This window comes from Rhopalosiphum maidis, chromosome 1 (assembly GCF_003676215.2).
Source record: "Rhopalosiphum maidis isolate BTI-1 chromosome 1, ASM367621v3, whole genome shotgun sequence".
Classification (NCBI taxonomy): domain Eukaryota; kingdom Metazoa; phylum Arthropoda; class Insecta; order Hemiptera; family Aphididae; genus Rhopalosiphum; species Rhopalosiphum maidis.
In genome coordinates, this window is record NC_040877.1 from 63,260,050 (window position 1) to 63,332,138 (window position 72,089).

The 72,089-nt window shown below is 27.0% G+C and overlaps 1 protein-coding gene across 1 annotated transcript; it reads left to right on the forward strand.

The window, feature by feature from the left end:
• Positions 1–10,082: 10,082 nt before the first annotated feature.
• Positions 10,083–60,155, forward strand: LOC113550613 (hypoxia-inducible factor 1-alpha-like). Its single transcript, XM_026952557.1, is given in 13 exon segments — positions 10,083–10,441; positions 29,048–29,235; positions 30,580–30,734; positions 30,881–31,054; positions 33,168–33,469; positions 34,722–34,828; positions 34,909–35,056; positions 54,404–54,710; positions 54,712–54,844; positions 55,097–55,610; positions 55,714–55,967; positions 56,243–56,478; positions 58,631–60,155. Coding segments are annotated over 13 exon segments (2,811 nt in total). The 5' UTR covers positions 10,083–10,409; the 3' UTR covers positions 58,892–60,155.
• Positions 60,156–72,089: the final 11,934 nt, after the last annotated feature.

A 72,089-nucleotide genomic window follows, 5' to 3' on the forward strand; every position in this document is an offset into this window, starting at 1 on the left:
ACAAAATTATGACATAGGTGGTTTTTGAATAATATAATTTTCGAACCATTTCACCAACCTTTTTACTCGTATGATTATTATCATTAACATTATCAACTACATAAAAATGTATTTTCAACAGTGCAAAAATGTTCTCAATATCGCAATGGTCAATAGCGTCTTACAATATACCCTGTAAAAATTAAAAATAGGTAAAACTTAAAAAAAACTTTATTTATACAATAGCTGTCTTTCTAATAGATAAAAAGATATTTATCTTTATATGTTTAATTCGTGATTAATGTAATAGCTTTTTAATTACAATACACATTTTTTTTTGTTTTTTGAAAATTCTACAATGTCTTTAAACGTTAATACATAGTTTTCTACCATCAGTATCATAATGATTGATTGTCAGTACTCAGTAATGACAAAGAATCCAATTTTTCTACTGTTAATGTAAGTTTAGTGTTTCAAGTGTATAAACAATAAACGTTAATGAAATAAATAATATATGATAAATATTTAAATAAATTATAAAATTATGATATTACTGCAATATTAACTATATTCATTTAACTGTCTATCATCCACAAAATCTTGTACTTAATACATACATAAATTTATTTTACTGTATTTAAAAATCAAAATTTAAGATCTTAAAAAAATCTTTAATGCTACTATACTCGTACAACAGAATCTTACCAAAAAATTCAAAAAAAACATTTGAAAGATTTTATTATAATTTATAATGGAAATAAAAGGAATTACTCTTTATAGTTATTCTTTAACAGACTATATTGTTCTATATAGCTATTCAAAATATTTAATCTAAATTGTAAACCATCACGGTAGTGCGTGGACCAAAACTCTAGGACAATTTTATTGAGTGGGAGAAGGTTATTTGTTTACATCATTTTTATTAATACATATAACCGGTCAAATAAATTATATTTTCTCGTCATTACTAAGTTCTGGTGTTCACTCTTCACATTTGACTATTCAGTATTCACAGGTCACAATTTGTATGAAGGTATTATTAAAATGTCGATAACTGAAGTTAGTTACAAGCTATTATATTATATAGGTGGAGCAATTCTTGTATTAGCAAATAGTTATGAAGAAATATATTCATAATATTTTAGAAAAAATGTTTTAACATTTTGTGTTATCACTAATTTATTTATTCATTTGTAACACACCGTTCTAGCAATACTAACTTTTGTAATTGCCGTCTGGTGTCAATTAATTAAAATAAAATAAAAGCATGTCTACCATTTAAAGCTATTACATAACACTTTATTTTTAAAATAAAAATAATAATAATTTAGGTGTTTTTTTTTTTTTAGTATGGACGACAACGTATTTTTATTAATTTTTGAAACAAAATATTTTTTTGAGAACTTCAATGTAAACAAATATAATTTTAAATGAATTGATTATACCTATAAGTGAAGACAGTTTTGATAGTAGCTAGTAGCATAGTATATATACATTAAAATATGCATTTAATTTTGTTATAATATGCTAAATACCTATGCAATAAAAATATAATTAAATAATATATACAATAAATGAATCAATAATTTCCAAACTAAAAAAAAAGCATTTCATATTTTTCAAATAAATTAAACAAAGATATTTCTAATTTAAGATAAATTATTTTTGATTAATGAAAACATTTTACGAAATTTAAATTAGGAATGTGTAATATGATATGACATTTAACTTTTTATGGACACTACCTTTAGTTAAATATATATCATAAAATATCATATTTTTCATGTTTATGACAGTTCTTTGAATGCAATACTTTTTAAAATGCACTATAGTCTATAATGCACTATACGCATTGAAGTATGAAAAATGTGCTAAATAAAAAAAGTAAGATAGTATGTACCGCTCTGGTGTCGAATGGGTCAATATTAAATTTGAATTCAATAATATATATATATATATATATCGTTGTATACGAAAAACAATAATACTGAGCGGAAACTGTCTGTCAGCCTCTAAAATTGTAAGTATTTATTTCATGATATGTTTTTTTGATGTAGTTAATGAAGTTATTAGTCATTAATTAAAATAATTAATAATTTTCTATAAATAATTATAATACTGATTAAATACTGATAATATACTGATTATACAAAAATAAAAACAATTATTAGAAAATTAGTGTCTTCACACTTTTCAAATATTAAAATAGATGTTACTCGTGCAAGTGTTGCAAGTAGGAACCTATACGGCTATACTGCGTAAAACGGTATATGTATAAATTTGACATCTATAATCCTAGCTATACCGCCTATACCTAGTTGTCTTTATTGTTCTTATGCTTCGATAACTTTGAATATTACGATTTACGAACCACATTAAACTAGGCGAAGATTAAATTTTAAGAAAATTCCAAGCATATGGTTTCAAAACAATTATTTTAATAATAATATTGCAGGATTTATGTAATTTTTGTTTGGTTTCTGATTATAAAAAAAGTACTAGAAATTTTTAATGAGTTATTAATTCATTTGATTGATTATTTTGGAAAAATGTGGATTGGAAGACCAAATAGAAGAAATATACGGCTACCTTTAAAATTAATGAACCAATACGATACTATACGCAAGTGGATTTCCCAAAAACAAACAATAGTATTGAAGGTACTATAATAGCATGTATAGCATTTTTGTCTTTGTGAGCTGCGTCTCATCCTACCATATAGTGATTTATTGATGTTCTTAAAAAAGAACAACATTTAACCGAGATAAAAATTAATCAATTTATCGCTGGATAAAAACCTCCAGAAAAAAAAGTATATACCTATCGGGATGTTGCTAAACATATAGAAGATACTGTATTCACTTATGATGAACGTGATCTCGATGAACACTTAATTGGAATCGTTCATAATTTAGAGGTACAATTGGTACAACATTAAAACATTTTATGGTAATTTTTATATTATGGATTAACATCTTTTAAATTTTTTTAAATATATTATACATAATATAAAAAATAATATAATATAAATAATATTAATTTCATTATTCTTATAATATAAGTATAATATTAACAAGGAAACGTCTTACGTGGAAGTGGTTACGGGGAAGTGATCCGGCACCATTTTTGTAACTATTAGACTCGTTTAAAATTTGAATTTTTTAAGTTGAAATTCTCATAGAATATTCTGCTTAGTGCTCAAGGATATGGAATAAAAAATAAAAGGCGTTATTCAATAAAATAAAAGTCATAAAAAACTGATACAAGATAACAAAATACCTATGTTAAAAATATACCGTATTTACTTTAGTGTTTGTATAATTTTATATCATGTAAGAAACTTATTTAAATTAATAGACATGTACTTTTCGAAAAGATGAATGTTTATTGTTAAAAACAATACAACTTATACCTTTCTAACAACAAACTTATAAACTGTGATAGATTATGAAATAACATCACGCCCGTATCGATTTAGTAAATACAAATCGTATAAAATATGACACATGTGCCCGTATTACCTATGATACATGCTGTTTATGTTTTAATTTTGATGAAATGTGATAAAATAACCCGGTGATCTAAATTATTTGAAAAATACAGCCAAAGTAGAAGAAATTGTTCTTATTCTCCTAAAATATTATTACTGAATACAAATATAAATATACTTACAAATATAATAAAGTTATTGATGTTCAATATGTATATACACAATATATGTATGTGTATTAATATTATTATGTATGTATAACTGTATAAGCATACAGTATACCAGTATTCCTGCAGAAGTTATTTGTATTTTATAAACTTTTATTGCTAACAGGTAAGAGGGTGGGAGAATTGTGATTTAAAAATTTGATAAGTTGTATTCTATATCTAACATTGGGCACATGATTTTTTCATCATTATATTTTTATTCATTGATTATACTTTTCAAGTAGTACCTAATTATTTTAAGAAATACAATAATACGTTACGTAATACGTATCTATTGTCGTTGTAATAAAAGATTTATATTTATCTTATTATATTTAGACAGAGTTTAGACACAGAGTATGTACAATGTTCATAATTTATTACTAATTAGTAATATTATACTTTCATATTTCTTAATTCAATCATGTTTAATTTACAATATCTATTATAACATTTACATGGTTACCTATTGAAAATGTTCACATTCGATGGCTGTCAAATGTCCAAGTGTCAACCTCAACGCTATCGTATAGATGCTAAATGACCGAAAACGAAAGCAAACTTCTATAGCTTAAATTATATAATAATTTATTTAATTTATGTTATTATTATTATTATTATATTATTATAAATTTCCGTGACATATTTATTTTGTAATTAATGTCTAGATGTATTATTTAGGTATATAAAAATTTAATTTATCTATCTATGTATATTTGTATATAGGTATATTGTCGTATACACACACACACATATATATATATATATATATAAATTAAATGCTATTCCTTGGTAAACGCATAATTTGAAAAATGATATTATATAATTTTCGTAATAGTTTCGTTTTAGAATAAGATTTTGCAGAAAAAAAATTGGGAAAGTTATCAGGAAAATTGAAAAATTCAGGAAAAACTGAAAGCGTGTTTTTTTCAATGGGATTTTTGTATGAACTCGCGATCACACAAATATGAGTGTGCTGTATAGTTGAAGTTTGGCATAGGTATCACGTAGAGGACTGATGATAAAAATATTCATACATTAACTATTCTTAAGACATTTAAAACAACTACGTTTGTTGGATCATCTACTTGCTAGTGATGTAAGAAGATTTTCAGTTGTCAAAGTAATTAGTAGGCAGTTTTTTTTATTTTTAAATATAATATAATTTATACTATACGACATACGCCATATTATATTAATATAATTTTTTGTCAAAATGAAACTAGTAAGTGGTTATATTTTTTAATGTATAGTTGTTATTAGCTTTCCTAGAATGAAACTCTCGATATTTTCGCTATAATCCCTAAATATATAATAAAAAAGTAACATACAGGCATAATTGCAGACTCATGACGAACAAATATATTGTGCCATTTTTCGCCATTTATTTAGTTACCTTGATGCGTACCACTATAAGTATTATAGACGATTAATATAATAGTTTATAAATATTGGATATTTAATGAGGTTTCCTGTTATTAAAGGTTACGAGTTAACCAATACTACACAATTAAAATAATTACATTTATTAACACTTAATCACTATACTACAACTTACAATCCCGCCAATACCTACTATATGTCTATATGTATGTCTATACAAAATAAGAAATATGAACAGCTATAGGTACACACTACACAGATATTAGGTACCCACTGTAATAATAGTAAAAGTGTTAAAATATTTTTCGCTTGATATTATCAATTATTATGTTTATAGTTGCAAGCTTATGAAATTATGTACTTAATTTCCTATTTATTATTTATATTTCTATAATTTTCTCAGAAGTGTTTAATAATATATTAAGCATAATATTTTCATATTAAATTATATTAAATATGCGAGTTTACTACATATACCTTAGTTTAATATTTAATACTACGATGGTTTACCTACCACTTATTTCCGTATAATTTATATAATATAAATATGCATATATTAATATATATAGACACAATTAATACAAATCATTGAAGTATATTAAAACAAAGTAAGTATTAGAATCCCTCCTTAGACATCATAAACTAACTATAAATAATAATTTCTTTCAGAAATCTATAAAGAAATTCAGAGTATTTATAAATTATTATCATTGATTCTATAGATAGACTTGGATAAAGAGAATATAAATTTGTTTTTAATTGTTTAATACAATTATTTATCTTACGTTTTCATCTACAAATTTTACTATTGGATACATGTTTTTCCTCCTGTCTAGGCCTAAGTGGGTAAATAGTTAAATACAGTGTAACTTCCATATAACGAAGTCGAATATGAAACAACAAAAAAAATCGTAATATGGAGGAATTCGTTAAATAGAATTACGTATTCATTAACAATGAAGGCCATAGTTCTTAAAAATATCTCGTTAAACGGAAAATTTCGTAAAATGGAAATTCATTGTATGGAAGTTTCACTGTAGTAGAATTTTTGGACCAAAAAATCAAATCCGCTGCTGTAACCTATAGACCATAGTCTATACTACTAATATAGGTAGTATATATTAGTATTATATACTATAATATAGTATTGAGAAGCAAATTAAATAACTATTAAAATGTAAATGTGTATAAACTATTTGATATAATAAATTATATACCTAATATTATAGTCTTATATAGGTTCATATAGATAATAATAATTAAAAATGAATATATTAGGCGTGCTTTGTTATTTGTTGGTATAAACATTTCTTAATATTATTATTTATTTATAATGCCAATTACTAATTACCAAAATGTTTAATGTGTTGTTCGTATACAGCTAAACATACTATAAAACATTAATTATACAAATCTATCAAGATCAAAAATATCTAAAATTCTAAAGTAGGTTATAAATTTATTATAATATTATTACATCCAGTTATACAGCGTGTTTTTTGAAAGTCTATTAATATAAATATCGAAATAATGAAACTTACATTACTCGGTGATTTTAAATTAGTATATTATAACGAATGGTATGAAGCGGGACACTCTGTATAAGTATATAATTCATAATTATGCGTGTTGTTATTCACAAATTGTTATAACAAAGGTCATACTGTGTACACTGTTCAGATACTGTATAGTGCATACTATACAACATCGACATATTATCACGTATAATATGGTGTACATATAGATTTTAAAAATACATTATAGAGGACAGCAACAGGTACCAATGGTAGCATGGTGGCTGTAATTCAGTATATTTTAATGGAAATTTAATAATATCAAATATGTACCTACACTATTGCCTAACTGTATAAATTATGTATAATATGTGTATAAAATTATATCTACTCGTAATTCTTTTAAGTTATAATATACATTGGTATATATTAAATAGATATATTATATAGTCTATATAGGTACTTCACAATTAATATTAAATAAATAAACATAAATACGTCATACAATGTAGTATTATATATTAGATCTAATCATGATAAAAACATTTATCTGTTGAAGTGCAGAATAATTATAAATTTATAAGTTATAATAATACCTAATCATAACTAACGTTTTGAGAATCATTAATGAATAATGAGGTTCATGCATTACATCACGTGAATCATGTGTAGGTTATAAGTTTATAACTTATAAGTTAAAAAAGTTAAATATATATAATATATCTGTTTAACCTAAATAATTATTAATCTACAATACAGGTATTAGGTATTTAGGTATAATATTTCAGTATTTATTATTTAGTTTAATATACTATAGTACTATACATATAAACGTTACTAGGAATGGGTGGCTAGGGTATGCTTAATGTTTAGCGTCCTGCGTCCATAAATATTTTGTTAGCACCTCCAAATAACTTCATTATGTAGGTACTAGGTATACAATATAACCTACCCATGTATTTATTTTTATTTAATTATATGATGAATAAAAATTGACTACCCATCAAAGTAGCACAAAAACGATCTTTGAACTTGTCACTGTTAAATATTAAAAATCGTTTAGTAAATAAATTAAAAACTGAAGATATTATTAATACTTGTAACAGAATAGTTAATTTAATACAGATATAATTACTTGTTATTGATGTTTTATTTAAATGATTAATTCATAACTTCATAAGCTTTATATAACTTTAGCACCCTCAAAATTTAAATTTTAGTTGCAACAATAATAGAAGATTGATAGTTATATTAAATTCAATAGGAGAGAATTATTATTTATTAACATGTACTTGATAAGAAGTTTTTAAAAATTGTTCGGTCTATATAATATTTTACATGTATTGCGTATGTAGGTACTATTATGTAGTCTACTGGTTATTCTATTCGCAGTCACAACTCACTACTCACTATAATATTTAGATTGTTGTTGCACGGAAGTAAAAAATTTACTAAATCAATGTATAGTATGTAGGTACTTCATATTATGTTTATCATACACTAAATAGTACCTATGGACAATTTTTCTTTTAATTGATTCAATTTAATAATGATTTGAGATTTTAATGTATCGCTATACCAATTGTGGATCCACTCTAATTCATATACCATATATATATATATATATATATATTTTAATGTAGGTACTAATAAATACTAAATAGTAAGTAGTAATTCTGTAAAAAAAAGTGTATTGTGTACCCATTATGTATTTTATAGTGACTGCAGTATGCATCTTATAAGAACATCAGAATTTTAAGAATTATTAAAATAAAAGATTTACCTACTACTAATTATAACAGATATGAATATATCATAATAGTATGAAATTTTCTAAATATTAAAAGATTTTTACTGTTAATTATTAAGCAGATAATTTTTACAAGAATTTTGATTTATCTAAATGTATTTATATGTTTTTCTTGAAAAAGTAATTCAAAATATTTCTGTCCTGTATCCTTAGACTGAAATTAAAATACTCGGAAGGTGTTAGGAAATTCAAAAATAAATTTTTTGATAATTTTTAGAGTTCATTGTATGCTTTTGCAATACAACTTGCATTTTTTTAAATGGCAACATTTGATATAAAATCAAAATTAATTGAATTACAATAAGTCGAAGTTCAACTATGTGAAATCGCATGGAAATTTAGAAAATCATCATGGGATGATCTTTGAAATTCGTTAAAAATATATATTTCAGCGTTTCCTTGTAATTTCTTCCGAAAATAGTAAAAATCCTATTTCAATCCAAGGTCACCGGACAGAAATATTTCGTATTAACTTCAAAAGGAAACACATTATTATTATGGGGAGATTTGATAACATTGCTGCCTGCTGGTATTCATTATATAACTACTAGTACTACCATGATACTACATAACAATGTAATAATTAATAGATACAATATAAAATACACGTTTAATGCTTAATATAATAACACCAATCTAAAATCGAATGACAATGTCACAAAAGAAAAAAACCGTAAGTATAGACAGTATAGGCATCACAGATTGTCACCTAACCGGCCGTTTTTAGCGAATGATATTATTTTTGTCATCAACTGCACTATGTTGTATTGTTCTTTGTGTAATGTGTAGTTATCGGGCCAAAAAAAAACTAGAACGAGTTCGCCGAAAATTTGAATGTAAATTAATAGCCGTGGGGTCGCACGACTCTTCAAGAGGGCATAGTTTCACGGCGATCGTAATTATTATGTTGCTGGCAACACTGGACCGGAACGTCTTTCGTCACTCGGTGGTTATCAGTAGAAGACTGTTGACGGGTACTGGGTGGTTTAGCGGACTGCTAGTTGTAAGCACGGCTATAGATACTAATATAGTATCCATACTTGCCAGTTGTGAGTAAGCACACGATCATACGAGTAGATAACGGCAGACGGGAGTACGGCACTACAATACGATAAAAAATCTCGCCGTACTGCTATGGTCGAGTTCAACACCACCAGAACAATAACGATAAATAACAGCAAAAACGACGAATAAAGACAATCGTGACGTAGACTGCCACGTAATCATAATGACAATAATTTATAACAGTTGTTTTTTTCTCAATAACGTGCGATTACGGACTGCAATGATCTACAACCGATCTATGCACATTGCACAGATCATTGACAACTGGGTGAATTTCGCAAAAATAAAAAACGCGGTTCGCCCCTTCACCGTCACCGCCACCACCGGTGTGCTGTACACGAGCTGACCGTATAGTGTCGTCTCGCCCGACGAACGGGTAACGCGGTAGGCAGTCGTATCCGAGATTAATAAAAAAATAAGAAAAACTGTTTAAAATCGACCAACGCGCTCAAAGCGCGCCGCGAGCTGCCGTAACCGGTTTCCATTTAACTGCAATTAAAAAGTCCGAGCCCGTCCCCTCCGATCAAACTGTGACCGTGTCTATGACCGTTGGTCGTGCAGGAGGGGGGGGGAGAAGGGTGACCGAAACTTTTATCGTCGTTGCGCGGGCTGGTCGCCGCCCGCAGTCAGTGCTCTCGCGATTGCCGTACGTTTGCGTTCGTAGTCTGTCGCGCTCGCGCGCGAGTCCCGACGAAATCGTTCTCGCCATAGATATACCCGCACGCTCGGCGTGTCGGACGATATCAAAGTTTTTTTTTGACAATTATAATCATTATTATTTTTATTATTATTACTGAGATAATTAATTACTGTTTACCGTCGCCTGGTCGCGTTATATTTCCACCGTGTTTCGCGACGCGCATTCTCGTGAAAGTTTGTCCCGTCGTCGGCCGACGACGGTCCCCGAACCAAGTAGTGGCGCATCGTGCACGGCTCACTGTCGCGCGCCCGTCGCCGTTGCAATGGAAAACAAAAAACCCAAAGAGAAGCGAAGGTAAAACGTTAACCGTGACAAAACAATAATTAAATAAATAATAAAAAAAAATCATAACGTAACCGTTCAGAAGCCCGAGGGCTCGCGTGTGCGATCAACGAGGTCACGGCCCGGTGATCGTAATGGGTATCTCATATTGATATTATCGATAAATCGTTTCGTATGTGGATTGATCAATATTGTTCTCCTCTTACTGTGCATTCGCTTCCGATGGGTGTTCGGTCCGTAAAATGATTTAGGATCTATAGATAGATATTATGTTTATATGAGATTGCATTAGTACACTACTCACTTATATCAACAAGCGTTAGCCATACCCTTTCTGTTTAGATGGACCAACGACGGAGTTGTCATAATCTGCAAAGTTTATGTTATTGTTGTTGTTATTGTTATTGTTATTATCACCTAAATTGTAGATGATAACGCGTTACAACTGAATTATCTGTAGATTACTTTAATCTCAAGTATATTGTATACTAATATGTTAAATGTTTTAAACGTAAACCCATAATAAACAGTTATAGCGTTTAGCTGTTCTGAAGTTAAATACTCGAACGCTTTATGATTGAAAAACGAAACGTGTTTGGTAGTATTCTTCAACTGTCATACATTTTAAGATTTTTTTTTGCCTTTTATAGTGTTTTGTAAACATTTCTGTAACTATTTTGGAACTTTTCCTACTGTCAATGATGTCCATCAATTTTTTCTTTATATGTTGTGTAGGGTAGGCTATATTATACTAGATAATGATATAAATTCTAATTTTATCATTTGAATATTTTAGTCAAATTATTGCTAGAAATGTGTTGGTCCAAACTGGTGTAATATTATCCTCCACCAGGATAATGAACTATGTCAATGACATGGTCCAAACATACCAATGCTTTTTTTTCACACCAGTTTGGGTGAACAAGTTTCTAGTTGGTTTTGTCTGATTAGTGGTTTCTATTGTCTGTAAAAATAATGATAAGAAATAATGTGACTGAGACGTATTTATTCTAGTATAGTTGGAGCCAATCGAGTTACATATCATAGTTTGAAAACTACTTTGAAGTACCTACTTTGAACAGTAAGAAACTTGTAGATAAAACGATAGTTTATTAAACATAATTCCTATTTTAATGTGTTTAACCGACCTATTGTGTTATATTAAGAACATTATGCTTGAGTGGATTTTAATTGTATAGGAAAATTATATCACTTATAGATTAAAATGTTAGAATGTAATTTGCTTATTTGCAACATTATTCTCATTTAACTATTTATGTTACACTATTTTTGTCTAATCAACCAAAAACATTTGCCTGGAGGTAGATAAGTATATAAAATATACATACTGTCAGAAAACAATTTAAATGAGTAAATACCATTACATATGATAATTAATAAAATAATTAGGCTAATAGGCATAGTGGTTTAAGAGTTGGATAATGATTTTCATTCTATAACATGGGTACCTATTATATACCTACTACTTATATTGAGTATTTGGATAATCTTTTACATTGATCATGCCAAGTTACATTTTAAGAAAAGGGTAATTGTATAAGGCTAACAATAGGTACTGTTATGAATACATGAATAATATAATGTAACTACAAATTATAAAGTATAGAACTTAGTTATTATTTAATATATTCTATAAATAATCCAGAGCCCTAAAAATTACAGACAACATTTTTAGAATTGAATTAAAGATAAAATAATTAGGCTATCACTTCAATCTGGATAAAACTTCCAATTTTTTCAAAATGAGTAGTGAATACTTTATTAATAAAGAAAAATAATAATAATAGAGACCCAGAAAGATTGTTATATATTTAGCAATTTATCAATTCAATTTTTAGAAACTCTAAAGGACATTACCCTCACATGTGCTATATCTGTCTTACAAACATACACAACATAGGTAACAAATTTGTGTTTAGTAGAATCAATTATGTATTGTTAGATTTAATATGAGAATAAATTAACCCATTATCAAAGTTAAAGATAAGAACATTACCAGACTGTGCTTGAGTGTTGGTTTTATTTGATCTTTACATTTTTAAGCTAGAAATGAGTATTTTTAAGTTGTAATATTTACAATATTTATATTTTGTTTAAAAAATAAAAAAATTATATAAAGAAAAAAACCATTGCTTAAGCACAAGTAGTGTTCTTACCTTTAACTCATAGGTTAGTATAATTTAATATTAAAGCTAACAATATAATTGTTTCCACTGAACGCAAATTTGCTATATTGAATATTAATAAGACGCAACACTTGTAAGGGTAGCTTAATAGTAAATATTTTAATTCTGAATAAGTTAGTAAATAATTAGTATAGATACAGAATAATATGTATATTAACATAAAATGTAGATATTAATTATGTTATTCAACATAAATTTAAGCCATTTAGGTATTTATTTTGATATTAAATTAAATTTTAACTTTCACATTAAATAAAATTAGAAATTTAGAATTTTCAAAATTAATTAAATTTAGAATTTAGTTATTAGAAGGTCTTAAACAATTGTCTTAATAGTTAATACCTTTTGGTGTGTTCTGATCTTAATATGCTATTTACATTAATTTGGTCCCCTAACATAATTTTTCATACTCATACAGAATTAATTCAAAACTCTTTATTTTATGTTGTGTTTTTTTTAGTGCACTGTTCAGAAACTACCACATTTTTCATTGGTATGATAGTTTCTCCAAAAAAATTAACTAAATGTTTCGTATTCAAGAAATATAAATTATAAATTATTTCATGATACACTGAATGGTTCTCAAAAACTAATTCACATAAATAAAGACATATTTTTAGCTATAAATTATATTTAGACTGAGTATTTCTTATTTCTCCAGATAACACTCAGAAACATCAATTGGAAATTATACTAATTTAGATTTTTTAATAAGACAAATACAAATAATGATTTTAATTATTGAGATAATAACACAATGTTTAATCTAAAAACCTTGATGTAGAGTTATAAACTTATATTCGGTTTATAATTTTAATTTAATGTGTATTTTAAATAAACATCTATCAAATAAAAATAATGAACATCTCATAAGGTTTACACAAACTTAAACTTTTTAAAGTCTTACTAAGTATGTGTGAAATATATTGATAATACTATGATGGGTTTTGGTATTAATAATATGTTAACTGTCACTTGTCAATTTATTGAAGTTGACATCTAATCAGTGGTACAATGTGCAACTACAAGTTATGTTGCTCTACAGGCTAAAATATATTTTCATTATATATTTGTAGTATAGATGATCTAGTTATGTCCAGGTTAACTAATGTTAAGCATAGTTTAGTTGGCATCTGTAGTATTCGTTATTTGAATGAATAATTTTTTTGGCACAAGTTCACTCCATAGAAAATAATGATACTTTACATATTCTAAGTATTTTGTAATAAATAGTTCACCTTAAATTATCTTAAATGATAGTTATGTTTTTGATTTCTAAGTGTGACTTAAAACGTAGATAGCAAAGTGAAATATGTTTAGATTCTTGAGATAAGTATTGCTCAACTAAATAATATATTTCTAATAATTAATAAGGAGATGCCATTTCAGCATTTTTTGGTATTTGTTTTCTCTGTTTATCCCCCACATTATATAGAAACAAAAATATTCCATATTTCCATGTTCACGACTTTTTGGTTCTGTTTAGGGAAAAAGCAACTATTAAATATTTTATAAAATAGAATATTTCCTGTGCATTGACCAAATAGATTTTTAATATTTACATTTTTTATAGATATAAGCATGTTTTAATTTAACGTAGGTAATTGATTATTTTTAATCATTAATAACTTATAAAAAAAATGTAAATGTTAAAAATTTATCCAGTAAATGCACAGGAAATATTCTTCTTTATAAAATATATATTAGTTGCCTTTGCTCTAAACTGAACTGAAGAGTGGTAATCGTGGAAATACGAAATATCTTTATTACATAACCTCTATGTGACCATATTTCAAACTTATCATTAGGTACCTTTTTTATCGCAATATTGTTTATGAATAGATATGAGCGAGGGTATGAGTTAATTTTCTTTAATTAACTACTGATTTAATAATAAAAAAAAATTAAAATTAAAATTTGTCTCAATATATTGATAAACTGATTTAAAGATTAGGTAAGCAAAAACAATACTCTTTTTAAGTTAGTATTTTAAATATGCACATAATAGGTAGGACATACATTGTTTTATTAAAATATATTTATGCTTTGAAATTCATTTAATCACCCCTTCTCATGTAGACAGTTTGGCCCATGTTTAGAATTTTCTTTTATTCACCAAATTAACCAATTAATTAATTTATTTATTTGCAAAATTAAATTATATTATTTAGGTATTTGTTTAATTATTAATAACCACAATGTGAAGCAGTTGAATATATTAGGCTATTTGGTATATTATAGTAACATGATAATCACACGGTTTACTCAGAACATGGTGGTAGTAAAGTAGTACTTTTATTGTTTTTTGAAATCAAAACCAAACCATTTTTTAGTTTAATAAATAAGGAAACTTTAAAACAAAAAAAAAATATGGAATTCAAATTATACTGTATACATCACTAAAAACAAATGAAAATATTAATATTGATCTTAAAAATTTTGTAAATTATATTTAAATATCTTGTTAAACGTGGTACCTTTTATAGGTATATAATAGATATATATATATATCAATTTTCTAAATTTTAATTTTTGAAATAAGTAATAAAAATATTCAGACATTTTAACCCATTAATTATATTTTGCATTTATAATTCCAATGAGCTTCAATAGATATAAGACTCAAATTGTATTGTTTCTATGTAGTGTTGTAGACATTTTACTACACATACATCATAATTTTTAATAAAGATCTCTTAAATTACCTACTTAACCTATGTTTATTAATATTTAAACTAATTTATAATTTTAATTATGTAAAGAATTTACCAACCTTATTTTTCCAATTTAAGCAACAAGGGAGCCATTGCTTAAACATTAATACTTTGTTGTAAATATGTATTTTAACTAAAAAATATGTTTAATTTAGCTTATACCTATTTAATCTCATGAATAATAATTTTATTTTTATTTTTTATTATAACGTATTATACCTATATATAAATTGAATTTATTATTATAGGTAGTTAAGAGGCAATTAAACAAAATAAATTAATTTAATATGTATTAGGTACCTACAATTATAGCTACGTTTATATTTAAGTTATATAATAATAATAAAAGATTCAAGAACTCTCCAGCTAGTAAAAAACTGATATTCTAGATAATATATTAATATATCAATATAGATAAGTATATATATTATTGAATAGGCATACATATGTATATGTTTCTACTGTATTAACTTATATATTTTTAAAGCCAATTATATAAATATAGTAATAGATAATTTAGTAACTTACCTTTATATTTTAATTGTTAAAATGAGATATTTTTACTTATGAGTTACTATTAACTAGATAATTTATAAGTAATTGCTTTAATTAAAACATAAGTTCCCTACTGTTCTAAAATTAAAAGATCATTTAAAATATTTTCATACATATTTTTTGAAAAATATATAGTTATGATTATTAGAAGATTTGATTACATTTTTATAATATTGATGTTAAATGCATGCAACATGTAGGTAATATAAATATGTCACTAGGCACATGTGTTATTTATTAATTTTTCCTTCTTTTGTGGATTTTTATTTATGTATTACTTTTAATCATGATAACTCTTGAATAGTTAAAGTACCTACCAAACTTTATTTTCACGACTCTTAATCATAATATATGATCAGAAATTTATAACTTATTAGGTAAATAGCTCATCTATTAATAACAATACTGCAGTTGTGTAATAGTATAATTCAATACAATTCAAAAGAAGCATGCAGATTAGTAGATTAGAAGCTGATTGGGCCTTTGGATTACTCTACCAAACATTTTGGAAAAGAGTAGCATGAATTGATAAAATTATTTATTTATATAATATGGCTCCATGTCTTGATATTGAAATTGTATTGCTTAAAATAATAATATAATACAAATTAAAGAAAATATGTAGGTATAAATGAGCAAGTGGCTAAGTGGCTAATATTATATTTTAGGCCCGGTAACAGGTTTTAAATTTCAACGAAGCTTCAGTCTCAAAGTGGTGATGCCTTAATTTGACACCCTACTCTGATAATTGGTGCAACTAATTTTGGTTAGGGTTATTTTCATTTCCAATAGGTAGTACCAACTGTATGGGTACAACTGGATACTTTTTTTTGGTATATTAAAAATCCTAAATAAGTTTTTTGTTCATTTTTAATCACCAAAATAAAACTAAAATATAGGACGGTGACTGCTGTAATGCCACTGGCCGCTACTACATGTCCGCATAATGTTTATTAGATAAAAATATTATTATTAAATTACATAATATTGCAAAATAAACAGAGCCGTGCCGTTAAGATTAGCGCCCAGGGCAAAATTAAAAATATTCGCCCCCTATTTTATTTAAATATTTAGATAATATTTCAATTTTTTGACGCCCCTTTAAACCATGCGCCAGGGGCGCATACCCACTAGGCCCCTCCACGGCACGGTTCTGAAAATAAACATAAATATTTTATATTTATAAAATTTACTATTGAATAATTCTATTACAATAATTGTCGACATCTTATTGATAGGATGTCTCTCACAATATTATACTTATATTATTATTAAATCTTAAATAATCAAAACAATTTGTGAGACTAAAATACATTTTTAGAGTCCCTCTTAGTTGTACTAATGGGGCTAGTCCACCTTCTTGTGGGAGTTATGACTTACGTTACATAAGCATTTTTTGAGATCCTAAATCTTGTTCAAGTGTATTTAAAATTGAATTATTGTAGCATAATAATAATTTATAATTAAACATCAATAAATTATATAAAATGCGAATACATAATATTGCTTATCACTCTTCTATGCGTTTATGGTTTACAATAATGGGACAGCAAACTAATAATAATAAAAACGGTAAACGGGAAATAACTGCCTACTAAAACCTCCCTAGTACACTATAGTCTAAACCAGGGATCGCCAACCAGTCTATCGCGATCGACTGGTCGATATTTCTAGAAATACAGGTCGATCGATATAAAAATTAATTGTACCATTATCGGTCGATCGCGTAACAAATAATCGGATAATGTGATTTGCTATTCATATCGGCCAAAAATTTCAAACAATAATTTGGATTCAAGTATATAAGCAGCTATTTCTAACTATATACCAGAATTTTCAAAACTTGCAGAAGAAAACCAATGTCAGTTATCATATTAATAAATTTTTTTCTTTTATTTTTTCTTGTGTATTATTATTACATAAATATTTTTATTATTTGAAGAAACAACTTTTTTTTTCTCATCAAATAAATCTCTTCCTAGGTCGATCACCAGGGTTTTAAAATTTCAAAACTAGCTCACTTGTTTGAAAAGGTTGAAGACCCCTGGTACTAAACCAATGTTTCTCAACCTTTATGTTTTGGTGATACAATAAATATATAAGAATAATGGGTAATAAAAATATAAAATATAAAATATGTAAAATATATCGATAATAGAACGAATTTTTAACTATCATAGAAATTATATCAAATACATATTAGTTTTTGTAAATCGTATCTAAAATGATTGAATATTTTGTGTCATTTAATATACTTCGTGACATATTTGGATTTATTCGGCGACACACTACTGGTTAAGGAATAATGGTCTAAATTATTAAAAATTATTAATTAATTATTATCAAACAAATCTAATAATTATCAGTTCGAAAAAAAATGTGAACCAAATCACGATTACCCATGTTTTATTTTATCAAGCTAAAATAAATAAAGGGTAAGTCCTACAACATCGAAGTAAAATTTTCTATATAACTTTCCTTTATCTAGCCCCCCCCCCAAAAAAAAGTTGTTTGTCTGTTTCTTATTTATTTCATATAATGAATATATCTAATAATTATGAGTTATGAGTTTATGACCCGGAAGTTTATTATGCGTTTGTACACTAAATAAATTAAATAATTTATTTGATCAATAACAAACCTGTTTGAGTTAAATTTTAAAGTGCAATAGTATTAAAAATTTCAATTTTTTTTACTTTTATGCAATATTTGTCTAAATAAAATTAATTAGTAGTTGGAAATGGAAACAAATATTTTTTTCTAGATCATTAGACAAATAGTAAATCAACAATATTCGTGATAATCTTATTATATAAAATGTAAATATCGAGATCCGCTGGAGGCGCTCCGAATATAAAATAAAGTATATTATATTTACTTAAAAATTTTAATTATTTCTTCTAAGGTGTAACTTTTCAAGGTTTTTGATTACTGTTGCTCAGAAAACCAATTAATATTTTATTATTATTTATGTATACTTAGTACATACGTTCTTCACTGCTACATTACTAATATTCTACTAACTGGTCACAGAGATTTACTCGATCGACCCGAAGTTGTCTACTTCAAAACTGTAGGTATTAATAACTATGTAAATTGTCAAAATGATATAAATCGCATTTATATTGAATGGGGTTAAAGTATATTTTGTTGCGATAATGTTTGAACCTGAGGAAATCCAATACATAGACGATGTATAACGTATATGAATTATCGATTCTATAATTATTCAGAATGTGGTTTGGAATTCGACTGATATGTTGCTCGAGTTGGTGATATTGTTACACATCATTATATGTATGTATATCTGTATACTTGAACATACATTTTTATTTTTACTTTAAATATGTGAGATAATAATAATACAATAACATGAGGGATTTTCTTTAAAAACGTAAAATGATTGACATAAGTAATGATAATAGTGTTAGTATCATGGACCATGGTTATTACAGTAATATTGCCAATTTGTTAGAGGGTATACGTAAATCACTCAATAGTTTTTAATTTGAGTTAGGTATTTGTTTATACGACGAGCTTGTGTGGTGGTGTCTCACAATTTATTTTACCCTTCTCGTCGTCTGATCATTTGTATAATAATTGTGTGATGTATATCTAATAAAAAAAACTGATTCCACTCGCATTATATATAATATTATTTTCGTGTCTCGTGTGTACGTCGAGTCATAGCGTTAGCTATGCGAGGTTTTACGCATATTGTTGTTCGTTATAATTTATTTTGTTCATATTATACCCAACATTCATGTTAGGTATTCTTGGAGATTTGATTGAAATTTCAGATACCTTTTTTTTACTTGCAAACACCGTGATCGAGTTACACTTGCCCCCTAGTAGTATATAATATATTTATACTATATATGTATTTCATGTATGTATCTAAATTTACTTATTTTTTCATTACAGTGAACAGTTTGCCTCAACCATAGGTTACCGTATGTAATACTGTACCTGTGTGTATGAAATAACAAATATATATTTGTTATACATATTTTTTTTATATTTTATCCTTCATAGTATATTTAACCGTAGATTAAAAAGTTTTTTTTTTAAATTTATTCATTCATCTTTAGTTAAGTTATTCACTGATTCACTGTTTTGTAACAAATTAATATGGTTTCCTTATAAAACTGCTATAAGTTTATAATATTTAGGTAAGTACAGACGATGGTAAAACAACAGAAATTAAGGGTATGGTGAGAAGGGGACACTACTTACCTCGTCTTGTTTATTATAATTCACGACGAAGAATATTCTGATGTTTCTCAATTTCTCACCAACGTTTATCATTTAATGTGTTTTATAATTTTGCATTTTTTCTATAGCCTAATGCATCATTAGTATTGACTAATGATCATAATATCAGTATTTAAAAATGTTTACTCGTCTAAAATGTGGACAACTCGTCGACACTTAAGATGACGCCGTAGCCGCGTGTATTGTCTCTGTCTTACTAACGTACATCATAACAAATTTGCGTTCAGTAGAACACTTTTTGTGATGTTATCTTTAATAATAAATTATATTATTTACCTATCATAAAATTTAAAGGTAAGAATATTATCAAAAAAATTACATATAATTTTATTGATATTATATCATTTTAAAGTGAGTTATAGCTATGTAAAATATTACAACTTTAAAATGTCTATACATGTATAATATTATATATTGTGAATGGTTTTATACTTAGTCAAGAAAACCCTGAGAGAACACTACTGGACGACAACCGAAACTCTTCGTTTCGTAATCCGCGTATCAGCCACCACCATTCATATTATGCTAACAAGTAAAACTGCACAATGGGTGAAATTTTATTATTTAGATGCGCTATAGCGAGTAGCGTTCACTCGGCGAACGGAATATAGAAGGATATTTTGTAATCCCTAATATCTTTATCATCTAATAAAAGAGTGCATACCCGTAATTTAAGGAAAGTGAAATTTGGAAACGGAACAACGAAGTTCTAAAGTTAAGATAGGTCTTAGATAGTGTGATGCACAGTCACCTAGCTATTCTTTTTAAATTAGAACTCGAGAAAGTAGTAAGATCAATTCTAATACGAGCAATACGTCAAATAATGAGGATATTATATTTAATACATACATAACCTGCTTATGAGATGATTTTGTTATAATGAGCAACACGTGGCATGATGTAAGAACAAAATCAAATTATTTAATTAAAGCAGCTTATTTACTAAAATTCTTGAAGTTAACTAGGATAAAACAAAGTATTTAGTCGTGTCTAGAGCCTATTGAATTTTAGAATTTCTAATGTTTGATTATAGCTACAGCCATAAATAAATAAATAAATAAATCGAATCAATTATATGTTTTACAAATGTTTGTATACTAATTTATCACTTAAATAAAAAAAAAATACGACTGAACACTCAAAATCGGTCCATATTTTGAGCGGCCACCGAGTTTTTCTTGGTAACTTGTCAGGCCAATCCATCTCCCGTCTAAAAAAATTAGAGGCTACTAGAATCTAATAGAAGGAAATTATAATTTTAGCTTGTGAAATATTTCTTTGGGTTTAATTTCCGGTTTAATTTAAACTAATACAATAACATACGCAATTAAATCAAGTATTGAAGATATTTGCTGCAAACAACTGTTATTAATTATTTTTTCAAATTAAACTAGAAATAGTTATAGTCATATTATGTACTTATTGTACCTATATAACCGTCGTGCGTCGTGAATGTTTATGCCTATGAAATTAGTATAATTACAATAATTGGTGTTCTATCTTAATAGATTAGAAAATGGTTAATTAGGTAAAAACTTATTTCGAACGTTTCTACTAAATTTATTCACAATTTTTGTTTATAAAACGAGTGTTTTAAAAAGGCCTGTAATAGTATAAGCAAAATTAAGTATTATTGTTTTTTTTTAAGTTATAAGTTAAAAGTTAAAACAAGATGAATATAACAAAAATAGAACTGTGAATTGTATAGTGGGCTAATCATTTTTATGTCGCTGGTAGTATAATTAATCTTATAAGTAATAACATATATCCTCAACTTATAATTGCATTATCCAAATAATGGTATAGGTAGGCCACTAAAAGACATTATTTATTATGGTTGTTTGAATTAAAAATTATTGTTCTATTGTAGACAAAATATTAAATAATGTCAATCCACTTGATTGAATCAGCTATTTCATTCATTAAATAATAATAACCGAATCGAATTGGTAAATGATGGTAAATTAAATACTATCCCACGCTTTGATGAATTTGCATTTAAATTCTACACTGTTAACTTAAAAAGTTTTTTTTATTCAAACATTACGTGTCAATGACGAGTCGAACAGCATTTGGGTTTTAATTTAACAAGTTTTTTTAGTTCTATACGGAATATTGTGAAAGAAAATTCATAATCCTACATGGCTATGTATAATTCAACAATTCCAAAAACATAATATTGTACTCAAAAAAGGGGTTTTTCTCTTTACACTTCTGACGACATGTTTCGTTACAATTTATTTTGTTTAGATGATGATGTAGGAGGAAGTTATACAATTGCTTAAACCCATTACAAAACTACCCTAATCCATTCGTTATGACTGAACTGTTTTCCCTTGGTTGACTCGGCAATCCTCGTAGTCAGTTATAGGATAGTTGAGTGACCGACCAGCTACCAAATTAAATAAATTCAAATAGTTTAGTGTTGGTAATTGATGGTTACTTTATTAAATGAATTTTATTATTCTTGATTATGAATATCTCTTATTTTAATGGTTTAGTACATTTTTTGTTATTATACAGATTATTTTTCGATAAAAAGTTTTAAAAAAAACTATTCTCTGAAAAAGTAAAATACATATTATAATGGCTCAAATAGGTAGCTTAAAATATTAAAATCTGCAGTTTTTACTGTAGTCTAATAGTCTAAACTTTCATTATTTTATTAGAAGTATAATGTATAATGTATCTTCAACAGAAAAACCTGTAAACCATCGATTTAATTTATGTCGTGTTTGATGTTTACAATATTTTAAAACATTCTGTTTATGTATATAATAAATTAGTAGTACGTGTTAAACTTTCACATAATATTGAGGTACATTGTCCAATTTTATACACATATACACATGAATAAAATTGTTGTATATGTGTAATGCACGTACGAGTATGTGTTAAGAAACAAATAATATTTTTGTAAAATGTTTAATATTTCATGTTGGTAGTACCGATCCCTATATCTATACTTGTTGCGGTTGTAAGTTGAGTGGATACGTGTATAATATGACCCACAAAAAATTTTTATAGTATTATGTATGTAATATTGCAGTTTGTATATTTACTAGTAAAGTTCATTATGAAAGGTAGGAGGTTGTTTGAGTATAATAGAGTTCAGTAAACAACATAAACTTTTTGGGATTTTGGTATGGGATTTTGTTTCGCGTTGTAATACAACTCTCAATATCTGATAGGTACAGTTATTATTAGATATAACTAGATTTATAAATTTGAAAAAATATAAATCTCTACTATATAAATTGTGTACCTGCAGATGTATGTATATGTTACTATTTAAATCCAAATATCTTCAAACATGACATATAGTGGCTATAACAGTGTTATCAACAGGTTTACATTAATATTTTAACTACATATTTTATTTGACGTATTGTTGATTTAAAAATTAATTTGAAAATTAATATGCTATAGAGATTTTAATTCAGGATTTTCTTTTTTAAAACATTAAATGTTGATAAATAATGTTAATTTAAATGAATAATATAATATTAAGACGGTAGTATATGTGTCAATCATTATTAATTTGACATTTAAATTGAATATTTGGTACTTGGTAGAGTAATTCAGTCGATGAAAGTTAATTCAAAATAGTTATAATATATTCTATATAGTTCCAACTATTTATTTTAATATAGCCACTTATGAATAAATATGTTATGCTATAGTTTAATTGGTGTAAAAATATAGCTATTATTATAAAAGTATAGTACAAAAATATGCTATTAAAAATGTATAGATATTAAGTTATTTAGTTTTATCTTTATGATTAATATTTAGTAATTAGTTATTACCCATTTTACTGTATAAACAAAATTAAATATAGAAAGAGCACATATCCATGATTATGGGTGTATTATTTTTGTATGATTTAAAATTAAAATGCGTATATAATTTATATTTATGATTAGAAAGGTGTACGATAAGTTTGTTGATATAAACAATTAAAACATATACCTTTGTCAAAACATGTTTAAAAAATGTTTTAATAAATATGCCTATATAGAACCTAAATGACCTTTGATAATTTGTATAATATATTATTTTATAATCTGAAAAAAATCTTTCTTGAATTATCTGTTTAAAAGTTAGGTTACGTCATATTCATTTCCTGATTTTTCGAATGATTGATTAAGTGTAAAATATAAAAAATTCAATGTTGACGTGAATACATGATACATATCTACTAATCCTATAAAAGTGTATTATTGTCAAGTACAGATATAATTTGATAAATTTAAATCTGAAGAATAATATAAAGGTAATAGGTACCTATAATTATAGCTATTGACCGATTGTAGACATGTTGTAGTGTTGCTAATCTAATAAGGTATTATGGATTATAGTTATTAGTTAGTCAAATTGTTTTTATATTTATAATAAATTGATAAACCGCTGTATAAACGTTATTAATTCAGATATTTAATAAAATTTTTATGATTTTTTAAGAAAATATACCTTATCGGTAAAAAGACAATTGCTCTAGCTTTTCAGTTAAAAGATGTTTAGATTTATAGTTGTACGTTGTGTACATGTATGTCAGTTCTTCAGAAAAATATCACGAAATATGTACAGCAATACAATCGTTAAAGTATATTATATAATATAATACGTTGAAAATAGCTATTTATATTTGTTTGTTATTAACGTACTATTTCCTGTATATTTTTATGTAGAAATTATTTTATATTTTGTAATTGATTATTTTCAATATTTTTTTCATTTACAAATACTTTTTTATTTTGTTATGATGCAATTCAATAAATTTGTGAGCGTTAATATATTTTTTCTATATATAATATAAATTAATAGCTATTTAACCATGTGTATAATAAAATATATTATATGGCAACTAAGTTATTATTAGTATCTTAATTTAGCGTATACAATAATATGATGGAAGTGAAATATGATGACGAGTTCACAGGAAAATGTTTTATTGCATGCATAAGATATTTCATGGGGTTAGTAGATTTTGTTTTATTTTATTATTATCTTAAAATAGGTATTTTGTAAATTGTGAGAAAATAATACTAATTAATTTTAATTTTAAATTATTAGAATTAAATTGTAACTGGAGTAACGTACCTATTAAAACAGTTTTTTGAACCAATTATAAATTAATTTTTTTTTTTAACTGATTTTGTTTAAAAATTGTTTTAAGTTTGGTTACTCTTAGTCACTAACTGTACATGGACCTTTAAATAACACTTCAATTTGTTTATACCAAAGTTACCAATGTTCATTTAAATTACCAATACAATCAATTTAGTTTAATGTACATTTTTAAGTGTATATATTATATGGATTTCATATTTATTTTTCAAAGCATTTTAAAAGTATTAATTTCTTAAATGACTTATGTAAGTATAGTCAGTATGGTTGATTAGTATGATTATTTTTGCATAAAATAATTCTTATTATTAAGAAAATAAAACAAATACTTTTAGTTTTTTTAAAGCATAATAGTATTAGAGTCATATTTTTACTTACCCAATTTTATTTTAACAATCCAGATCGTTATAACATAAAGTTTTCTCTTTTTTTTTTGTTGAGTTATACAATTTCATGCGTGAAATTTCTGTGTATCTTGGGTTTATTTGTTAATTAATTTATTATGTTTTATGTTTGTGATCAAATTTTCGAGTATTTGGATAAATGTCTTTAAAACAGTAACATTATCTTAACATTAGTATTAAAAACTAATTGTATATGTAATATGTATTTTATTTTATAATGTATATTTTATATTGTATAATATTCTTATTAATTTGTATGTTACGATTATGCTTTAATATTAATTGTAAGGCTAGACTGAATAGACTGTAACTATATTATGTATCAATTTACCTATTCGTGTATATCTCGGCGTATTTTCCGTTCGATTTTAATAAAAAAAAAATAATTAAATACTTTTAAAATCAATTAGGAGCTCTATACAATTATAATAAAAATATTGGCTATTTTAGGGTTATTATTATATGCTAGATTTTGTATCATAAATTCTGTTCTTATTGAGTCAATGCTTTGTATAGTCCTATTCGTTATTCATATATTCACAGGTAAAATATTACGTGCGTGATAAAATGTCTACATACTTCAACGAGCACGTGCAGACTGAAACAAAAATTAATATCAGTAACAGTTCTTGCTAGTTAAAATCAAATCATTATGTATAGGTGCATACTCTTCGAATAACTCTCAGATCTAATTTATTGTTAAATGTAGATATTGTACATAATAAGTTTTAGTACAAAATCGAAAAATTAAAAATTTTATTTAAACGAACCTAATGTTAATTACAATTGAAATTGGAAAGATAATATTAAAATATATGTTTATTGTTTACTGTATACGTATTGTACAAAATAAAATAGTTGTTGATAACAATGATAACTAACATTTTGTTATTATATTATAGTTAATGATATTAATATATTATACTTTATACTTGTTTAATTATTTAGATATAGATTTATTTTATCTATACCAGCGGTTCCTAAACTTTTTTAGTTCACGCCACCTTAAAAATTAAAAAAAATCAATTGCGCCTCCCATAAAAAATTAAATTACAAATTTATAGTATTTAAATATACAAATATTTTTATTTTTATGAAAATATAAGTTAACAGTAAATATTTATCACGCGGCTTGCGCCTCCCCTACCAAAAGCTCGCGCCTCCCTTTGGAGGCGCGCCTCACAGTTTGGGACCCGCTGATCTATACGTTACAGATAGATTGTGATTACAAATTAATGATTTTTCTGTTAAAATTGAACGCGTACATTATTAAAACATAAATTATTGATAACGTTTTCTTCACTTCATAATATTATATAATTAATTAGTCATGATGTATCACTAACTAGTTTAATTTTATTACTTTTAAAGTATTTTATAACTATGAATATGTACGTATAAATAATTTATAGTATGAATCCTGATTTCTTTTGAGAAAGTTGAAACTTTGAAACTTGGTTATGACTTTGTGAATTTGTGACATATGATTTAATTTAGGTATTTATTTTTTTGCTTATGAATCTGACTCATGTCTTTATTTTATTTTAAATCAATATTTATAATTAAATATGTATTTATTATAATGTTATAATGTATTGATATTGAATTTATTATACTGTTTTATATAATATTTTGTTTTGATTATTATGAATAATTAGTTAACCGGTTAATGTAATGTATTATTCTTTTTATAAATATTTATTGTTTTTATAGAACATACCTTTATATCGCTTCTTACAAATGAAATATTTTCATTTAGACTATTTAGACCATTAATTATATTTTTATTGTTAAATTCCTTAAAAGAACTGTAAATGATTTAATGGGAAGATAATTTTAGAATAAGTGTTGTTCAAAATTTTAATTTTGAAATAGTTAATTTGATTTTAGTTTTCTATGTGTTTGTCATAACTTATAAGTGTTACTTTGATATTTGTATACTAAAAAGATAATATTTATGTCTATAGGCAGGTACGTGTTATTACTTATAATTCATATACTTTATCGTGTATCGACCTGTGGATGAGTTAACTAAAGTAAACTGTAGATGGGCTAAAGAAATTATCTTATACTCTATAGATTTATAAAATATTCACTAGAATTTATCGTCTTAGTCAGTTATACCTTATGCATATCGAGTGAATTCTTAATACGAGTGATATATATATAAGACCTAAATTAACTTTAATTTACGTGAATGAAAAATGCATCTATTTTTTTTTATAACTTTTTCAATATTTTGCGAGTTATCTACCAATATAAGCTCAATGTAAATATTATAATCCTGTTACAAATTTCATTAAAAAAGTACGAACTCCGTTTAAAAGTTAGAAACAAATAAACTATAAATATTATATTAATACCATATGTCAATTCTGTTGTGAATGTATAATAAACTTATATACAATTAGCAGGTTGTATACATCTGTTTTTAAATATGTACAATTACAATTGCAATATATTTTAGTAGATATCTCCTTCGATTTGCTTTCAACGCAACAACCTTCAATAGATCCCAATGCGCCATTCGTCTTTCGGGGAGTAGGTAGGTTATGAGTATAGGTCATTATCATTCAACTGTTTGTTTTTTTAGTTATTGTTTTGAATATATCATAAAACAGTATGTTTAGATGGTAAAATAATACATTATATAGTTGTTTAATAATTAATAAGTTTGTAATGTATACACAAATGATCACATGATATCCAAAGTTGTGCATTGTGATAAAATGTTTTGATGATAAGTACCTATATTATTTTTCATTAAAAATAATAAGTAGGTACTTGTTGAATATATCTATAAAAATTCGTTCTCTTTAATAAAATCTAAATGTTTATCGTCATTGAATATATTACTATAACTAATAACTATATTGCTACCAGACAACACCCAGAAGAAATACTTATGGTTTAAAATGTGTTTCTATAGAAAAATTTCTAAAACTACAAATCTGAAATCTAAAATACGTTAAAAATGTATGGCTTAAAAAAATATTGTTTATAAATAGAAACACTATTTTTATTCAACTAAAATTGTGATGTTGGTATAATAATATTTTATTTAAAAAATAAAATAAATAAATAAATAAATAAATTTTAATTTTTAATTTTTTTTAATATAACAAACGTGGCACGTGTGTATTTTAGCATTTGTATTTACTAAACTTATTAGTATATACGAGTATATATCTATAACATATATGGTGATGGTGTGATATTACAATTTTAAACAATTGTGATTTGTTTTGATAATCTTACATTTTTCCTCAATTCAAATGTTAAACTGATAACTTATATAAATGCCTTGCTCAATACAATGTATGTGTTTTCCAGAAATTCTGAGAGACGAAAAGAAAAATCAAGGGATGCGGCTCGATCTAGACGTAGTAAAGAGACCGAAATATTTACAGATCTCGGATCAGCATTACCTTTACCAGCATCCGTTATTAGTCAGTTAGATAAAGCAACAATTATGCGATTGACTATTGCATCTTTCAAAATTATGGACGCTTTATCATCAAGTAATTATAATTTAAAATTATGTTATATAATTGTAATAATTACGAGTAAAGGAAAGTTATTATTACAGTAAAACTAGAATATTTAAGCAACATATTATGTTGTTAATAAAAATAATTTAAAAAGCACTTTATAATTTATATTTCACTGCTAGCATAAAGGTACATTTTAGTTTTATCTTAAATAAAACTTAACTGCACACAAACTGACTAAAGCTCATTAAATAGGACATTTCGTCCATAAACTATTCAACATAACCGAAAAATGTTCAACAACGCCAATTCTTTTGTTTTATTATATTTGAATGTACATAGGACGTATACACTTATCATTTTTATTTAATTCAATATTTTTATGTTAGGCTAAAGGTTAAGTACCTTATATTATTACTAAATAGTTTATAATGATTTAATGTACTAAAACTTAAATCTATCATAATTTGCATTCATAACCTAAAAAATAAACATTTAAAAACCCACGTTTGCCATGTCGAAAAAATACAATAACTTGAAATATTTTCGTTTCAATACTAGAAACACCAAAACTTAAAATATTAGTTTAATTTCAAGGTCTTAATTTTCGTACTTTTAATCGAGTAGTAATTCGAAGTTGAATAGGTTATTCATAATTTAAATATGCGTTTTTAATTTTAGTTTATTATGTATTATTTGTATTCTTACTTTGACTTTAAAAGATAAATATATAAATAATTCTATTTTATTATTCATTTTTTACAAAATAGCAATGTTATTACATTGTATTTGTATTTATTATTTATTATTATTATTAATATGTAATATACTTATGCATTATTATTAATTATTGTACTTTTTATGTACATTATAACTATGTGTAATAGGTACTGTGTATGCATTATACGTATTAGGTTTATCTTATATATTATTATTATTATATTTTTCAAAATGTATTCATAATATTAGGTTCAACAAGTTTTTCATATTTTGTATTAATATCTACCTTAATATGTGATTGTAACTAAAATAATTTTATTTATTTTTTCAAAATGAATCGTATTTTTTTACTGTAGTATCAAATTATTATTCTAATATGATATTAATATTTAACAACTTGAACGTTTGAATGATTTACAGTTATTTCCCCAAGAAAACAACAGTCCAAAAATACGCTTTATTGTGAAATATTTTAATGCACGGGGTCAGAGAGAAATCTTGTTAGCCTTGGGAGGTGAAATATACCTATAGGCTTTAGCTGTTTATTAATCAGTTAAATTAATTTATTTTTCTAAAAATCTATTGTTATAATTTTTCATTCTAGCTATGTATTTATGCGAAAAAATGTTTATATTTTCATGAATTTTTTTTTAGCAAATATTAATGTAAAACCCGATGAAAAAGATAGTCCTCCAAACATGAGTGGGATATGCAACAAGGCATTGGACGGTATTGTATTAATTACCACGGCTGACGGAGATATAATATTCATATCAGAAAATATTTCCAGCTACTTAGGATTATCACAGGTATCTTCTACTATATTTTATAACGACCGTGTAAACTTTAACATGTGTGTGAACTACGATTACAGGACGTAACTAAACTTGTTGACATCATTGCATATATAATGTTTATATACTATAATTTGTATTAATGATTTTTTTTTTTTTAGATTGATTTAATCGGACAGTCAATTTACGAGTTCGCTCATCTTTGCGACCAAGCTGAATTGAAAGATATTTTAACTAACAAAGATATTGGTGAACAAAAGTCGTTTTTTGTTCGAATGAAATGCACTCTTACCAATAAAGGGCGCAATGTAAATTTGAAATCAGCATCATATAAGGCATGTATATTAAGATGTACTATAAAGGAACTATAGTCTATAAAGGAATATACATATATATATGTATATTACATTGATATTTAAACTACTTATCTGCTCGATGTAATGAAATAAATAGTGTGTTTTTAAATAATATAATTATTTATTATACTATACAATGTTGGGTGAATGTCTATATTATAAGTTTACAACCCGTTATTTTAACATGTTTAAACGTTTCTTAGAAATCTTAAATGCGTGAGTGACATACATAAGGTATAATTACTGAGTATAATAAATAGTTAACGTCGACGAGTGAATATAAAACAGTTTGAGATCATCCATTTTTATTTTTTGACACAACTATAAATACCTGTTTGTTACGATTATTTTTCTTGCAAATAAATAATAATGGATTATATTATCCAAAGTCAATTGGTATTCTTAAAATTAAACACAACTTGATTTTTGCAACCTATAATTTAGTATCTTGATATGACGTAGATTTGTGTAGTATCTTTCTATTTTTTAAAAGAAAATCACGTATAATACTTAATAGCATTTAATTTTACGAACATTATATAGACCATGGTTATAATACCATAATGTACCTTACAATTACATATTTTTCATAAATATGTACATTTATTATTTTTATAATTTATAAATGTCCAGAAAATAAACATATAGATGACTTAGAAAATATTTTTTCATTTATCGTGCAAATAAATTTTGTAAAGCTTTATTACCACTATCCTATCATTTACAACAGACATTTGTTATTTTATTTTGTTAATCATGTTCTATTAGACAATTTGCCACGTTGTCCCGACTTAAAATAAACTGATTTCATTCAGCAGTATTCTGGAACATTTTCGTTATTTGTGTTGTTTTAATGTTTTAATAATATTTTACTAGCTTGATTAATTTATTATTATATGATATACACTCCGACACACGTATTGACACTGTAACTATTTTTGTGAAAGAAATCGTACCTACCCATTCTTTGTTTAAAAAATAATTATAATAAGTCTCATAAATTTTTTTTTTCTTTTTAAGTGTTTATTGACCAAAATATTATATTATACATACTACTTTATACTTATGATGTAAATACAATTTAAATTATAAAATGTTACATTTAACTTTATTTAATATCCAATTTAGGATCAACAAATAAATATATTTAATATTTAATAAAAAAAAAAAAAAACAGTAAAATATTTGGTAAATTGTTAACAAAAAGTACAAAATTATTTTTAATTACATAATTTATAACTATTTTTTAATTTGCATAGTTACTATATGTTTATTATTTATAATTAATTTTAAATCATGTTAATATTGATATTTGATTTTTTTTTATTTTTTTTAATTAATTTTTAAATATTTTTCATTTAAAATGTAATAAAAAACTTTTTGAAGCCCCAATTAAAATGTTTATTATTGTTAACATTTTGAAAATGTATGTTATTAAAAATATATATTAATTTATGATTTTTATGTGCACAAAGTTATTTAAGTTGTTTTTTGATGAGAGTATCTAAGTTATCTATCCGTTTAGTGTATACTTTATACTAATATACATTTTTAATTACAGTATTAATTTTAAATTTGGTTAAAAGTTGATTTAAAATTCCTTTCATATTAGGTATATACAAAAATGATTGGTTTCTATGTATTCAAATTTGTTTTAAATGAGTATATTAATTTGGACAACATTCTTCTTCTAGACTAGTTAATATTTAAGTTTGGATTATAAAAATTGTTTTAAACAAATATTTTACAAGTTAAACATATTATAGTGATAGAAATTTTGAATGCAATTACCCAAATTTATTTGTATTACTAAAAATAAAAGTATGAGAACTTTTATCCCTATTTTTTTTTAATAACTAAGTGTTTTAGATTAAAAATACTTTATTTTATTTTAACCATTATTGGCATTATTTATATAAAAATCTATAAATTGTTAAGTCACTTATTTTTAGAACATAAGTACTTTACATCTTATATTAAACTTATTACATGAGATTACAATTAAGTGCTTACTTTACCTAGACATTTATAATTATGTTTCATAAATATAATATATAAGTTATAAATAACAAATGATTCTTATACATTTTAGGTGCTGCATTTTACAGGACATTCAGTTATCAACACTTGTGCCAGAATAAAATCATCAGTTTTATCAGGTGGAGAATCAGATTCAGACTACGAATCAGATAAAAAAATAGATTCTGATAGTAAATCTATTAATAGTGATTCAAAGTTTGAAAAAACTTATAATGATTCTCCATCTCATATATTTGTGTCAATCGCTGAACCAATACCACATCCAGCAAATATTGAGATACCATTATATAAACAGAGCAAAATATTTTTCAGCAAGCATTCATTGGATATGAAATATATAATTGCTGATGATGTGTGAGTTAAAAAAAATTGTATTGTTCAAATTATGTAATTATTATTTTAAATTGTAATCATAAAATATTACACTTAAGATTCTAAAGAATAGGATTTTGTCATTATTAAATTTTAAGAAATAATAAATGTTAGGTATCAATAAATTATTAGTTATTAAAATTGTCAAAAAATGTCACTGCAATATATATAATTATTCTGATTATAATGTATTTAAAATACTAAATTTAATAATATTATATTCTTTGGTATTTATAAATATCATTTTTTACTTACCAAATATATAAATTAACTATTTTATTAAATTTAATCATTTTTTTTTCTGGATATGTTTATAATTAATAATTACTTAAATCATCACATTTTAATGAATTACCTATGATTAAAGCTTAAAGATAATTTTAGTAGTTTTAAAATGTAATTAATTTTGTTTTTTGATTAATAAAAAGTGTTTGTAATAAAATCATTACTTAATTTCCTATAAAAGTTGTTTACTATATTTTTAAATCTAAAAATTAAATAGAACATTACCTAACAATACCATTAATAATTTTAATAAAAATAATAACACTATCTATAATATGTATAATTTCTTATTAGAATGCATTTAAAAAATTATAGAAAAACCAAGGTCTATATGATAAACTTTTTAATATTTTTTCAAAACTTCTACTATATTTTAAGAATTAAAAATTAAAACATTAACTTTATTTATCTAGACTAATGATATGTTCCTATTATGATCATTAATTTTATTTTTATATTGCTTATATTGTATCTAATAATTATTTATGATATATTAAAATGTTATCATTTAAAATGTATTATCTATATTAAGAGTTATCTTGATAATATGATTTTCTATTTTTATCTATGATTAACTTAATCTGTTATTTTTCAATTATTTACAATTGAAACTTATGTATATTGCTTATTGGAACAACATTTTAATAGTAGCTTAATAGTTTGAACTGTATTAATTTTTATTTTATTATTTCATAAATTTTAATTTCAATGTTGATTTTAAAAACCAAAATTTATGCAGAAAAGTATATTATTAATTTATTAATTAATATTAACAATAAATATTAACTTAGCATTTTTAATATTTTTATCCAGATTTTGTATAATATTAAATAAAATATATTACCATAATAGGTATAGGCATGCTTTACATAGATATATTTTTGAATAAATCCATTTAAAAGTGTATCATTAAGAATAATTTTAAAAACTATTTATTTTGTATTTTTAGCATAACAAACTATGTGGGTTATGAACCTGATTCATTAGTTGCCAAATCTGTGTTTGATTATTTCCATGCTCAAGATTGTAATTCAGTTGAAAAAAGTTTTAAAATATGTGAGTATAAATGCTTATATATTAATTATTTATTTAAAGAAAGCTTTAATATTTAATTAATAAACACACTATTTTTGCAGTATTCGAGAAAGGACAGGTAGAGACAAACAGGTATCGATTTTTGTCAAAAGGAGGTGGTTATGTTTGGATAGTTACACAAGCAACCATACTAAATGATCACAAGGGTCTAAAACCTGAGAGCATTATGTGTATTAATTACGTAATTAGGTAAGATATTTTATGTTTATTGCTCATTTATAATAGCGGACTGGCCTGGTTCTGCTAGTTTACTATTGTATACCTGGTTTGTTGAATATGTTAGCCGAGACGCTGCTGAACATTAAATAATGTTACTTATTAGTTAATGGTTATTACTATTAAGTATTAGTTTATCACTATAAAATACTGGGTGAAATACTTTTCAGACTTTTTTGTTTGGTTTTTGGTATATTATTATCCAATATTATAGTATATAAATCAGTTTAATGGTTTTATAAGTATTATTGTATAATAAATGTTTTGAGCAAATTTCTTTTAATAAAATAACACAAACTCAATTGAAACATTCTATTAAAATGGGCTTTAATTTTAAAAGATAACTATTGTTTTTCATTGACAATTGTAAAATTTGTAATAGTATTTAACAAATACTGAGTTATATCATAGAGTATGTTAAAATATTACATATGCATTTGTAATCATAGCACAAATTAATATTTAAAAAATATATTTTATATAGACATAGGTATAGTATGTACAAAATCAATACTATATTATGATAGTAAATAAAAAAACTGAAATACTAAAAGAAATATTTATTTTGAATAATTTTTTATTGAAATTTGTCTTGAATATTTAAATGGAAAAATACGTGTTCTTATAGTTTTTATTTATAAATAATGTAAGCACCTACTTAGATATTTACTGATTTGATATTTTTATTTTTAATAAGAATTTTATAATATTGTCAAATAGAATAAGATAAATTATTTTTTTTATGTATTTACCAAATACATTCATTACAATTATGATTGTTTTATGTATGATAGTTTTTATTTTTCTTGATGTGCTTTACAAGAGAAATAATTTTTAATTATTCCACTCGTAATCTAATTTAATTAATATGTTATCATACTATTCTATAAATCAGTGGTTCTCAACCAAGGTGGCATGTAGGGTGATATAAAATATCCAATTAATAATTTTTTTGAATAATATTGTATTTTTGCCGCTGCTGTCATGTTTAACGCTACTAATTTCGGAACAATATAATATTAGAACTAAAAACTTATTTATTGTTTAACAATATTCTGTAAATTTCATATCTTTAAATTATTTCTATTTATTTTTTATGCCCAAAATATCAATTTTAATTTTACACTACAACTAAAATAAAAATGTTTTATTATTATTTTTCTATGTACTATTTTTCAGAAATCTAGAACAAAATATCCTGTACTAAAATATCTAAATAAAAAATAATTGTAAAAATCTGTATATCTGTACATAATTTTTTTTTTATTTTGATATATTGTTCATTTTTAAATCACATTTAACATTAATAGTACTTTAAAATATAGTAATAAAATAATAATAGTAAAAATCAACGTTGTATGATATAATATCTATATAATAACGAGGCTTTAGTTATCAGTGTTACATTGCAATCACGTATATATACAAATAATCAATGTGAAAGATGGAATCATAAGTTTTCAAATTTAGTAAGTACTTAGATATACAACCTTGTTTTATACAGGATTATTTTAGTTATATTAATCTAACCTATATTCAAAATATAAATTTCTACTATTTCTAGGTAACACATAATCATCCAAGTATTTGGACACTAATTATTTTTTTGAATTGACTATATTTATTTAAATATTATTTAAAGATATAATTATTATATAATGCTAACATATTATTTTTATTATTATTATTTTATTACTATATTATAAAGTATTATTAATGTTAAATGTTATTAAAATGTGATTTAAAAATGAACAATAATATATTTAAATAAAAAAAATGTATAAGTATTAATAATACAGATATTTATAATTTTTTTCATTTGGATATTTTGTCCTATACATTGATTATTTTATCCCTGGATATTTTATCCGTTGGATATTTTGACTTGGATATTGTAGTATAGGATATTTTGTCTCAATAACATTTTTTAGAAGTAATCATATTTTGCTTTAAAAATGTATAGTTTAAATTAGTTAAAATATATTTTAATGTTTGGGCGATGTAGTGTTGAATTCTCATAGATAAGCGTAACATGAATCTTAAAAGGTTGAGAACCAATGCTATTGGTTAATACATTAATGAACTATTAATTGCCTGCAATTAATTATGAATTTTAAATTATATTTGAATAACATTATTTTTGTATTAACATACAATCATTATATACTTTTTGCAATAGGACATTTTTTAATTAGTTTTTAATAATATTAATTGAAATAAAAATATTTATGAATTATAATTACCTTATTATTTTTTTTAATGATAAGATTATTTTTTACAATAGCATACATTCAATTTATAACACATATTTGAATTAATAATCATATAATCATAATGCACAAGTCTTAAATTAGAAGTATAAAGTTGTAATAAATATATAAAAAGTTTTGTTACTATTTCACGGCGTTTAATATAGGCAATCCAAGCACATCAGATTAATAAACTATCATAATTAAGCATATTATTGGAGTAGTATCATGTATTATAGTGGCGTATATAGGGGGGTTAGGGGTTCACCCCAACGAAATGTATGGGGCATGGGCATTGATTTTGATTGTATAATTAATTGGAATTTAAGAATGGAAATTTTTTTTAACCCCTGAAATTAATTTATATTTACTCTACTGATTATGTACGTCATAATAGTATTTGAGGCGTACATGTAAGGAGTATATTTTTGTGCAATAAATTCAATTAAATGAAATATAAAAATTTTCCTTACCCTTACCCAACCATACCGCACGTTTGTATTAATTATTCATGTGTCCAAGTGTAAGTATTACGTGTGAAAAAAATGAATTGTGATTCACGTGTATATATTTGCCTAATTAACGACTCGTTTGTCCAAAACAAGCACAACTAAATTGTTTTTATTCATATTTTAAATACCCGTGAGATAAAAACATAAAAACAAAGACAGAATTCGTCTGGTGTCCGTATATAATGTGGGTAGGATTTTATTAATTTAAGTTTATATTAAGTGTTTTACCAGGTGTTTAGGAAATTTCATGCATATAATAGATTCTAATAGATCCTCGAAGATGTTTGTGACTTGTGTGTTCTATATTTGAATCATTAGTTACTATTATTTTTTAATTAACTCATCACTTCTCGTTTAAATATTATGCGTATTTGTAATTACCTCTTTCAAATTGATTTGATTTATTTACAATATTGCACAAACTTAATAGCTTTTATTTGTAAGCCAAACGCTCAAATCACTTGTTTTAGAAACCAGAAATTCTTGATTTTTAAATTCAACCATAATATTATTATATTTGCATGCAACGTTTGCGTTGACAAGTGTGGAATATATAAGAAATATCAGCCTCCATACTGACCTTGCTGTATAAACGATTGTCACAGACTACACGAACAAATAAAAATGTATTGATTATTTTAATCAAACGAGTTTCACTAATCATAAATATCCTACATCATACACAAATTTGAAATAGGTGTACGTAATCAAGGTCTCAGATTTTTTAGTAAAAATCGATAAACGTTTTGTGGCTAATTTATGAGGATTATAATGATAAGCCATCTATTTGCCTTTCGTCAAATACTGCTTGGGTTGAGTAAATTATGTGTTTACCAATATTGAATGAGTGACCGAAGCGTTAACTGTGCGTATTTCGATCATTATGATTGTTTAAACTAATTTTACTTAGAGTGTATTATGATTCAAATTTTCTTTTAATACATATTATACCTAGATTTTATATAATAGCTTCTTTTATTTATAAAAATATTGTAATAGCAGTGTTGGTATGTGGTTGGAAATTTTCAAATATGATTTTATTGCATTCTATTCTACTATTCCTATGATTAAGTTTTATGGAATTGGCTTTACTCTATTTCCATTACACTTATGCATTTTTGAATTCACAAAAATAATTTGCGTTTTATAAAATTAACGTTATATAAATGTGTACAATTCTGATAGGTATATTGTAGGTAATATAATATGAGTATATGGTATCATATTGCATTTTTAATATTATTATTAAACATTTTATCTATATTTTTTGTGTATCTTCCAAATATCTTATAAAAAAATAAATTAAGTTTAAATTAATATTAATTATAAGAAAAAAATAAATTATTTTTGTCACCAGTAAATTAATTTAAAATTTACCTGGAAATTCGAATGTCTGATAAAATGTGCATTTAATGTAATATTATAATTTTAATGAAATCATTCTTTTAGTGATTTTATAGTAATCACAAATAAACTATATTGCAATATTTAAAATTGCTGTTTTTTTTATTTGGTTAAATAACTTTCAAAGATTGAAAGATAAAAAATAATGAGGTTACTATTATGATTCAGAAATAAAATTCTGGAATATTCGTATAGCTGTAGCTGTATTGATTATTATTCGATTGGATATACAGTGACAGTAATATTTAACAACTCTTACTAATGTATGTTAGTTATCATTTTTAAATATTTTGTTTTCATTTTTTATTCAAACCACTTGTATCACATATTGTTGTAATATAATATACATTTATTAAATTATTTCAAACATACAATTTATTACCATAGATGTTAATTTTTTTTCAAGTGATTGAGTTTTATTGAAATGTATTATACACTTATGGTTTTCTAAATTATCTTGCATAAAATTCAACTCTTATGAGTAAATAATACTAAAGTATATACGTTTAATTATCTGATATCTATAAATTATTATAATAATAGGCAAGTTAAAATAAGTTAAGTGGAGTAAATAGATTAAAACAATTAAAAGATAAGTACCGCGGTGTAACTATTATAAACACAAATTCTTATTATAATTTATTTTCTCTGAGTATTAAGTGTATTGGACTACGAAAAGTAGTTTTTATCTTAAGAAATTATTCGCATGCATTTGTTTAATTGTATATATTTATTGGCCGATATAATTATGGTTCCATATTTTTAATTTATAATGTATGACGATGTATTTAGGTATAAATATTAATCGAAAATTTTAATCACTTAATATTGTGTCATTTTTATACAATTTATAATTAACAAAATACAATCCTTTATGATTTTATTTTTAAAGAACTTAAGTCTATTCACAGTTTTATCAAATTCGGAAAAAAACTGTATGGTATTTTAACTGACAAATTATGCAGTAATATAACTCAATATATTTAATATAGCAAACATAATATATATGACGTAATTTATAAATTATTCTAATCCTTATGCAGGCTGGCTATTTTTTTTATAAGCACTTATTTAATTATGATATTAGATTTTTATTATAATTTTTTGTATGTATTTTCTGTAAAATATAATATAGTGTTGCAGTATTGCGTTTAAAAATACCAAGTCAATATTTTTATTATTCATCTTTTTGTGAAACCTATTAGTTTTTTTTTTTGTGCCATAGGTCTACTACCCTCGATTTATACAATGAATTATGTAAAAAAAAAGATTCATACTATGATATTTTATTCAAATTATATTCATATAATTTATCACGTTGTTCACATCTTCATATGCTGCAGATTGTAGACAAATGTTGAAATATCATATAAGAATCAATATAATGTATTGTGATGTTTCATGTAGTTACTACTTTTTTTTTAATAATAAATTATGGAATAAAGTGTAAGTTACTCATACGAATCATAAATAATAACAAAACAATAAGTAGGTATGCATTTATTTAAAGGAATCACGACGAATTTTCTACGTATTTATTACATAAAATGGGTGTATTCTGTTAAAAATAAATAATAATACCACATCAAAAATGCTTAGTCTATAAACACACGCGAGTTCCTATGTATAGGTTCTATGAGTGTATCTATACCTTAATATAATTTATGAGTTTGAAATGAATTGTAAAATGTATATATTGCCTAATCGAATCGAATTCGATATTTTATGTTCAAATTTACATAAATGAAACGTATCGTCAAATCTAAGTAAAACATGTGATAATTTATTATTGACTGGTATCTTTATTATATATTATATGACATAATATTGTTATACAAAATAATATTAGAATATTTTATTTATTTAATGTCAATAATAATAATAAATAAACATAATATTAGAGACAACGATAAATTTATAAGAATAATAGTTTAGGTGAACAAAATATTATAAAATAATGTTTAAAGGAAAACTAACAATAGTATTTTGCGACTATGGCAACGGAAGTCCAAATGGACGGATGGATACATAACAATATTCATTCTATGTACGTAATACAGTCAATACAGAAACCTTAAATAGTAAATAATACATATGTTAAACTTAAACAATTTAATATGATTAATTCAGAAATATTTCAACGTCGTAAAATTGACATAATTTTTAAGACTACACGTTTCATACTACAATTACTTTTATGTTTAGCTATTTGATAATTTATAATAGGGTTATTAAAGATCGTTATTACTTATTATTGTAAAATGAATTTTGTTAATAGTTATTTCTAATAATAGTAAGTATAGTAATACTTAATTCGTCGATGTCTATAACATATTTGTTTGGCGTCTTACTATTTAAAAATTCATTTTTAATCTATAATACAATAAAATAAATAATAATCGTTGAATAATATACGGATATTAATAGAAGATCTAAAACATTTTTTTTCATAAATAATTTTAACTAAATGTTTAAGGTTGTACCTGTGTCCTGTATCACAGTTGCAATTATTAATTTTTTTTAATACGCTTAACACATTCGTGAAAGCTGTAGTGTATAAGTTGTTCGAAAATAAATGCCTTCATATAGTCGCATGCACTTGAATACGGTTAGGTACTTCTGGACGAGTCCATAATAGATGATAAAGTTTTTGTAATATTGGTGTACAAATAAAGTATATAGACCATTGGTTGCTTTTTTATAACACAGGTACTAATGTATTATAATTTATAAGTAATTAATAGGTTTAGTGTATAAAAATGTATATTCATTGAATATACTTCACTTTACGTTTACGTCATGCACCGATATCATTTTGAAATGTACATATTCATCATACAACATGACAAGTTAATAAATTGTTATAAACTAAATTTAACTAGAAAACTAGAATACTTGTACCTATGATGGATGTATTATGTAAATACCACCAATATGCAATTTTTTTTACATTTTTTCGGTTTTCTTTAAACATTATAATTAATATTATAAACTTGATATTGGAAAATATGAATATACATACCATAATAATAAAATTTAGTTACCTATAAAATTAAACAAAAATTCTTTAAAAATATAATCACATATTAGTATAGTAGAGTTAGCTCATTATGATTTATTATAAAATTACAAGTTTAAATTAGTAGTTAAAAAAAAAAACTTTCTCTTTTTTTTAATGATTAAACACAATATTCAGAAATAATCTGTATAATCATTTTATTCTAATTTATTCTCGTTTGTTTTTATCATTATGTTTATTAATACTCATGTAATATTTCCAATGATTTTAGAGTTATCTCCTCGAAGAACTTATTGTTGATTATTAATTGTTATAAATGAATTTACTTTTATCAACAGATTTTTTAATAACTTATACAGTTTAGTTTTGTAATAACTTAATATTCTATATTTCTTTATACAAATAAATAAATAAATTTATACATATATATTTGTTTCATAAGCATGTTTCGTACATATTTGAATTTTCTTTCCTACCCTTCACAGTTTATGTACAGACGAAACATTATTATCTAACTACATTGGTTTAACTTAAGACCTTAAAAAATATACTGTTGTGTTTATCATTTGATATAACTCACTTATTTATTGTTTATTTTTGAACATTGCTAAGATTATATAATACTTGGATTTCTTTTTTTTTTTTAGTGATAATAAACAAATACAATTGTTGATAATGTTATATATTTTAATATGCATGTCTTTAAAAGTATAAAAGTATATTATTATATTTCAAATATTATTTATAATTCGAATAGTTATGATACACATAATGTGTGTACACAATTGTATGATACATTTTTTAAAATTATTTTTGTTCTTATAATTTTCGTTTTTTATTACTGATCTTAAGAGGTTGCATTAATAAAAAAAAAATTCGCTGACCTATAACAGTAGAATAGAGTAAAAATCTCTCCATTTATCATTCATTATTATTAAATTGTTTAAGTTAAGGTGTATCATATTATTTATTATAACAATTGTAATCTATAATATATTATTTATGTTTTATCTGAACATTTTATTTTTAAATTAAGCTATTAGCATTTATTTTTCTTAAAGTTTTTTAATATTTATAGTTATTAATATGTTAAAAATTTAGCTCTAGTAAAACACATATTATGTTATTCTTTATAATATTGTTATAATAGTTTAAAATACTTTAATTTCTATAATGTAATCATAATTAGTAAAATACGGTGAAAAGTTTTAACTATATTAGATACTCAATTGTGAGATAAAGAAATAAATTTTATTAGTATGGTTTCTTATAATTTTTGTTTTATCCATTATGAAATAAAATAATGTAAATTTAAATTAGTGTTTTAACTTTTTAATATCGTTTTACATCTTGTAGTTTGTACGATATATATAACCGTTGCAAAATGATATAGGTACATTTGGACTTTCGATTGACCCTTCGAGTTTAGACAGTTTAATGTGGTCATTATTGATTTTAAAAACTCAATGTATTTTTATTATACATTAAAACAGTTTTGCTATAGTATGGCTATTAATGAGCATGATGATGATGTATACGCTTATTTACCAACTTATTGCAAGCAAGTCCAGACATGTTTTTCTTGCAGTTTTGTTGTTTTACCTCCATGAATATGAACTGTGAATATATTTTTAGCACATAAATTAATTATGTTTTAATGAACATCATAGTTCGACGGGTCAGCTAAAAGTTGAACCCATACATCTATAATATATGATAGAATTATGATATAATATATACCTATCATACTGGAGATAACGTTCGCTGGTTTGAAATCTTTCATAATTTTGTTATGTTAAAGGCTAACTAGGTGATTTTCTTAAGATAAGATAATAATGTAACTGTATTGTATTGAATAGATATTTAGTGAGATCCAAACGATTTTTTTATTGTAAAAAAAATGTACATCACATTTATTATTTATTAATCATTATTCATTTGTACGCGTTACATTATATAGTATATTAGTATAATGTAATAACGCATACAGGTACTTATAAATTATAACATTATAGGTTGCGTATACTATCGTGATGTACGCACAATAATAATATAATTTTATCACGGAAAAAGAAAATCCAAATCATAATATAATAATAATATAATGCGTTGATGATGTTTTATTCTGAACCCCGGCGTCATCAGAGGTGTAAAATGTTATTTACTCGGCCCTCGTTATGCGTCGTATACTACAAATTATATATTATATACGTTTGTGTGAAGTAGCTAGCTGGTTAGGTATATGAGGTATAGGTACCATGCGTATGTGTACGTTCGCTGATTTATCTAGATTTTTTGGTGGAATACGACTGACGTCGCACTTAAATCTTAGTAAAATAATACATCTATACGCTGCACCATGATAATTATAGTCGTTTTGAAGATAAAAACGTTGTGCCGAAAATATTTCCGACACTATATATACCTATTATACCTATCGATGAGTGGTGAAAAGTTAATTTACTGCGAGATTTATCGCTATAAAAAATATAACGGCTCACAAGCCATAAATTAATGCTTGAGTGTTTTTTTTCACGATTGTGACTTGTCCGCATAGTATATAATATAGTCTACGGTATAGTGACGTCGCGGTCGATGTATAACTCTATTTCTGAACGATTCTAAAATTAGCGGCCCGCTTTGTAAAAATTTTCTCCAACAATCAAAACAAGGCCACACGCTTGCCTTGAGTAACTCTTCTTACCACCGCTACTCATTAGAATTTTTTTGAAATTTTTTTCGTTATTTAAACTTGTATAGTCAGCATTGTTTACCTTTCTCACAGTATTGTTATTTTAATACTTTCCTTCAACCTTGTGCTGGTGATTGAGCTCCATTTTTATAGATCAAACCAAAAATAATAGTATAATATTATTTTCAAACTTTTGTCTTTTATATATGATTATGACTGCATAAAAAAATAGTGTTGTAGTAGTATTGTTGTTGATTCTAAATAGTAATTACAATAGGACTAATAGGTACCTACACTAAAAACATCTTTCGGACGAACGATGAACATACGTAAACTATATTATTTTTAAGTTTGTATCTCAACATATAATATTTTTATATATGTTATATACATCATGTCTGTTGGCAATTCTGTTGAGCACAAAAATTATGTTTATGATTGAACAATAAAATTCAAGTGTAAACACATTACGTTATCGCTACATCTTATATTATTTGGTCGTCAAGCTTATAATTTTAGTAAGCAAATATTTTTAACCCTGTTAAAATGTAGAATACAACATTTTTAATTTTATGTTTGTGTTAAGGTGGGAGGTACGTGTTGTGTACTGTTGTTTGAGTATTGTTTTATATTTAAGCATTATTGACGTTTAATTGTGTACCAATTGTGACGTTATAATTGTATATGATGTTATATAATTTTTTAGTTAATAAAAGCCAATTTAACAGATTATAAGAGTTAAAAAAATGTAATAGAACTCGTGTTAGTATGAGATTTACAGAAGTTGGATTTATCATAAGATTATATTTATTAGATTTATTAGATTATATTATATTTATTATTATATTTATTTACAATGGTTTTTTATTGATTGTTTTATTTATCAAATATTTAATGGTTGAATATTCTTATTTTTAAAACCATAATTCAAACTAAATTAAGTAAAATATTAATTTTTTAATTTTATTTATTTGATTATTGAATAAAAACTAGCCTAATATTTAGTTTAATTCTATTATTATAATTATTTTTTATTACATATTCAGTAAACAAATAATAACTCGTTTAAAATTTAATATGTAATTTTATTTTAAATAAAACGTCAAATTTTATTTATAATTGAAGTATCATATAAAATTATGATACATTTTATTTGCAGGTACCTCCATGTACAGTATTTTTTTCAGTTCACATTAATAAATAATAATTGTGTAATGTGCATATTCTATTTAGAATAAGGTAACACACTTAAAATAATTAAGTTAGCCTTAACAAAATGTATATAATCGTATACACCAATGTGTATAAAAACAAACTAAAGAACTTATCTTGGGTCATATTACCTAACTTTTTTTTTTTTTTTTGGTAGATTGGTTTCATTAATTATGTGCTGAGTGTACGCTCGGTAAACTACAAAAACATAATGTTCAAAAGATAATGAATATTCATTATTGAAATTATGTAAAACAACAAAATTGAAATTTGTTTATTTTATGTACACTATTGACGAAATGTAACTTGTAGATAAAATATATAGGTAACTTAAGGTATTAATTCAATACTAATGGAAACCAATTTAGGCTACAAGGCCAAATGACAGTATTCATATCTTATAAATGTTCGTATCTAAAACAATTATTATATTTATAGGATTTATACTTGGCAAATTAAATTTGTCTGTTATTTTGAACAAAATAAATTAATAGTGTTATTCTAATAGTATATTCGTTTTTATATTTATCGAAGCAGAATATTCGTTAATTTTATACCACAATACATGGTTGTATTACCTATTTTATTATATTTTTATACCAATACTACAATTTATTTTAGTGTCGACATACACACACACATGTATATAATATATTTCATTCATGATAATTATGTTGTACTTAATGGTCATGAGATATATAAGTAACCTAGTAACTTGAAACAAAGGAATAATTACCTGCTGTTTGTCTAATTAATTCTATTCGGCACGCCAACGAATCAAAATGCATAAATCATTCATTTGTGGTATACTTATGTGTACCTACCTAAAAATATATTATAGTGTAAAAAAAAAAACGATAAAAAAATGTTAATTAAATATTACAATATGACAAGGTGTGTTCTATTTTTGCGAATATACCTAATTCGAAATTGTTTTGTGTACAATGTCTAAATAAATATATTATATGTATAATACACATAGATAGCGAATTGATTGTATGTTTTAGTGTCATTGTTTTTCGTTTACCCACAACTTTTAATTAAATTGATTTTAATTCGGTTACAATAATCGTTTCATTTGTAGATAATATTACATTCTGTAGCACTGGGTTATTGTTAAAAATAAATATTACAGTTATAAGTTTTAAGTTTTAATATTTATTTTTATTTTTATTATTGTTTTGACTCCTCTAATATGACACGAAAATATTTATTTTTTATTATATAATTTACAATCTGTTACAGAATAGAACAATTAGTAAAATTTACACGAAAATATAGAAAAAAATAATTGGTATCATCTAATCACCGAATTGAAAGTTTTGATGTAGTTAAAGATCTAACCTGTCGGTATCGTTAAAATGAAACATTTTCCTTTTTAAGTAGTCCGGCAGGTTTTTTATGATAATTTATACGATACTAGGTTTAAATAATGTTGTGGTTCTCTTGCATAATTATTAATATCTATAATCAGTATAATATGCCTTCGGCTTGACGTGTATGAAAAGTTATATACTTCTTTTTGAACGTTGTCACAGTTTTATTTAATTACTAAATGTTTTAGTTTTTTTTTTTTTTTAATTTTTGTGAAATTTTTTGGTTCATCAACGCATTATAATGGACTTAACGATCACACAGGTTTAGTACTATATTTGGTTAAAATCAAAAGTGGTAATAATTATTTATTGTTACCAATATATTTTTAATAAATATCATATTTCGTCATAAATAATGAAAATAAGATTAATTAGCTAGGTTAGTGTGTATCTCTCTCTTTCTTTCTATGTAGTATGTATATATATATATATATGTACCATCATAGAACAAATTAATTTATAGTTTATGTAGGCGACATTAATAATAATATAAAGTTTAAATTGTAGTGTCAACGAGAGTAGTCAATAAAGTCACTGAACCAAAATCCGTAAGGAATTGGTCGAGTGTTTTATATTATACCGCGAAACAATAAATCATGATCGTGCGCACATCCATTTTATTACACATATTCGGCGACGCCAATATACATACTCACAATACCTACATAGTACTCACACACACACACACACACACACACACACACACACACACACACACACACACACACACACACACACACACACATATATATATATATACATATACACATATTGGAGCAGATCGTAGCCAATACAAATAAAACTAAATATTTTGGACTCAGGTCAGAAAATAAAATATTTTTGCCGAGAATATGTTGTTGTTTATGTGCATTTTTTTTAGTACCTATAGTACCTACTAATTACTGTAGTGTAATGTCTAAAAGCATTAAGCCTATTCGTATATTCATACTGTTATAGAAGTTGGTAGAATAGGTATGCTATGACGTAAGCTTAACAATTTCCTGTTTCGCGTATTCCTGTATGTAGGTTTTTAAAATTTTAGTGTCGTCGCTCTTGACACAAATCATATATACATTATACCTTTCACTAAATAGGATTCAAATATATCTATATAGTATTATTGACACTTATTATTAATTAATCGGCATATTTTAGTATTAATAATTATTAAAAATCCGTTTCCAGCATTGTCTAAGAAAATTAAAATTTTAATGTTTTTCCTGGATAAATTGTATCTAAGTAATTTTTTTGTCATGACCAATATTTTTAATTAATAGCTAAATTATTAATTTTAAAACTAAACACTTAAATTTAATTAATTATTGTGGTTTATTATTAAATAAACAAATAATGTTCATTTATAATCGTTTGATAAAATTTAAATTGATTGGTATTATTTGGGTTCAAAAACCGTTATATTTTGATAACACTATTATACAAGCTACCTAATTTAGTATAGATATACTAAAACTGATTTTATTATTTATTCATAGGTTTTCTAATTTACTTTAAATGTTTTTTATATTATTTAAGTTCATACGTTCATTAAAAAAGATCATAAATCTTTGATAATATAATAATATAATATTGTTATCTGTTTGTAAATCATTTTTTTCTCTTTAACAATAATATTTTAGACTTATATAAATTATATTATGTATGTTAAATTTACTAATGTTATATCCAATTGCTGATATGTTGTTTATATTTTTACCGGTACATTTATTATAATATGATAAATATAATAGATTAACAATATATATATATATCTAATGTGATAAATCGTAAACGGATCGTAGTTTGCGCATTATGCCATTATATAATCATATATTAATTATTTTATTATTATTTTTGACGTTCTTTAATATACCTACAACTTAAAATACTCGTATTGTAATTACTATTATATGGCTAAGAAATAGGAAAATACAAAAAGAAAACTATGACGTATATTTCAGTTATTACATTATAATATGTACAGAACGTCTTGTTTTGAAAATTATTTTACTGTTGTCTGTGAGATCTTATAACTTATAAATAATATACAACCAAAAAAAAAGGTAAAACTACCGATACGAGTTATTCTTATTAATCAGTCAGTAATCATAATACATAATAACATATTGTGTATTTATTAATTATTAGTAGTATAACGTAATCTTAAACCTGCAGGACAACCCCTAGGTTTAGATCCAGTCTGGTTAGGCGTTTCACTGCAGTTAATTTAAAGTCACGTAGTGTTATTATATGACAAAAATACATGAAAATCGGGTTCGCTTCGAAGGATTTTATTTTATTAATTATTATTATTATTTATTATCAATATTCCCGAAAGGAAAAAAAACGTGCGAAGCTGACACCATGTTTTCCAGATGACCTAGAAACACATAGTGTATAATGTATTCACAAAGTTGTATTTATTTCGACGTGGAGTCAGTGGTATACCTATATAATATAGTATAATTCAGCCGATTTATCTCTTACAAACTAATGCGCAGTCACCAAATGTTTTAATTTATTCACATGTCAGATAGATGTAGTTTAGTTCCAAGCTCGCAGAGATCGAAAAGTATTATTTTTGCCGAATACAAAAATTGTGATTTGTAAAAATTCATCGTTAAGAATTTCGTCGAAATTTTTGGTAGGTACATATATTTTGTTTGAATTTTTTCTTGTTGCTTTTTTTAGGACGATCCTGTCGAGAAGGTCATCTTTTAATCGACCTAAATGAGCGATCATTACAACTATATTAATAATATACTGTTTGATGCATTTTATATCTTAATGCAACTGCATACACTTAATGTGGAAGGATGGGGGATGGAATGACTGTCATCATCAATATAATGCTATATAAATATTTTGCAAGATTTGGGGGTGCATTTTATTTATTTATTTTCTTAAGTATTTTGTTTTGCTCTGTAAAAACGATTTTAGATAGTCGATCAGCCAAGAATATTTTTATTCAATATTTGTGTTGTTTTTTCTACCATCAATCCTCATCTATTATCGTGTCTAACGTCGCTGTTGAGTGAGAGTGAGAAATTATATTATAAAGTAGTGGTACATAATTTCGGAACTGGATTTGTTTACGAAAATACAAGCTTCGCTATTTTAAGACCACTGCGTGTCTTAAAACGCCGTGGGTTTCATTTAAATATTATATTCGTAACTTTGACTGCGCCTGGACCAGGACCGGTAATAAGAAAAAAAATTTGAGAAAAAAATAATTATATAAACACTTATAATATAACACAGCGTGATGCATATATCGTCGTCATCATCTCGTTGTGTCAGTTTTCATATTTGATTAGGCACTCTTATTAATGATTTGTCGAACGTGAATAATTAATTATTTAATCAATGTATATTATTTTTTTTGCTCGCGAGAAAAAACGAACCTTGATCATTCAAAGGCATATTATTCGTTTGTCACGTCCACAATATGCGTCTACTCGAGCGGGCGGGCGTTTGGGCTAATATTATATTATAATTATAATGAAACCATAATCAAAATTAATAAAAAATTAAATAATTGTAGCCGACTGCAAAGCGTTGTCATTATAAATATGAATACTCTAAGCCAACCATGGTAGCGTGTGTAATATACTTGTAAAACATATGTTTTCCGTCTCCCACCTATCCTTATGTTGTATATATTTATATACCTACATTCAATGACTGTGTGACTATATAGAAACTATGCCTATAGTATAGCTATGGAGGTTTTCGATGACGTCGGTTCCCAAACATTCGATCAATATAATATAGCTTTGTTCAATAATATCATAATACTTAAAAATTATGATTCGCGTGTCGACGTGATTCGTCGTTGTATCGTTAAAAATCATTTCATTCAAAAAGTTTTGCGGCAAATATAATAACTGTATTTGGTTAAATACATATTTATGCTTTAATACGGTGTATCGTATTTTATAATATATATACATGTCATTTTGGCATTGTTTAAAGCGTTTTACATAATAAGATGTGCTATTTTTTTTCTTCCAAGTTACTATTTTAAATCATTATGCAACAAAAACGTGTCTATGTTTATATCAACATGTGTAATTACAACATCTTCCTTACGACTAAAAAATAAAATAAAGTCTGCTACACAGTATATTGTATGCATTACACATACTGTACTTACACGCGTATCAAACGTTCGGTAAAATTATCATTTAAATATACATAATGTTATTCTGTGTAACGAGTTCCCCGTGAACGTCTAGTGACTTATTATTTTTTTTTTTAATTATGAGCGTTGTTAAACGAAAATACCTTGAGTATATAATATGTTATATTATATTATACTTATCATTATCGGGATTGTGGTATATTTTGTGACATTATAGGTAGTTTCATTAACAGTATAACTACGGTTGTTATTGGAATTTATTATGTGAAAAATTGTGTGCAATTTGTTTAAATGTTTTTAGCAGTACTTACTGGCTATTACAATTATACTATTATTATTATGATATTATATTCTCCATGGGTTATCGTCGTGTATTGACAGGTATAATATTACTATATTCATTACAACAACGGAGTTATCAGCCCTCCTCCAAACACGTGAATCGTAAATGTTCAATTATTATTATTGTACAAGATAAATTTCGACAAAACGATGATAATCAAAACACATTATACGCTGCACGGTTTCGTTGCCGGTAGGTGAGCGCTCGCAATGGTGGTCACTCTGTGTAACAGCTGTCGACTGGTCTAGTCTAGACTTGAATAATATTATTCAGTTGCGTGCTAGCTGCCAGTTAATTTTTTTTAAGTTTCGTGTGATCTCTCGTACACTTTTAAAACGAATAGCATTAGTTTTGTTTTACTTTTGTTTTTAATAATAGATCTAAAGTTTAAATTCCTATTAGCAGTACAAACGTTTAAATTCATTTTATTGGAATTTTCATTACTATTATTTTAATTTTAATTATTATTTTACTTTTATAAGTTTTACTCTAAGGTAAATCTAATTCAAACATTATTAATTACATTTATATTTAATTTCATTACATTTTGTTTTGCACTCACCAAATTTAAAATAATATGTACTTATAATATGTGTTTATATTGTGTTGGAACGGTTTTTCAAACAAACATTTTATTCTTTTCACTTCGTTATTCGTAATAGTTTTTGTTCACATTCTTTTATGTTTTCATTTTTTTTTATTTTTGCACATATGTGTGTCTTTTTATGGATAATGTCAATCAATTTACCATTTTTGGTCGTATCTACTAACTCGATAATAATAAAAAGGAAACATTTTCGTGGCATGACGTAACAATGCTTTATAATTAAACCGGTATCATCGTTCCATTAAGTGTATTCAGTACGCTTAATAAAACAAACCATTTAGAAGATAAAATAATTGTTTAATTTATTTTTTTAATATTTTCATTTGACATGACATATAATATATTTAGTATACAATTATCGTGTCTATAATTTATTATCATAAATACTATTTTTCAATATTTTAATTTTACTTTTCCACCTAATCGTGCATATGTAATAAGTACATTATAATATGCCAATTGTACACATTTATATGTGTGGTATTTGGCTCTCGGCTCGGATGAAGTAGTGTGTGCGGGAATGTGGTCCGAATTGTAAAGCCGGTAGTTTAGCTATTTCAACTTGTAAAATTATTTTCTGTTAATTAGTGAAATTATTTCTTGTTTTTTATATTTTGTCATCATTGTCGTCATTCGAAAGCTTTATAGTTTGAATTTGTGTTAGCAATTCTTATTCATGTAAATGTCAGCAGTTAACAGTTCATTGACCCAGTCGAACATAGATTATTTCTATTATTATTATATTATTTAATACACTTAAACGTCTTAAACACGCATTGCAATGTGCATTTAGGCATAAAAAATATCTAGTTAACGTATTGAAGCTTTATTATAGCTATTGCGAAATAAATAACCTTGGTATGGTTTCCCATAAAGTATGAATGAAATCGTTTATTTTTAATGCCAATTAATCGCGTAATGAGTATAGGAAATTGAATCTCTTAGATTAATATAATATTCATTAGTTGTAGATGAATACAAACGAAAAAAAACTATCTGCAAAAGTGTCTTAAAAAAATAAATAAAAATTATTTTTCCCTTTAATAATATAGTGAAATAATAATAAAAAGCATACAACGATCGATAATTAGGTATATGAAATTCATAAACATAATAAAATTATATACATTGATATAATACTATATAGTGATTATATTATCATCAAGTTGATAATTCGTATATATATTTAATATACATGGCAAGAGGGCAATCAAAACTTCGTCACTCGTATAGGTTTCTATACTGATAACGAAAAGGTGCATCGAATACATAAGGTTACTAAACGGCCTTGAACTTTTCCGTTGTAAAAGATTCGCCGAAATCTTCAAATCGAAATACGCTGTGCGCGAGACACTCCGTCGCAATATAAATACACACACACACATACAGAAACACATACATTATACATTAACATTACATTTGGTTGTACCTTACGTACATGTTTTAGACGCCTGATTTGCATCCTATATACATTGTACTCTCGTGTTACCTCTGTCGTTTCTTTTTTTCTTTTCTTACCGTGAACTTCTTACCGCAATGGCAATCGAAAATAAACGTCCCAATTGGCACATTCTTGTCGGCCGCCGGTTGCCAAGTAGGAGAGGAAAAAAAAGGAAGACAATTAGAGCGAAATAAAATAAAATGTAAACCGATAACATAAAATAAAAAGTATAAAATAAATAAAATGGATATAATATTGCGTGGATTTAAAAATCGAAAATAAGTACATTGTTTGTAAAAGTTTGATTTGTTTGTGTTTTTGCAGTGGCGTGGAACACGGCGACGAGATCTACTCACTGTGCCAGCTATCACCGGTCATCTGCAAGCCCGCCATCCAGGACAAACCGTCGTCGCCGCAAAAGCAAAAACAGCAAAAACAACAGCCGCAACAACTGAAACAGCAACCCTCAACTTCTGCCAAAAGACCGTCATCCACGGAAAAAGTGTTCAAGCCCAAGTGTTTGGTGGATTCTTCCACGTTCTTATTGCCGGCAGGCAATGGGCCGGTTTATCTGGACGTGAACGGTGACGGTAAGCCGAGAACCGCATCGCAGTCGACTACATCTACCGCCTAGTGTCATAAAAAAGAAACCAGAATCGTGTTTGGAGAGCCCGAAAGCTACAACGGCCAAGATTTTCGCCCCGCGGACCGAAGACATGAACAAGGGGTTCCTGACGTTTTCGGATGACGACACGGGACTGACCAGTGAGTGATACTACAGATTTTCGATTGTATATATTACGTGGTAAAACCTTTAAATACCGGACACTGTCGGTCGCTGACATTTTTGCACCATTTGGAAGTGTCCGTTATTCAGAGGTTTTTGTTAGGGAATGTTTCACTGTATATTTATGTTTTTACTATAACAATTTTTGTCCGACTAACAAGTATAATATTTGCCATGTAGCACGCGCGACGTGTTAATCAATTTACCATCGCTTATTTTGTGGTTTTCAGTGCTCAAAGACGAACCGGAAGACTTGACTCATCTGGCCCCGACGGCTGGTGACGTGTGCGTGCCTCTGGACACTTGTGGTCTCGGGCATCTTGGCCTGTTCATGTCCGATGTACTTGACGACCTCATACTCACCGACTGTTCGTTGGCGCCGTTCGACTCGTTGCCGGCGCCGCCGTCGCTGCACGACGCATACTCTTCGGCTTCCCGGTCGTCACCGCCGATGCACCACCTACACCACCATCACCTCCACCACGGCGACGAACTGTCGCAGCACGCCGTCACCGACCTGTGCGATCCGACCATGTCCTCGCTGTTGGGCATGGACCTGGACAACAGCCCCAATGACTTAGACTTGGACCTGTCGCTCAAGAATCAGTTCATACCCCTGTACGAAGACGACCTGTACCCACTGTTGTCGGACGATCTGCTGTGGGGCAGCGGTGACAGATCGCCGTCGCCAAAACCGTCGCCGAATGCGGTTAATCACCATGACGGCAGTAGCAACAACAACTGGTGAGCGACGCGGTAACGATAAAGGGGGTCGTGGGTTGTGTAGATGGTAGTTTTTACGATGTGTATACGGTTCTATAGTTATTCTGTATATTTTTTTGCTTAGGCATGTGCCAACGACGGAAGATATCGTTGGGAAAAATTCGATTGACAGAGATGCGCCGCCGTCTCCTAGCCTGGCCAAATTGTTGCAGAAGACTGACGCGGACGCACTGCCTTGCAGGCAACAGCACTTTGATAGCGGCGGTAGCCTCTTACACATGGACGGTGGTGATTCGTGGGGATCGATCAGCAAAATGTTACACCAACGGTATAACTCGGGCGGTTCCTCCGGGTCCGAACCTACAACGGCTGTGACAGGTGAGGGTTTCGTCATTGGCGGCGTACTTGTTACTTATTATTAAGCAGGGTTCACAGCTACGTTGTGCGTCTGTTGCTTGGTCAAGCTCTGTATAATTTCAGATAAATTATATTAGTGAATAATTCCACAACTGCAATGGCTTATCAGAATAAGACGAAAATCACACAATACATAACGTAGCTGTTTAGACTCTTGGCTATAATGTCGCACTTTTCGATAACGGTTTTGTGGCGTTGTGTTAACTGTTTCGCGATATTGTTGTTTTGTTTCACAGATCAGTGCCATAACCAACACAACCCCCTACGGCAACAACAACCACAGCCACAGCAACAGTTGGATTGTAACGGGTCGGCAGCAGGCCGGGCCAATAGCGGTGGTATCAAGCGAACTGGGCCGAATGCCACCGCGGCTGCAGCCCCGTCGACGTGGAAACGGTGTCGTCAAGAGGAAACGGCTAAACAGGGTGCTTCTAACAGCGTGTTAATGAACTTGCTGGTCAGCGGTTGCGATGTGAGTGCTGGTTACGTATGTTTCACATCGCCCAAGTCGAAAAATGCTACTGCTGCCGCGGTTGCGTCAGTCGCGTCCCAACAGCGTCATTCGCGTTTTTACGAACAACATCAGCGGCGCAACGTGACGGCTAAGTGATCGCGTGTATAGTGGACTTGTGCGTGTGCGCGCACGTGTTGATATAATATATAATATTATCGTAGGCGCAAACAACCCACATTTATTGAGGGAACTGATATGTACCTCCCTCCCGTGATATATTTTTAAAACGATAGGTATCTTTATGGTTAGTACCAAGTAGGTGCTAAATTTTTAATCGGGGGAACTTTGCAAATATTTGGTGGACTAGGACCTCCCTATTTGTTGTGCCACAATGATAGATAATATTATACATTATGTGGGTCGTGCGTGGAGGAATATTTTGAAAATGTTCATAATATTATCATAATAATAATATGATGTTTACCCTCGCCGATATAGGCGCACCCCATATATAATAATGTACAAGAAGACGTGTGCGTATGCGTGTGCTAGATCCCGTACCTGTCCATCTAAACAGTGAAGCGATACGGTTTAGATACAAACCTTAGATTTGATATGTATATTATGTATTATTGTATAACGCGAGAGCACTATCGTGCGCCCTTATTCTCCCGCGTATGTATAGGTAAACACCACTCGTGTTCGTTATGGATCGTCGTGGAGGAAAAGGAGAGAAAACGAGCCCGAATTGCGTCGTGGTCCTGTGGCGCGTTTTCTGCCAGGGTTTATATAATATAGTATAGTTAGCATACACGACATGTGCAATACAATGCATATAATATAATAATAATACACCATATTTGTTGATTCTTAGTTGAAATAAAAACGAAAAATAAATTACAAATATATATATTATTATATATATTATATTTTAACATTATTAGTCGGTTGTATTATTTTTGTTTTTAGTCATTCTACTATATGATATTATAATATACGTTATATTATTATAATTATGTACCTATATACGTCAGACGACCATCATATTGTGGTGGTGCAACCGTCGACGACAATGTGAATTGTTTACTGTTTATTATTACTTGTTTATTATACATACATATATATATTTATATATATATATAATTTACCCTATATGAAATATAGTTAATAATATTTTATTTTGTTTTAAAAATAATTTTGTCTGTATAATAAAGAACAAAACTTTTTGGTTTTTATTGCTCTCTTGATCCTTTCAGTAGCAGTAATAGTAGTTGTAGTAGTGGTAGATAAACCATGTACCTCTTTGACTCAGTGTCTATTGTTTGTAAGTACGGCGTACCCACGACTTGTAGTTTTTTCCTGAACGCTAAAAAAGAGTAAAATCTATTGATTTTATAAACGCTGTTATGATGCGACATATGTTGGCTGAAACATCAGAGACTGTCGCCGGGTATCATATGACATATTTTGGTCACACATGACCAAACGATACTATAATATGACGTTATTTGTCAATTCAAAAACTTATATTATCATAAAGACCATTAACAGGGAACTATCCGGACAATGAATATGAAAATCAGTAATTGAACCGATCCATATGTGTCGACAACATTATGTTTGTACATACTCACGATTTTTTAAAAATTTGAGCACCGATGCTTGTTTTAGTTATTGGACTCGAGGTGACGGTCTTATAGACGCCGCTACGTTGTCAAATTCGTATAATTATCATTTCCTCTAAACACTTGACGCGACAGAACGATTGTGTTCGTTGCAAAAAAGACTGTTCACTCTGATATACAATTACGATATCAGTGTACATATTATAATTTTACGTTGATATTGACACCTAAGGCCATTTATGGACAGAAATTCGAATGCTGGCGAAACAATTTCGATTGAACTAGACACTATAATGTCAAAGAGGGACGCCACCACCACGTCCACACCATATATGTATTTGTTAAGAAAGAATACACTTAGGGTCTTAGGTATAGAGTTAAAGAGAAGATACCGCGTACACGCGTTATCGCTTTGCCGTTTCAACGTCAATAATAATACTAGACGTCACGTCCACTCTCCTCCCCCCCGATACCTTCTTACGATTATTATTTGTATTTTATAACTGACGATGGAGATTAAAGTTTTCTTCTTATGTCCTGTCTAGGACGACGCGGGAAAATCAATGATCGGCAAGAACTCTATGGTGAAAGACGGTTCGCAGCCAAGGCACAGATCGAGGCTAAAGGCCGCCTCGTGCCTATTGGACCCAGGCAGCTCTTCCATACCATCGCTGATGGACTTGACCGCACATGACTACGATGTGAACGCCCCGGCAGGTGGTGTACTGCTCCAGGGATCGGAACTCTTGAAGGCCCTGGAAATCGGTGGCGGCGGAAGTGGTGGCGGAAACATAGCCGTTGCATAGTTGCCGAAAAATCAGGAGCAGGAGCAGAAGAAAGGATAAACAAGATTGCCGAGCAGTAATCAATATACACCGCGTATAATCACACATACGCACACATACACATACATACACACACATATACACATACACACACACATATGCATACATACAAACAACTACAAATATTATTTAATGCCTATTATACCCGGACACAAAATCGAAATGTCATACCATTCTGCTATCGAATAATGAGATAATATTATCATGAAAAGATGTCACATTATGTTATTTTTTTATTAACGCTCAACAATAATTATTTTGTACAACAGTTACGCGTAATTATTGTGCGGAGGACAGAGCAAAGGAATCCGCAGTCTCTTCTTACTTATATTTATATAGAGCATCGTTGTGTCTCGGAACCACTCAGTAGAGTCCGATTTTTGAGCAACCGTCGCGACGAATGATTTACATCGAGTTTTTTTGTCCTTGCTTGTTGTCTCTGCCCGTCATAAATCGCGCATATAACTGTTCTCATTATTATTGTTATTTCGCTCTCCTCTAAAAAGAAAAAAATATGTACACCTATAAAATTTGTGCGCTGCTGCTCTCCCTCTGCTCCTCTGCTTATTTATATTATATAAAAACTATATTATGATATCATATTCTTATATACTAACTTTTTCTAATATATTGTTTGCGTTTATTATAGCTTGCCGTGTACCGCGTAGTTTTTAATTTTTTGATTTTTTTTCAATTTTCTGTACACCGAAAAATATTACGCACTGCTCGCGTGTATAGCGCTGGTTTCGGGATAATGTACTCTACCCTGCAAAATCGATTTTTATTTGGTTATCATTATATTATAGTTATATGTACAATGTACCACATTTTTTCCACAGTGTATACCGATATCATTACTATTATTATTATTATTATTATTACTATTATTATTATTATTATCGTTGTCAATGAGAAACGTCTTACAACTGATCTTATAATATTAAGTTTAAAATGAACCTTTTTCTATGTCGACAGCAAACTTCATAATCTCTTTTTCGGTTACCGAAATTAATTTAATAATATGTAGGTACCTTTATATATTGTAATTTTAATATTTTTATTTTGTAATGGAGGGGACGAATGATGTAAGAGCGCAGTAAAAAGATTAAGAACATAGTTACCACTCATATAGGTACATATGTGGACGATTTAACAAAAAAAAAAAAAAAAAATGAAAGGAAAATTGAAAATTGTTGTGTACTCTAAGCCTGTAATTTTATTTTCACACTGTTAACATTGGTTATTTACATGTATACCATATATGCATATGTGCCTATACGGTATAAATCTGCTCTTAATTTTTTGTACTTGCGGCAAAAGGATACAATTTATAGTGAACGGTGATGGTTTTGTGTAAGACACGTCCGAATGCTCAAATATTATTTTGTATAATTCTTTTTAAGATGGAAAAATTATATTTAGTGATATTTATTAAGGGTCATTTACGTGAGTGTAAGCGTATATGATATTTTTCGATATTTTTCGATACATTTCTTTATATTTTGTTAACTTTTTTTTGTTTTTGATTATTTTTTTTTCAAAGTAGTTATTTTAGTTAAGCAGTTTGCATTGTTTGCTATACATTCATATAATATACATAAATAAATATTTATAATTATTATATATTTAGATACGTTTGTTCATATTATATATTACCTAACTATATTATATAGAATCTAACAAATTACAATCGCATTATATGTATTTCCCGTGCAATCTACGAGTTCACTCGATATGCCGTTGCCTTCCATTATCACGCCAACCCGACGGTTTCGTTTCGTACGTGGTAATATGTGGTGTGCAGGTATGACATTTGCCCTCTCGGTGCATACTCAGAGAGAGAGAGAGAGAGAGGGAGAGAGAGCTATTTCGGCATATCGGCGTGTACCTGTAATAACCCCGAGAGTGTATTCGGACAAAATGTCACACTCCGCCACATATAACATTATAACGGCGATAATAACATAGTCAATCGCATTCACCGGCATTCCTGTCCGTTCAGCCTACTCATTCGTTTTCGGCATATATTAACCCAATTACCTCAATGACATGTCCGGGCCGCGCGGTTGGGTCTGACAAATCCAGCAACGAGTGCACTCCGGTGTTTTCGCGGTTTCCGAATGGTCCGGGCCACTTTTAACGTCGTAATAATACATCACAATTATTAATTATGTTATTTATGTATTTATAATTCGATAATATTTTTATATCGCGCGCACGAAAATATAAAACGCATCAACGGTGGAATCGTTTGGCGGTGGGTGGGAGGAAATTGCGTTATTATCGTGTTGTTATAATACGTTATTAATAACGTTGAAATAATATGCTATTCAAATATAAGTAGAATTTTAATTCGATTATCCAGTTCAGAACCCAGTCGACTGTAATGTTCCTCACTTTTTCACGCGCTAACGTGATGAACGCGCGTATATAGTAGCACCTTTATAGCTGTAAGGTCGATTTAATTTAGTTATTAATATGTTAAATAAAATCATTAGATTGTATAACTATTTACAAATTATACCCATCTTATTTATTTATTTATTATAAACATGAGTAGACGACTAGCTAATTACTGATTAGACATGTTGTTTAATTAAAAATATTACCTGTCTATACCTATAGGTATATCTACCTACAGCATTAAATCAATGCGATCTAATAATGAAATTAAAGCCGAACAAAAGATAAACTGTTTACTTAACATATTATAATTACCCGTTTAATATATGCTCGTGTGTGTGTTTTCATATTTGTTTATAGGAAATATCTGATAGCAATACCACTTTATTCAAACACATAATACTTTTTATAATTATTAATTTATAAACAGATAACTTATATATACATGCAAAGCAAACGTTCGGTAATAGGTACCTTTTGAAATTTTTATTTTTCTAAGAACGGTACTTGGTTGTATCTAGTAGCTACTTAGCTACTATATATTATCATTACGTATAATGATTCGGTACCGGTAGCGATCTATTACCAAACGTTTCGTTATACTATATATACCTAGTTTTAAAGTAATACTATTCTTTCAATTGATTTTCATAATCATTCAATTTAAAATTAACGATCGCGGTCATAGAATCGTCATCTATACTCTGCATTATTTAATATTAGATATATATTACATACGCTCTACTTACGCGTCAGAATGTTCATTTTTTTGACGATAATAAGTCATCTCTTATAAAAAAAACTATGATAGATTTTGTTTATTAACTATATCGATATTCAAGTCTCGTGGTTCTCATAATATACGACGAAACTAATATTACTTTTAACTGAATTTTCTACATCTCTTAAATATTCAAATATGCTTACTCCTGACGTAATACTGTACGATGATTGAGATACCTAAGTGAATTTATTGCCGGGTTTACGATAAAAAAAAATCTCCCAGCCGTAGTCTGTGCAGGTATTACATGCGTATTAAAGATAGTGTTTTTACGTTGCTGGTATGGTTATATCCTTTCGATTAACGAAGACATTAAGGCAACTTTTTGACCTTTGATCGTATAAATATGATGTTGTAGTTAAACTAATTACTATTATGAAATGATATCGAATGCATCATAATAATATTATGTAATTACGTACGTTTACCCAAAATGCATTAAAATTATTATTTTTTTAATCAAATCGACTTTAGACCTTAGACGATATTATCAAATTATTTTGTATTGATTAATATAATTTTAGCACCGGCACAGATCCGGCTAATAAACATCAGTGGTTTTATGTATAGGCACACCTGTTAGGTAGGTGTAGGAACGGCTTGCATTTATTATAATTTTATTTTTTTGCCCGACTAATATAATATTGTTGTAATCGCTCACGGTCGCCCGACAACGCGACAGCCGTCTTAGACCTTGAAACGAGATAAAAATTCGTCTGAGTATGTATATATGTAGGGAAAAAATAACACACATTCATATACTTAGACACACACACACACAAGTGCATATATATTTATAATGTAATATACTAATCGTACGTTTATAACCCTTGTATACATACATGCTCGTCAGCATGTCCACGAGATAAAACATATAATATAAGTATATTATACAATTAACAAAATAGAAATTAATATACGGTAGATGTATCATAAATTCATAAATTATACCTACCTCTATATCTATAGGTCCCAATCGTACTATATTAATAATACTGCAGTTACATTTATTATTCTACACTGAGAGATACCTATATTATTATCAATGTTAGATAATAATTTATGCTTTATTATAATACATGATAATATGTAATTTATACATTTTGTTTATACCTCTCGTAGCTTTGACGACAAGATTTAAAATTTCAAAAGCTTAAAATAATAATTAATAATTATATATTATGGTTCTGGTTGTTGTATAGGCGTTTAACTTAAATAATTTAAATAATTTTTAGATATTGCAGGTGTATTTATATAATAATAAATGGTAGGTACTTTTAAAATATAAACTGTTTTCTGATCATTTTTCAAAAAGGCATAGGCATATAATTTTAGGTAGTATAGATTACTTACTATATATATTATTAATTTCATTTTAACTCATTCCAGTGGTGCGTATTGTAAATAGTATAATTTTAAGACCATTATAAATACCTAATTGGTTAGCACGGTTTTAATTTGAGATATTAGCCACAAATACTTTGCCACAGTGTAACATATTATTTGATTGAAAAAATGTAGTTTATCATTTACACTCATAATAATTATGAAGTATTTTTTTAAAATATAGAGAAAATAATTATTTTTGTGTGCTGAATTTACCTTCTTAATGTGAACTCATTACTCAATAAGAAGAATCCAAATCTGCAATTAATATCCTCAAACCCAAGTGTTATTCATTTCAAGATATTGTTGTTTGAAATGTTGTGATATAAATTTAGTGCTTAATAAATTAAATCTTATAGCAGTTAATTGAAATTCGATGAGGTTTTATAATGACTCACAATGCAGTAGTGTCAAGTACTTAAAATAATTATGATAGTCAAGTTGTTAAGATTGCATACAAAAAATGCATTATAAAATATTTATTTTTATAAAATATGTGGGTATATTTTGTATACATACGTATCTACAATATTGGTGTTTACTGATTATTTTATTTTTATTGTTCAAAATGTATATTACTATATCTATGTCTAAGTATATTCAATTTTAATAAAAATAAAATAATTTAACAATTAAGTTATGGTAGAATTTTCATTGCCAACGAGATTTATATACACTGTATAGGTACTGCACATTATAAAAAGTATATGATAAGATATAAATATCCAACGTACCCTGTATCTACCAAGCATTATAGATTTCTAAACAGAACAATTTTAATGATCTTTGATTAAGAATAAAAAAACACTGAAGGCGAAGATGAGTAGATTTAAATTACTAAATATTGTTTTAGTAACTCATTAGCTTTATCACACTCGTATAAAATTGTGTTAGGTAAAGTTTTCTTCTAAACTTTTAATTCGATAGCGTAGCTCATTAACACGACTGAAGAAATATTGAATGTTTATAAAACATTAGTTAACTTAACAGTAAACTTATCTTGTGTATACCTATATTTATTTGAAATTATTTTAATAACTTCATTTTTATTATCAAAGTTATAAAGTGACTTATGTAATATTGGTTTTAAATGATTGATAGAAATCACATTTTAAATCATTATGAAAGCGCTCCTGTTCAACTAGGTATTCTATCAAGTTTTAAATTATTATTCATACTTCAAAGTATTCTACTTGGTGGTATGTCAAATGTAACATTCTTATTTTTGGACGTTAGTAAAACTTTTCCTCTAGCATACTTCTTTTATTTGTTTTACTTAATATGAAATAAATAATAATGATAAAAAATAATGCTTTCTGCTTAGTATTATAGTGGTTGACGATGCAAACATATTTAAATCAGTTAAGTCTCATGTTGTCAAAATTATTACAACGCATTGCATTTATAAAATTATCTTCATACAACAATCGCGTGAGTAAATAATGATAAATGTCATTCTAAAATTGCTATTATTTGTACAGTTAATATGTACCTACAATCTACATATTACATTATTCCATGGTAATTTACTATTGTTACATATATCTAACCAAATACCTAATTTAGGTTATTACAATTATTTATTTTTTCTATATATATATCTCTCTCTCTATATATATACTTACCTGTTAACCTATTTTGTTTCCCTTAATAAAAATTATATTGTTTTCACGTTCAGTGGAATAAAATGAAATCGTTCCATTAAAAATATACTTTCAACTAAAATATTTTAATTGTTCACTTATTTGATTTCAATGGCCGAGTGACTTGAAAATCAAGGAATTTGTCAATATTTGATACTATATTATTTAAATCAAATAAATCCCGATAAAGGTGTTAAAAATATAATAGTTTCTTACCACACCTACGTTTGCCGTTTAAATATTTTCACAATAATTTATTATTCTATGCCCTATGCCGTAAAGTACAAAATATGTTTGATCTCTATTCATGCCATCGCGTATTACTCATTTTCAATTAATTGTTATTAATTTCCATGGACTTCCTCTCTTTTTTCCATGTTATTTAAATAATCTTAGGTAAATTGAATGTTTTAATTTTTCCTTATCTGAATGTAATTAAACATACAATTGGAATCTGTGGACGCGCGAATCACCATTAGGTTTTCTACTATATGCGCATGAAGATCGACGAAGCATAGTGCTCATGTAACCTATAGCCTATATAGGTTTAGAAAATACAGTGTTTTAAACAAGATGAACAGTAAAGGGACGATGTTTTATAAGATTATAACCATATGCTTGAAAATATTCATCGTATAGGTGAATGAGAAAGACAAGAAAGTAAATATCCGACATTAGTGGTACACAGATAATTTAATTATTTTAAATTAAATATTTCATAATGGCTGAGTATTTTTGAGATTAAATATTTAAATAAATTACTATATTTACCACTATATATTTCACAGAAATTAATTATTAAAGTTTATACAAGTTTCCATGTAATACCAGTCATGTACAATCACCCTCTTCTATAGAACACACGCAGTTGCAGTACTTGGTAACCTGCCTGATAGGCGCCACTGCGTGATGTGACGTGCTAGCAGGACTCGACCACTCGACGAGGTCAAGATGCTTTGAAATGGAAGTATCGTTGAACAAAGTGACACGAGAGAAAAAATTACAATTTTGAAGTGGACAGGTCGACGAATAGAGATATACCTATGTCCTCGGTACTTATGTACATATAGTTTTTGCGGACGTATGTTGAGTTATTCAAAAAACATCGTCGATGATTTTGACGATAGTAGGTCGTATACCTATAATATTACCTTATAATTTTATACGACTTGATCATGGTTGAACACTATGATGTAGACGTAGAAAATCGTAGCGCATAACTATACAAAATAGCAGAAAGATATTTATACACCTGATGAGTAGTGATCGACGGTATTTTATTATATTAAATATTATGCACAGCAAATATTATATAATCAGATATGTTGTATCTGGATGTGCAGAATAATAGTAAAAAAAAAACTACTTACGTACCTATATTATTATATATTTACATCGAATACGTTTCGGTGTAATCTCATGTTAGCATTTTCTACACGTTGTAGTATTATATAATATAATATTGGTTATGTCGGAAAACGGGAAATAAATACTATTAAAAATGTTATACCTACCATAATATAATAAAAATTATTGTTATGTACTATATTATAATATGATTTATATTTTTCGAACATACGACCAATAAGCTCTTATGAAAAGTTTATTTCGTTCGACTGTCGACAAAGATTATAATATTATATTTATACTAGACAGGAAGTGTAATGCAGGTTTTTTTTTAACCAACTTTGACGTTATAAAACTTTTTATAGAGTAATAATAGGGGTTGTGCGTACCGCGTAGGTATAGGTATGGTATATAATATGTTTACTACATTTTTGCATTACGTATTTACGTCTCCGGAACGCGATTGAATTTACTTTGTGGTGATACTCAAATAAAAAAAAATACGAATCCAAAACGATATCGAACATTGACACGCGAAGAGTTTTTATATACAACGATTATGTCGATATGTGATTATAATACATACTTACACCGATTAATACAAACATATTATTATTATCAGATAATCTTCGTTCTTAGTAGTGATTTTTTATTACACTGTACATTTTTAAACTGATTATACGTCTTAAATTACGCATAATATAAACAAAATAATAAAACGGTCATTATAATAGATATTATATTATACACATAATTGGTGTATATAATGTCACTGAACTAACGTCATTCATCGAAAATTTAATAAAATAAAACACATTTCTATAAATATTTCATCAAACACAAAGTGCTATTTTGTTATACAGCACTATTCCTATGCGTATCATAGTGTCTGCAATCTGATGGTTAGAAAGGGCGGAGGGTTGGTTTTTTAAATTAAAATTCTGCCAGTTATTTTAATTATATTTTTTTATCTATATAATATATGTATTTTAAAATTTTTTATCATACAACATCTCTATCTAATTCTCTTCCTAAATAATAAATAAATGTGTATTATGTATACCTATGTACTAATGTACTATATATATTGTCATAATGCGCGTATATATATATAAAAAAAATATATTATAGATTTATTATTTGATCAGTTTACCCACCTACCTATCAACTTACTTGTAATATGCAATATTATGCACAACGCACCAATACACAACGGAATGGAAAATTATTGCGTGTGGGACATCAATATTGTATTATAATATTTATAGGCTCCTTTACAAACGCCGAGAGACAAGAAAGGAAATGGGTCGGTTTAGGGGTTTTTGTTTTCGAAACGTATTGGGTAAGTTTTTGAAACGGAAAAACAAATATTTATTCCAACTGTATAATATTGCCTGCTGGCCTATTTTTGCGTTAGGAACTTTTTTCAAACAATGACAGTTTTTAAAGTCGCTCCAAAACGGTCATCATTATTCGCAAAAAGCTAAAGAAAAACTTTTCATTCGAATATTATATATCTCTGTCCGTATTATGATTATAATAATATGACGTTTTAATTTCTTCGTTTAAATAATGCGCTAACTTAAAAACTTTTCAAACGTCCACGTGAAAAAAAATTAAATGAAAATATAATAGGAGGTACACGCAATGACTTTGTAAATATTATAACCGTTTCGTTTTTACGATATACAGTGATATAATTATAATGTACAGAAAAAAAAAGTTTCTTACATTATAATTTATAATAATATTATAACGCCATAACTATTTTAATAAGACATTTGATCATCACGTTTTTAAACGACTTATAATACGATACTTACTATACACATACAATTATCGAGTTATTGTTCGCATATAATGTACGGACGTGGACACATTACACATCCGGATCTCAGTGAAAATTATATAATATTATACCTATCTTATAATATATATTATGCATACAAATATTACAGCAACGCAAAATATAACATTCGGGGTGGAGTGATATTTCATGTCGTTCTGCGGATTAAAATATTAACCTATAAATTATCAGTAGTTAGAATTATATGTATTATATAGGCATAGGTTGTAAAATCTATCGATTTGCTCTTAAGATAACGATACACGTGACTCGACATTTGTGGTTCTACGATATGCTGTGGGTATTAGAAAAAAAATGAACATGACCCTTATTGCATTCCACAAATAACTACATTGATAACATTTACTTATAAGTTATAATATACATACGCGGTATGTACGACCCTCGGTGTTATATTGCGCTCAGGGGCGCCATTTAAGTTTTAAAATAGGGCTGCCGAATTTTTATTTAGTCCAAACTTTTTCAGTACTTACCCGGTTACAGAACCGACAGTAAAACGCAAGGGCGCCATTCTAATTTTTACACGGAATACAATATAAGTATATACTAAAAGCCGGCCATAATATTGTAGAGCTCTTCGCATTTTTCACAAGTTTTGCGCTCTTTACAACTGTGATAGTTTTTGGAATGATACTTTTCTGTATTTATATACAAACCGCAAAGAATTACTTACCCCCAATACTCAATCAATACTTTATTTATAGTAAGGACTGTTTTCACTTCGACTGTATTGGTACTGCCGGACCAGTCTACAATTAAGACAAGTGTGAAATAATAATCTAATAGGTATATACAACGGTCGAAACAGTACATAGTATTATGGGTTAGATTTTGAACTCTCGAGTTCGATTTAAGAGCTCTAATTATTAACATTATCACCTAACGGCAGAGTTTAGTATACGAGTAAATGCTGTATAAGTATATGTACCCGTAAAAGGGTTTTAAAATATTATACAATTTTATAATTATCGCTTAAGCATGTTTCCCGTCTCCGTTTTACTGTCTTGTTCGCGTAAAACAATAATAGATCGTTTCCCTCCCGTTGTCGTTGATTATAATATATTGAATCGTCCTCGTTGCAGCTGGTATGTTATTATGTGCGTTTTCGAGTAGGATTTGGAAAAACGCCGTTTTTATACTTATACGAACGACGCCTCTTGGGAGTCCTATATACGCGGAGCTAGTCTTCCTGGACCCGACGTTCGTCTTCCCCGATATCAACGAAGACGTGTTTTTGTGAGGGTTATTATTATTATTATTGTAAAGGCAGTGACTGATGTGACAGTAATCGATTTGTCGACACACAGCACCTATCCCTCGAGTACACTATGCAGGCACACACACACACATATATGTCATGTCGCTTCGCTCTCTCTCCAACGCTCGTAAAATATTTGTACTTTTTATGTGTATGCATTACCTACCTAACGTAAGTCACACGGTCTTCCGGTGGCAGATTATATGTCATTTTTTTTATTTTCATGTCGGCCACCGATATTGGGGAATCCGAAGGGTAGTAAGTTATCGTGTACAATTTTTGAACCGTTTTCAATATGCAAGTTTCGTATGCAGACTCAATTGATCGACTACAGACAAATTCGAATGCAACTTCGATTAGTTTTGCTTATCCCATTATCCATATAAGCATTAGATTAGTGTACCACTTGTATTCAAAAATGTTGGTAAAACTTAAATTCACATATTATTATTATTATTATTATTATTATTGTTTGAATATTATCTTGTCATCGAATTTGCACGCGTTTATAAACTTAATTAAACACGCAAAAAGGAGAACGCTGATGGGAATACGGTGTGACACGTGTGTAAATAAATGTAATTCGAGTAAACGTTGAAATTGGTCGTTTCGCTACAGTATAATAATATACGCGACGACTGAAGTGTATATCGTCGAGAGTATCCAATATTATATTATTATATAGATCTATTGCACTCTCGCTTTTATCGATCACTTTATAGTATTATATTTTTATATTTTTTTTTTGTCAGTTGTCACTGTATAGCTTATACAATATATTGGTTCGACGTTATTCTATAGACGTTGGTAGTTGGATAAAATGTGGTGCAGTGGTATGTCCTATATAACTCCTATGTATATTATATTCATCGTAAGATAGAATACATTTGGATTGTAACGTTTTACAGAAAAACTGAGTATTAAAAAAATTGCAGTCAAATGCCTTTGGAATATTTTTGTAGTTGTATGGTGAGTATATCGAAATAACTGAAATGTCCGAATTATAACGTGCGTTATTTTACTATCAAAACAAATATTAAATCAAATAAACTAATTTATTTTTAACATGATGTAATTTTATTAAATTAGTCAGCATTATCATTTCATGACTCGTGCGCGTGATTATTCCAAATAATAAAAAAATAGCGCTGAATACAACAAATTACGCGTATAGTAATGTAAATTCATTTAAGTCAACTTGTGTATATTTTTTATCCTAAAACCACAGGCTCTGGTATATCGTAGTCAAATCTTACCTAAGGGTCAGAATTTCCCAAGATTATCGTACGTTTGGAGGTATTATTATCCTAGGATACTTTTACCGGGGTTAAGGATAACTTAGGAAATAGGAATATTGTACCGGGGATAAAATATGCCTAAGAAACTTCCGCTCCCCCGGCAACGTACACCGTGTAGGAGTTGTCATCGTGTGCTGCTCAGTTTTATCTATGCTGTTATTATTATAATCAGCGACGACGAAATAAATCATCAGATGTATTATGGGCTTCGCGGTCCATGTATACATTCATACTCCGTTATTTGGTGACCGTTGTATATAACTATGTATATATAGTTTGCGTTTGTATAGTGAATAACATAACTTTGTGCTGATTGAAGTCCATTGTCTCTGTCAAGTGCAGTATATATACTTATTATATACCTACATTTAATGCTGTCTTTTAAGACCGCTGCGCTGTGTAATATATATATGATACATAATATATTAGAGCTGGCCTCTGGGTACACAACAACACGACAACATTGTCGTTTCCACTCTAATTACTTATCTCGTCCAGTTTCTTTTCATCGTCGAACAGATATCGCTACATCCCTTGTTCTTAACCACACACCGCGCTAAGATTAATTTATGTCTGTATAATATCATACGTTTGTCCGTAGCACTGTGGCTGTGGGGGCGTGGTACGACCATTTTATTTGACCCAAGTCGATGGTAGATTTCTTGGATGATGACAATTTTATACCATATATATCAACTTATATTATTATAACGATTTGATGCACTAAGTATATTTTGACTACGTGATCAGCGTTACGTCTATGTAAGTACAAGGAAGTGGACAGGGTTCGATCACAGGATTATTATGTCTTAAGTCTTAAACGTATTCAAATCATTTTGAAATTAAAGGTAAGACCATTATTTGTATTAGAACATTGTTTTTTCAAATGTAATATGAAGTTTGATTTTTTTAATAGGCTAATTAACGTTATTAAGACAAAATTTGTTCAGTTGAACGGAAATCTACTATTTTGTACGTTTTAAAGGCGGTGACAAAATGTGTGAGTGAGACTTTTTTTTAAATTTTTAATGTAGGTGTATTTTAAACTATAAAGCTACAAATATGAAATAATAAAATATTTTAGGCCATAAATGTATACCTATTATGAAGTTTTTCAAGGTACGAAAAAAACTTAAATAACCAAAACATAAAAATATTAATAATATTTTTAAATGT